Genomic DNA, 72089 nt, shown 5'->3' with positions numbered 1-72089 from the left:
TCCTGTGCTGTAGTGCAGCAGTATCACCACCTGGCTGGCTAAGTAGACTGCAGTGCTCCCCTGCAATGCTCAGTCCTAATTATGACACCCTGCCTAATAAGCCCCCTTTTAATGAGTACAGCCTCACGTTTAAGATCCATAGAGACATGTCCCACTATTGACAGCATATGTAATGTGGGCAGGCATCAGACTGTTCTTAGTCATTTGTCAGTAAGTGAATTAGTGCTGCACTGATCAAACTCAGACACCCCCTATTGTTTTATGAGTGGCAATACCACTGCCCAGTAAAAGAAAGTCAACAGCTGCCTCCCCCATTTATTAGATGTTAATTTCCCTTCAGTTATAACAGTCATGCACACAATAGGACAGTGGATATGTTTGTATGACACACATCCTTTTTAGCTTTAAACAAACTTTTAAATACATTGCCCAAATGCACAGTGCTACCAGCAGCAGAGATACTCTCTGTAAATGGTTCTCGCTGTCACATGTAATGCAGAGTATCCCTCTTGTAGCACTTTTGCACAACTTTATAGCACTGGTGCATTAAACCAATCCTGCAGAGCTCAATGTCAAGGCAAATAGGGTATTTAAAGCTGGAGTGCAAGTGTTGCCTTTTAACATTTAATAAATTTATTTGCTTACTAGGTGCCCATATCTTGGGTGATATATAGATTGTATTTTACTTCCCATCCATTCATGTGGCTGGACGTTTGCTGAAGCAATTCCAATAGAGTGCCTTGCTCAAGGGTACAACAGCTGTTCCCCACCGGGGAGTTGAATGTGTCACCTTGTGGCTGTGTGTCCAGTTCTTTAGCTAAACCCACACCAGTAATTACCCCTGCCTAATTCTGTAAGCTGGTTACTTTGAGATTTATAAAGTGGAAAAAACTTCATGCTGTCAAGTGGATGGTGTCAGTCTTCATGTGTCATACCTCAAGGCAAACCTCTTGGGAAATGAATCCTGGTAGGAGGAATGAGTGGGCTAAAGAAGCCGTTTTTCCGAGCCCTGTGACACTTCTCCCATCCATTAACATTCACAGATGCCTCCTTCACCCCATTCATACATTCTAATCTCATTCTTTTTTTTCTTCACGGATGGGACTCATCTCACTGCAAACTCTTTATAGGTCTCTGACATGTATTCCCCTGCATCAAGTCAGCAGCCAAACACAGGCAAAGATGCATAAATATTAGGTTTTTCATTTAGTTACACAAGGTTCCTTTTTTGCTTTTTAATAAACTATTGTGTGGCAGTGAGACAGGATAATAAATCTTGTAACCTAATTTAAATTAATTTGCATTTTAATAGAAATGGACTTAAAAACATACAGTTTCTCCCCCAGTGGTCTCACCTCTTGACCAATGGCAGTGATTTCACAACTGCATACAAGACATTTGAAAGGGAGCTTAATGGCTGACAAGATGTCATGAACTGTGATGGCTGGGGTATTGTCAACACCCCCCTTTCACCCCCACCCACACACAGTCAAACAGCTAACTGCCCCAAAAGGTTGAATTGCTAATGTAAAGACTGATGCCACTAGAATGCAGTTTTCAGAAAGGGTGACAGCAGCTTGTATCATGGAGGGGACACGAGCACAGGCACCATTCTACCTGCCAAGGGCTCAAGTTTTTTTCTGTTCTGATTGAGTTCTTTTTGGAAGCCATTGTGCAGTATGTGGGGTATTGATTTGTCATAAAAAGAGGTTTGCTGTGGGCAGAGGGGCTAGTTTGCATACATTCTATATTTGTTTTGAAATACAGAATGTATTAGACCAGTTAGATGCCACCTTGTTTCAGGTGGAAATACACAATGTTGTTTAAGCAAAGTAGTAGTAAGCATTATTATATAAGCTATGGAAACTGATGTTTTATGCAAACAAAACATGGGGCTCTCCTAATGGGGTAAAAAAAATGACAGAAATAACATTTGTGCTAGCTGAGTTAACAGTGATCCAGCAATATTGTTCTGTACGAGAGTGTACAGGTTTTTGTTGGATGGTTGCATTAATTTAATTGGTTTACTAATGCAAATGTAAATTATTTTTTTCCCCTCTTTCAGTCTTCATGCTCGCAACTTTGAAGAATCAGATTCAAGGCCTGGCTCGGGTAAACATCTTTCTCCCCTGGAACACGTGAGTGTAATTTTTCTGGTTTACTGCACAATTGTATGTTTCTTTTCACAGACACCAAACACCTAAATACATTCTGATTGAAATGCATCTTACGAGAGATAAGGGCAATTTGGCATTTCCTCCGATTACTATTCAACAAAATTTCTCTGCTTCATTTGAGTGCGTTTCCACACATATTTTGCTTTTAATTGAATTTCATTTTAGTTCTTTCATTGAACACAGGGGTGAAGTAAAAAGATGAGTTCTATTTACATCCACATAGCTCCTCTGGAAAGAAACAGTGACATCATTTATACATTGCACTTGTGGTAATGGGATAAGATGGCTTTCGTTTTTGAGATTCTGCATGTGTTTGACAGCTGTTGCTTGGTATTGAGCTTGCTCCACATGTCTAAAATTGTGCATTTCTTCCTCCGTTTAAATTATCCCTCCAGTTTACAACTGCGGTATGTAAATGGCGTGGTAAAGACACGAACACTGGATCACGCAACCTCTGGTGAAGGGCAGAGAAATTAGAGTCCTTCCTGAAAACTATAGAATGTACATATTGTAGTAGGTGAAAGGGCATGTATAGGGCCTACGCAATGATATACCACTGTGCGGTCAGATTGGCCCGAAAAAAAGGAACTACACTTGGGTCCCCAAACTGAACCAGTGTTAAACAACCTTGGGAGTAAGCTGCAGTTTGGTTTTATTTTTGCAGGTTCTGAAGGGGACAGAACCGATCTGAAGCATTCACATAGCCTGAAAGAAATTAAATGAGCTGTGCTCATTTTTTACGAATGAGCTAAAATGAACCAAGTACTAAACACCTGGCTTTGTTGCTGTACCTGATCTCTACTAAGCCCTACTGCACATATGCACTCCCCTGTACCACAACAAAGAACTGAAAGTAGTAATCTGTAAGACAATCAGAGAAATGAGTCATCGATTGCTGCGACACATGGTCAGAAATTTAACCAAATGTTCTCAGAAAACAGAGGTACATTTTTATGATAAAAAAAGCACACAACACACACACACACACACACACACACACACACACACACACACACACACACACCTCATATCCTGTAAACAAAATGAATATGTATAATCGAGAAAGATGGTATCCTTTTTAACAGCAGCCCAGACATCCCAACGCTGTAGCATGAGTGTAATGTTAATACATGAATGTTGGATCCACCGTAACGCTTCAGGCATGCTCACCCCCCTAAAACGCCGAAGGTTTATTTCGGTGTTGTTGATCCGCCGGAGCCGAGTCTACGGCAGTTCGCAGAGAGGGCCGACGGAGGCCTTGTAATTTGTGCGTTTGCGGTGCTGTGTTTTTTGGAACAGAAACCCAGGCTGCCTGCGCCTCCGGATGATGACTTGGACAGCTCGGCAGCGTTTCCCAAACCTCCCGCTGACCCTCTGCAGATCAGGAGGGCGGGCGGCACTCGGGCCCGCCTGTTCAAATCCGGCTCTCTGGCAGGACTCCCACCAGTCAAGCGGCCAGAGGAATGTAAGCCCAAAGAGAGCTGTTTACGAGCCTGACGTTTTTCCGATGATTTCTGATTTAAGGAGCGTGCATGCTATCGAGCTGTTTGAACCAGCGGCCAGTATTGCTGCACAAAGCCAGTCCTGATTGGTCAGCCACCTTAATTGTAAGAAAAGATGTAAACAGGCACTTTTTGTATAGGCTGTGAATACTTTACTGGTGCTGTCACCATCTAGCAGTACAGTGATGTTACCTCAGGAGCTGCTTTTCCAGGTTGCAGCCATAAAGTAGAATACATGGTACATTTTTTAATGTTACTGATCCTACTATGATCTTCACAGAAAATGTAACATATCAAAATACTAGCTGTGGTTGGAACTGATCTGATATTGTTATAGGGTGACATAGTAAAAAACATTCTCCTGCTTCCATTACAAATATTTTACAATGTGATGTGTAAACTGGCTAACTTTTTATATTCTGTAGTGTCAGTACACAAAATGTACTGATTGTTGCTTTAGAGATGTTGTAGATATCATATTTTTGTCACCTCATACAAGAACACACATCCGTAGCGTAACAATTGCGATTGCAAGACGCTTAATAACGCTAATGAAAACATAACGAACCATGTAAGATAACACATGGTGGGCTGCACCGGTTGCACCATCGATATTTACACCAGTGACACACGTATTAACTTTGTTATGTCCTTAAAACAATATTATATTAAGAATGAACTGGGCTTTTTTTTTTTTAAGGCAAACAGACAAGAAATTGGTACATCTAGGTTCATCGCAACAAATTAATATCATGTTTGGTTGACATTTAAAGGAAAGGCATGTTCCAGGAATAAACTAAAATCCCCCAAGCCTGTGTGTATATACATATTTGAAAAGTGATACAGGCAAACTCCTAATGAGGGATTTGTTCTCCTTTTAGCCATAAAGAGGCAGAGTTCAGACCCTTCCTCTGCTGGGACCAGCTCACCAGCGCTAAGCAGGAACAGGAACCCCCTACTGACTGATTCTGCCAGCACCAAGAAGAGCCAAATGGGAGACCTTTCAAAAGCCGTCTGTGAGAAAACCGTCCCACGCAGACCTGCGAGCGAAAGGTACGTCTCATCTTTTCTGCCGGGTGACAGGGGTACAATAAGCGAAGATTAATAGATGCACAAAGGTTTCCATGGAGGGGCCGATTGTAGCGAGTAGTTCAGCCGGGGCCTCCTTTTTTCGAGCGGAGTTGGCCGCGGCTTAGCTCCCCCCCAACAAAGTGTGCCTTTTGGTGTGTGGAACCTTGTGTTTGCCATTGAGGGAGAAAGTGCCCTCCTCCTACTCCTCTCTTGTGGTTCTTTGTACATGCAGATTAGGTTCAGATATTTCACTAGACTGTACCACATCCCACACAGACAGAGGCTCCAGTACTTTGAAAGGGTTGTTTTTCAAAAAGACATTTTGCTGCAAAGCACATCAGTTGTATTGCGCAACTATCCAAAACATATCCTCAGCCTGGAGAGCTAAAATGCTGTTGGAATCCACTCCTGCATGGCTTTCACGTGATCCTAGGCATGACTTAGTGTCAACAGTGACAGGAGTATTGAAACACGCAGAGGTACATCTCTAAACGAGTTAGAAACAATACAGTACTATGACCTTCTGATTTTTAGGAAAGTTGGTGAATCTCTGCAACATCATTAATTTAATAATTCTCCCTTTTAAATTTTGTTGTGCACTTAGCATCCTTTATATGGCACTCCAGTTTTTGATATCCGAATAAGGACACCGAGTGGTACTTCAGAACTTTTCCTATTAAAACTTCATCCTTGGCTGCCTTGATAATGTGATCAGATGCAGCACAGATCAGGAGAGGCAGTCTTTAAACGCTATTTGAAACTTAATTATAATGACTCTGCATGTGATGCATTTCCATATTTCTGCTGAGGTAAAGAAATAGATCTTCAAAGTCTGAGGCTGATACTCTGTTCAGAGCTTCTGGTTATTGCTCCAAATGGGTTTCTATTAGATTTAGATGCCCATCTGCGCTTCACTTGCCAGACCTTTGTTTTGACTGGCGTGTTGAGCTTGCCTGAAGACACAGATGAGATCATGTCTCTGAAAATGTAGCTAAAACAAAAGAGGCATTATTGAACTTGCATCCAATCAGTGCTTCAAATTCCCAAAAGTTTCAGTTTAGAGTCGTGGTTTTGCAAGCCTCTGTTGATCTTTGCGAAACACAGATACAGCTTATTTCCACATATTGACTGATTTTAGTCTTCAGAGATGCTTGAAATAATATTTAAATTCTCTCTCACCAAAGCTTTTGTTTTGAACACATTTGTTTTGCTGTCTTTGGGTTGAAGTTATGCCTACAGTATTGAAAGTAGCTCACCAGTTCGGGTACAGCGTATTGCTTTGCAGTGGTGCATGTGCATGTTTCTTGCTGCGTTGAGTGCTACTGACACACCAGCCTTGTGCAAACCCCATGTTCAGTGCAATTCAACCAACCATTGGAATGCACGAACTGCAGCCTGTCAGACAGTGCCAGTCCTCATGTGTGTACTTGAAATGGGGAATCCTGTAGCATTTGGCTCTCAGACACCCAGAATGATTTCTTTTTAATTAACACATAGAAAAAAAAAATCAAAGTTAACTGATGCAGAGAAACAATTCAGAGAAAATCAAATGGTACATGTTGTAAGAATGTGTACTGTTGTGTCCTGCAGTTAAGTAAGTATAATCTACATCACAGCATACGTAAAATGAACACACACCCTGTCCTTACACATTATAGCAGCACCATTATAGCAACACCTAATGGCATTTCCTCTTCACAGAGTCAGTTCGACTGATTTAACCAACCAGTCCGCCATTTTCATTCAAGAGTACTGTAATATTCTTGCATGCCATGGGGACATAAAGGTCTCAAGGTGTGAGTGAGTTTATGATTGACTGATACATTGGTCAGTGAATCAGATGTCAAACACATGTCAGACCAGAAAAAAAAAGCAAACGCTGGCATAATATGGGCACTTTAAATGCATAATTGCAGTGTGATAACATTTATATTGCAAAACTTCAGTCAAAGTGTTGTAGATAAAGCCAAACCAGTGTGCGATCTGTGTATGATCTTGCCATCCTCTACAGTGATGTGAGAAAAATGATATTTATGACTTCTGTTCGTACATAACAACAGTGACACCTTGTGGCCTAAAGAAGCTCATCCTTCATTGTGAAACAAGGCCTTAATAATGGGTTAATGTGATGTAGTATACTTAAATCATTACATTCAAATCTACAACAGTGTGGGTTTTTGACATTTTAATGAAGAAAAAAAAAAGGTTTTATTTTCACCCCTGTAGTAAAGTTTGAACTGAAACATGGATTTTTTCCCCTCCTGTTCAAATATTTTCCTCTCCTGTACAAATATTAACCTTTTGGTATGCTGTAAACTTGTCCATGATGTAATGATCAGTTCCAGGTGTAATGACAGTGTGACAATCTAGCCTCTGTATTGTGTGTTGTGTTGTCAAATCTGCCTCACCCTGTTTGTTGGTCTTAGATATTCCAGTGGAACAGTGTGTGCTGGTGGTGTTGGTACACTCGTCACAGTCGCTGTTGGAGCACAAGCAAAAACAGGTTTGAACAGCAGTGAGCTATAGGTCTTGTACTCTGAAGATAATGCTCTGTGTGTGTGTGTGTGTGTGTGTGTGTGTGTACACATGCACTGCTGCTGGAGGACTCATATATACATATCTAATACTGTATTTCAGAGGCTTGAGAAAGTATTGAAAGAAACTCATTTTAATTGAGCTCAATCTATCAGCAAATAGCAGCTATGTACTTTTTTTGTCTGCAAGGTTGCATACTGTTTGCAACTTAAACCACTAAACTGTTGCTATGGGTTTTACTCCCACCTTCTAAATGCAGCAGCCAATCGCTGAAGAGCCTGTAAATGCCAACAGCTTCTTTCTGCAACTGCCAGACAGATATGCAAATGTTTAGTAAAGTACATAAGTGAAAAAAAAAAAAAAAAAACAGGGAAGTACAGATGCGAATGGTGACCTTTAATCTGATATGAAACTTCCTCTATAGCGATTTATTTTAAGAAAATGAACTTGTGAACTGTTGCTGGTGTAGGCAGAGTTCTTTAAATGGTAAGCAACCTGGAGGCCAAAATAGGTTTTAGTAATAATCATTGGTAATGTGCCTTTGAATAAGAGCTTACAGGTACAAGCACATCAACATGTAGTAAGATTAAGATTGGCTTTTAAATATGAAGAGGAAAAATGTAGTGATACACTGCCTTGGTGGAAAGGAGATGTCTCTTTGATGATTTGCAATCAAATTAGAACTACCAATTTGTGTTTACTTGGGACAAGTCATTTGTAACAAATTCTCCCTGCCAGCAATTTAATGCCATTAATAAGCCATACATACATAAAACCATAGAACAGAGATCAACGGTAAATCATCTGCAGTGTCCAGACAAATACTGCATAGTACAGGACATTTTGACAGGTTTTCTTGATGTTCTGAGGTTGAATACTGCACTGTGAAATTGTTATTTTTTTCCCCATTGCTGAACACAAGAATTGGTCAGAGGAGAAGTGAAAGATGAATTGGAGGAAAGTGTGTACTGGGATACCCAGGTCTTACCTCTTCTTCAGGAGCTTGAATCAGTCCCACAAGGTAAGATTTTCCCTGTGGTAATGCCTAATAAGGTGTGACAGCTACTAGGACTTACATCCCAGGCAGGGATATAATGGATATTGTCTCACTGCAAGAGGTTTTCCGTTTCTTACGTTTGTTGTTTGCAAGAAAGATCTGCTGGAGTGTAAACAGTCATTTTTGGATTTTGAGGTTATTAGTGAAGACATATTTCAAAAAAGCAAGAATTCTGGTGGGAGAGACCTTTTGACAGCATTAAGGATTTCAGTAGACTGCACTCCATGCTGACAGTGTGGCAACCCATCAGGAAATGAAATCTAATGGATGTAAATATTTTACTCCTTTTAAAATTGAATGCAAATTAGATAAATATTAAATATTTATTATTGAATATTCCAAGTGCCTCTTGGCTCATGCATAAAACACACTGCTCATAGTCAGAGCTGAATTGCCAGAATGAAAGTGTGGATTAACCATTACATGAACTGGAATTCAGTTGCCCCAACATTTTTGTCACAGATAATGTACATTTTCCAAAATGAACTGTACATGTTCCGCTGTCGTACCCGTTTTCAATGAAGCATTAACTCATAAGAACCAGTCAGTCAGTCTCCTTATGTGGAGTTAAAGTGTAGCTGAAGAGTAATTTTCAAACCAGGTGCTGACAAAAGCACAAACTGTTTTGTGACATTGCTTCTCCTATGTATTACATAAGTGATTCTGTGATAATAATCTGGAAATGGACCATAACACAAGCAAGCCTCAGGAAACTTCTCAGGGACGTGTTTGCTCTGGTGTGCAGTAATCCTGAGTAAGCAGTAATGTTAAAAAAAGGACATGCATTTGCAAGCACAACCCAAAACGAACTGAGTCCCATCCCAGATGCGGCAGACAGCGTGGAGCGCCTCTGCAGCACCTGTGAGCAGCTGCATTGCATTCTGGGAGAGGGCGACCTGCTGGGCCGAAAGGGCAAGAGGAGGGCGACCTTGCTGAGGACTCTCTTCCAGCTGATCGACGTGGGCTCCGACCAGCTCAACCTGCAGCTGGCCAAAGTCATCCTGGCGGTGAGTGGCTGCTTCTCGAACCCCTGCAGCCTTGCACAGGGATCACAGCCATGACCGCTCTCACATCGCAAGGGTCAACACTGTGCTTGCAAAGCAGTATGGTGTGGTGGCAAGGGGCAGCACTTGTAACCTGAAGATTGCCAGCTCGTTTCCCAGGTGGAGAGCTGCTATTGTACCCTTGAGCCATTTACTGGCTGTAGCAAAATATCCAACTGTACAAACGGATAGGTAAACTGTGGAAGCAGCGCTGGATAAGGATGTGGGCTTCGAAGCAAATAAAATGTAATGTCAAATCAGAAAAGCTCATGGATAGCAGCTATAACAACTCAATATTGAATGAAACAGGAATAGGCAGCCCTGAGGGGTACAGACCACACTGTCAGGTCTGTCATTTTGTGCCGCTGACTTGGAGATAGTGCATTTAGTAGTGCACTGTTAGCACAAAGGTTAAGACGTGCATTACATCATGGCCATCAACACATTTTTTTGGTGAAAAGGAAAGTAGGGCCCAAAGATAGCTGTGATCACATGACATCTCACATTTATTTCCAGCTCAGTGTGAGTGGGAACAATCTGCTCAATATCTGCAAGCTAATCTTCAAGATCAGCCGCAGTGAGAACAATGACGCTCTCTTCCAAAATAACTCCATCATCGGTAAGAGAGAGACTTTTCTACATCCGAATTCTCACTGCTACAACCACCAGTGATTGTCAGTGCGACGCAAGGGTCAGCAGTTCTCTGAAAGGCATAAACTTAAGGAAAGTGTTTGGACATGACAAGCACATAATGAACACCCTTGAATAAGAGCCACACACCCAGCACGTTCCTTGAATGCTGAGCAAAGTACTTTACCTAAGTATTTTTTACCCAGAAATGAAACAACATTACATAACATGTTTCAAGGATAATACCAAGATCCGGTATTCCAGTATGGGCAGCTTTTCAGAGAGATTATAGGGGACCATAGGGGCACTTAACAGAATCACCACCAGCGGATCCAGGCTGTTAGTGTTGATGCTGGAAAGGGGCTGTGTTTAACTTAACTGTCCGTGTGCTGGCGCGCCCCAGATGCCCTGCTGTCAGTGCTGCACTCAGAGGACGTCCTGTCGGTGGGTGAGGCCGTGCTCTACTGCATGGGGACCCTGAAGTTCCTTTCGGGGAACAGGTCGCTGCTCAGAATGCTGGTAGGCAAGGGCTCCGTCACCACCCTGCTGCAGCTGAGCGAGAGACTCGGCCGCGGCGCCGCGCCGGGTGACGCCCACTTCCCCATCGCGGGTCACATCCTGGTTCAGGTGAGCACCTCCGCCCATCCAGCGGGTCTCTCTGATGTGTCAACAAAAGGGATATTTCCCCCCCTCCCCTGCCTCTCTCTCCATCTCCATCTCTCATGGTTCCACCATCCGGCAAAGCGCCCACATTTTCCCTTCAACAGTGGTGTTCTTCCAGTGTTTAAATGGGAACAAAATGTCAGAAGTGTCTTAGTATTTAAAAGGGGGGACAAAATGTGAATATATTCACAGGAGTGTTCTGTATTGCACAGCCTGGAATTTGTTTTTGTTACTGTCTGGAATTTTTTTTTTTTTTTTTTTTAATGCACTTCCAGTGGCGTTTTATTGAAATGGTCTAGTGTGGAGTACATTTTGTTCTATAGAAATTATGCCTATCTGCTTAACTAAACATCCTGCAAAAACACCACTGCCGAGCACTGACGTGAATCCGTGGAAAAGGAGCAGTGTTGCTACGGGTTTTATTGTCGCCATAATGTAATTACAGCCCAAATCTAATTCTTGTCAGTAAACTGCATAAAGGGCCACTGATTTGAAGTTGCACAATGGGGTTGTTGCTTTGCTAGCAGTTTCAGAGCGATTGGATGACATTAAAAAACAAACTGTAAAATACTGCCTGCATTTTAAATAAGAAAAGAGCTTTAAACATTAAGAGCCATCTAGAAATTAAGAGCTGCATTACCATGCGACTCAGTATTGAGGACAAATCAAGCCACGGACTTTCAGGTTGCGATAGTTTCACACTTGTGAGATGTGTGACTCATCCTTCTCGTGCAAATGTTAGCACCACTGAACACTGATTGAGGAGCATCTGACCACGGAGCGAGGCCATTGCTCTGCGTTTTGGCAGAGGCTGAATGAGAGAAGAAAGCAGGGCCACCACTTTACCGGGTGCAGGTCGATGGCCAGTAATCTCTAATCGGAGCATTTGTTTGTTGGACTTAGGCCTGCTATTGAGGAACAGGGTGTACTCGTCCTTAGGAGTTTCTTTGTGAACACCGTGACAACAAGCTTTTGTTGAGAGTCAGAGCCACTGTTAACCGCTTTCCTTGCGCAGAGGCAGTCAGATGAACACCCACCCTCTGTTCACACACTGAGGGAACACCGGCTATCCCCTGAGCACCCACCGTGAATTTGCACGCTGAGGGAACACCAGCTATTCGCTGAAAATCCATCCTACGTGCACACACAGAGAACACCGGCTATTCCCAGAAAAATCTGAGACAGGCCTGTTAGCTGGGATCAAAGGTTGTGTTTTAATGCCATATAGTTTAGATGCTGCTTAAGTGTCCACAAACAGCTAAACAGCAAGTGAAGTGAGGAGAGCCTCAAGAAAACAGGAAAGTTGTGTTAAATGTGTTAAGTAGTCTACACAACACAGCAGAGGCACACACACAAAAAAAAAAAAGTTTAAGACATCTGTAAGAATATTTCATAGGAATTTTATGTTTTATACTTTTGTGTGTACACTTTGTGGCTTTACTCCTCTGAGTTCATGTCTTTGACTTAAATAGGCCAAGATTGCTGTTCAGTCTTAATCAGCAAGGCACTGGATTGAATCTCTCCATGTTATGACTGCTGATTGTAACTGGGGGGGTGTGTTCAGCCTGGTTTAATGCCCTCCTTCTGGCTGTGTCATTCTGCAGCTGACAGCGACCCTGAGAAATTTGGCTGACCTTCCGGAGTCCCGCCCAGCGTTCCTGTCCAACAGGGGACTTCCAGAGCTGTGCGTGGTGTTGCAGCAACACAGTGGCGACAAGGATATCTGCACCAATATAGCCAGAATATTCAGGTAGTCTCCAAAGCCTGCTATATTTATTTTAGGAGGGGGCGGAGGTGTTCAGAGCGCTCACTTTTCATAGGCCTAAATGGAATCACACCACACATTTGAATTTAAATGGCACCCAGAAGCTCTCTCTAAAGGTGATCCTTAGTTCACCATGTTCATTCAGCATATATGTGCAGCTGGTGTTTGAATTAAGTGACACATACATAGATAAAAACTGACTAATAATTGTCAGTATATATATATTTTATATAATATTTTTTTATATTATTTATTTTATTTTTCACACACACACACACACACACTATACATAAGACAGAAGACAAAAGTATTTAGGCATAACACTAGGTCAGGGGGCCTTACAGGGATGATTATTACATCCTACCAAACACTTTCTCTGGATTTTATTTTATTAACAGAATAGCCTGACAGTTCCTATCCAAAAGGAATGTTAGGAGTCCGTTTCTTTACTGTGGCTGATCTTGAAGATCTCTTCAGTGTTTATTGTAGTCGGTTCCATAACAGCCTGTCAGATGGTGCTGTAGATTAACACCGAATGAACACAGTATTAAAAGTATCCTCAGGTAAATGGAATGAAACTGTTCTTTGTAACATTAGTGTTGCTCATCTTTGTCCCCAGCAAACTGACTTCCTACAATGTGTGCTGCACTGCGCTGGCCAACATCCCTGAGTGCTATGGGTTATTTTTAGAGCTGTTGAGAAAACACCAGAAAAAGCAGGTATGTTTGGTGACCCCTGTACGGCCTGTATTTATGCTCCTGCACCAGTGCGGTCAACTTCATTACATATAGTCAAGATATACTGAAGACTGTTGCATGTGTTAATAAATCAATGCAAAAAAGGTACAGCGCAGGCAAGCTCTTTTCAGTGAACCGACACAGGAAATCGGCCTCGGTGCTCAGGAGACAGGGTGTTCTATAGATGCCGCACACTCTTATCTCACAGGAATAGCTATATCACAGAATGTTCTCCAAGTCCTCATATAAGATGTCCTGTATGTGTTCTTGGCCACCAGCCTGGCTGGCAGCGTGCTCTACCCAAACTCAGTCAGTGGTGAGAGAGGGGGTGATCTGATGTCTCAGAGAATTACGCCACACTGACAGATCTGTACACGACACCAAAACCTATTGCCTCTTAACACATGTCAGCAAGGACTTACGTTGCCAGATGCTGTATATCACTAAATCATATCAAAATTCCTTCGTTTGTACCATTGTGAACTCAACTGAACTTTGCTCGTTTTATTGCGCACGCATGAATGTATTTTGTCATAACGCACGGACAGAGTCCAACAGCAGAATGCTTTTTAAAAGCTTGATCCGATTGAGAATGTTCAGGGTGTGATATGCTTGACAGGGAGGCTGCCCTTATGTACTTGGCTGTGTGCAGCAGGCTTCTTAAAAACAGCTTTACACATCTTAAGGGGAAAGTTTTAAAGCCATAAACACAGACAGGAAGAGGTTAGTGGGTAACACAAACACTTCTGATAAAACTGGTTTGACATTAATTTGGGGTTGTGATCTCTTCCTCACTTGTGTTTCCAGGGACCTTTGTGTGATGCACACCGTTGTTAGAGGGTTAACCATATATTATCAAAATGGAATCGCATGTTAAAGCAGTGACACATGCTTCTCAGTTTTTTGTTTTTTTTTTTTATTTGTACAATGAAAACATCTAGTAATTCTGGTTGTTTTGTTCTGAAGCCCTTATAAGAGTCTCAAAGGTCTACATCTTCATTATAAACACAGATGATGGAAAACAAGGTACTTGCATTTGCTACCAAGATGTGTATATTCCACTGTTTATTAACATATGGTAGGTAACCCTGTGCAAGGTGTAAGGTGAACTCGGGTAGTTGCAGGAAGCATAACCGTGACTAATTGTGACATCTGTGCTCCATTCAACACTGATGTTGCTTGTATCTGTAGGACCTGGTGGTGCGCCTCGTTTTCACTCTCGGAAACCTGACTGCCAAGAATAACGAGGCCCGAGAGAGGCTGTGGGCAGAGGAGGGGTGTCTGGACACCCTGCTGGGGCTCTTCCTGCTTTACCACCAAATGGACACGGCCGCTCCGGCTCCCAGAAACCCCGGCGGCACAGTGGAGGGCCAGCAGCCAGATCACAGACCCCCCTCGGGTGTGGAGGACGTCCTCATCAAGCTAATCAGAGTCCTGGCCAATTTATCCATCCATCCCACAGTGGGCCCCACCCTGGCCTCCAACACTCAGTGTGTGGAGCTCTTGCTCAAAGTGCTGGGTAGGCTTTCTGTATATCTGTGATATATATACACACACACTTATATAATTATATATGGGAGTGTGTTTATAATACATATTTTAAAATGCATGCATGCATCTATTCTGTACTCTTTGTCACGCACTGTCCTGTTTTATTCATGCGCCATTTCTGAGAACATTTGCAGAGGCCTCAGGTTCGAGTCGAAGCTTGCAGGATGTCAGAAAACCTGGTTTTGGCATGTGAAAGATGAGAAGTGGTTTTCGTGAGTTTTGACTGACAGGCACCAGGGGATGGCGGGTGGGCGTAACGTCTGCGATTGGCCCCCTGCGTTCAGTCCAGGCTGCGGTACCCCCGCCTCCCGCATTCAGTGCAGAGTCAGGGTTTCTTCTTCGCCGTCTCTGTTCTGGCTTCAGCAGTGTCACCCTGCAGAGTGATATCCTGTTTTGATCTCGTCTGCAGCATCGGTAACCAGCCTGTGCAGCCTTACCAGAGAGAGGAGGCACTGTGCTTGTTTGGAAGCTCTGCACCGCATCAAAAGGCATTTCCAGTCACTATCTGAAATGAACCTTCTCACCCACAGAAGTACATCACAATATAGTTACCTTTTGCGGTTGGTGTGAATTACTGAAACTGAGACCGAGAATAGACAGATTTTAACATTCCTGTAAACCGAAATACATAACTTTTAGCGCGTTGCTTGGCATGTGACTTCTTTCAGGGTACCAATGTGCCACAGTTGTATAGATATAAAACAGTACAATGAAAATTTGATGTAATTTTACCATGACAATACAGTGCACTATGACCTTATACAGTATTGTCTCACATTCAGGCAGGTCAAGCATGTCTTACAACAGATGCAACACACAGGGGCACAGCACAGTGCAATCTGCATGGGCAGAATATCAGTAGGTCAGTATCAGGCAGCACATGGGCAGTCTGCTCTACTGAGTGTTGAGGAAGCAGCCCGAGCAGGCAGGGGAGCGCCGAGGAGACAGGCGAGTGCAGGGAGTGAGCAGGGGAAATCGGCAGAGGAGGGGGTTTTTAGGAAGGAAGGGCAGAGTGTGACGAAGGTGGCAGAGGGCCAGACCCACACACTCCCACTCTGGATCAAGGCTCAGCCGTGCGCAAGATGCCCGACGCTGAAGCAGTTGTAACCGGCTTATAAAGAGAAACGGCTGCCTTTGTATCAGAAGCACACAAGACAGCGACTTCCCATGAAATATGCACGTAATAACTTTTGATTGCTTTGCGCTTTTTCTCCCCCCCCCCCACACACACACACACACATTGCAGATGTTTTAAGGCCGTGGTGGTTTCTGTGAAGTAGAGGAGTTCTTTGATTGTTTACAAATGTTGTACAGCTGTACCCGTTGCCTTTCGCTGAGAGTTTGTGGTGGGGTCAACTGTCAGTGTGTGGGCCCCTTGTGAATTCTCCTCACGTCATCATATTTCACTGACTGCAGACCTCTATTGTGTCACTCATTAGAGTCATCTTTGCTGCTTGTGTGTTTCTGGCCCTCTGGGTGACCATAAATGTCACCCCCGCACCACTAATGAGCGCACCAAATGGCTTTTGTCCTGGGGTTGCTCCCGATTTCAGAGCGCAAAGCGATCGACAACTGCGAGGAGCTGGTGATCAATGCAGCTGCCGCCATAAACAACCTGTCATTCTACCAGGAGGAGAGCTCGGCTGTGAGGGCGGGTGCGCTGAGCATCGCTGACCGTAAGAGTCAAACTCCTCACACCTTACACCAGCACCCACACTCAGGGCACAGTGCTGTGTTGAGAATGGCATGCATTTTACCTCTCAGAACTTTAATTTTTTTTATGCTGAGAAGTATGTCTTCCTATTCTTGCCTTAAAATTGAACACTACATTTCTAACGCCAGCATTGCATGAAATTAATAAATAGCATGTTGTTCATTGCAGTTTAAAGACGATACGCTGTAGCCTTGCAGTAAGCAGCGCCAGCGATTGTGAGCACATTCGCCATTCAAGCTCTACCACAAGATAACTTGTGCAACCTGACTAGACAGGGGAAGCCAAGTATACTACCATGCATCACAGTCACTAGATCACAGCTTGCTTGATAATCCTGTTAATATCAAAAAGTGGTTTCATTTTGTCATTTTCAGATTGATTCAACTTTTGTAATGCTTCATTTGTCAAACTACAAAAAATGATTGTATGCAGACTGATTTGTGTTGTATGGGCCAGTTGCGGTGTGCTTTTTTTTTTTTTTTTTTTTTTTTTTAAGGAGTGCTTCAGAGGTACATGTTTTTAAAACCTGCAGTGATGTTGAAACTGCTGCTGAGCAGGAACATGGACGGAATGCTAGAGGCCATGCGCGTGTTTGGAAATCTCTCGCAGTCCAAGGTGGTCAGGGACTTCATCGTGCAAAATAAAGGTACGCTATGTTCCACACACGCATGCACGCAACATCCTTCCTTCACGCAATACCCCCGCTGACAGTGAATTATTCACCTGAAGTCAAGTGCGACTTTCACAGGTCAAAGTATACCACCTCCCCTATGGAAGGTTCTGCAAGGACAGGCCCTTCTTCAGAATGTGTGGATTGAATCTTAATACCTGAGCTCGGTGCTTCAGATTACCCACGATCATATAAAATCAGCAAAAACAAGGGGCTTGCATGTACACATGCATGAGTGGTTTATTCCCCCGTTGTTGGTTTTTGTCTTGCGTGTCTCTGTGCTGTAATGTTCTTCACACGTGTTTGTCTCGTGGCCCAGTCCACCAGTTCGTGGTGACCCTGCTGGACTCGAAGAACCAGGACGTTTGCTTCTCTGCATGCGGGGTACTCATCAACCTGACTGCAGACAAAGGCAGGAGACCCGTACTGCAAGAGGAAGGAGTTATCCAGAAGTAAGGCTGCATTTGTGGAAGTGCCTCCTGCTAAAATAAGAGCCTGATTCAGTCTGACCACAAAGCCGTTTGTCCCAAACTCTGACGGTCAGAATTTAGCAACATTATCAGCAGCTGCCAGTATCATGTAGGAACAAAAAGGCGGTGTTCGTAAAATTCAAAGTCAAGGACAACCCTTGGTTACATTGAGTCTTCACTGGAAGTTTGATAAACCACCCACTTGAGTGGTTTTTGTGTTCAAACTATTCACATTTTAGAGTCCTAGCAGTTATACAGACAGCATCTGCCATCACCTCTTCCTCAGTGGGCAACCCCAAGTGTCAGGTGATGTTATTTCCATCTGGTTTTTGCTCTTGTAATTGCACCACACTCTGAGGTGGAGCAGCAGAGCCATCAGACTACCAGAAATGGTGGTTCACCATGCCCCTTGCGTTCCCCCCCCCCCCCCCCCCCCCCAACCAAATCCCTTTATGAACTGAACAGAAAACAAATGACTGCTGGTGCTATATCACCAGTCTCCTGGCTCCCAAATGAGTTAATAAAGCTTATGAAACATCACTTGTCTCCTAGCCTATACCCAATCCCACAGCCTTCATTTCTTTCAGCCATTTAATCTTTTCCCCCAAGCAGCCACATTCCTTTCTCTCACTACCATTCATCACTCAACTCCTGTCTCCCAATAACCACAAAAGCCTTAACCTCAGAAATTATACCCTCCTGGCTAATTAGTCAGTCAGTCAATACCTGTGATGTAACCACATTCTCATGCCTGCTCGTATGATCACTAATTAGTTGACCAGTCAAAAGCCTGGGTTATTTCCTTATTCTTATGCATACTGACACCACACCCAGTCATTCAACCAATCACAAGCCTGGGTTATTACCACATTCTCATGCCTACTCATTCCAACCATGCTTATGATACCCTTAGCCCACCACACACCTGCCATAATCCTGGAATTCAAGCCTGTATGGCAGCTGAAAGTTGAAATCAGTGAATGGAAGTAATGAAACACGATTTTTACATCTTTGTTGCAGACGCATCCATACCTCCGGTTTCCAATTTTAGAACTCACAAATTTGTATCCTGTTCAGAAAGCTGGACTTGTACTGGGGAGATTGAGGAAAAAGGTCCAGAGGTTGCTAAAGGGAGCATGGCATTAGAGTCTCATTAACTCTTGCTCCAGAAGCACAGACACGTGTCTCTTATTTCGCCCCCGGAGGTGGTGACCTCACGCACAGTACTGAAGATGCAGAGGTCACGTGACTCGTGACCACCGATGTTCCTTCCTATAGGCTGCTGGACTGCCTGAGGGACTTTGGGCCGGGGGACTGGCAGCTGGCTGGCCTGGTGTGTCAGACCCTGTGGAACTGCAGCGAGGAGGGGGTGGCGCTTTGCTTCAGTGAGCAGGAAACCCACACAGCGCTGCAGCTCCTGGCCCTCTACACGGGTACGGAAGTGGCCCCTTTATGACCATTTCAGATGCACACAGAGATCTCTTGTACTGCTTGCAAGAGGATGTATATTTTATCTTGCACAAATCTGAATTTAAAATGCAAATGCTTTTCCTTTAAAAGATCCATACATTGTTCAGCCCAGTCTGTTTAATCTTATTGTGCATGTGTTCTGAAAAGTTGAAGATAATCACCTTAACCTTAATAGTCACCTTAACAGGGAGCGCCTGGAGAATATGATTTTATTGAGCTAGGTTTAGTATTTAGCTTTCACATTGCAAGAGAAGGACATTAGAGGGTCAGGTGCTAATGTTGGCACTTGAATTGGCAGACTTATTCCTGTTCACTTTTGAAAGGGTTCACAATTTCTTCTGCATGTCTGTCAACAGATGAAGAGCTGGTGCAGCAGTGGAACATAAGTGAAGACATAAGAGAGTTCCATCGGGCATGCTGGGAGTTGGAGTTCATTCCTGTAGCTCAGAGGCTGAAGAACAGGATCCAGAGTCAGGTGAACCTGCTGGAGCCTCTCACCACTCCATCTTGACAGTCTCAAGCATGCAGACAGCCACAGCTCTGTGTGCTGTGTGCTACTGTAATAATCATGCACTTTAGTGTTCAGCATCAAGCCTTGCACATCGATACTGTTATGATTTACTCTACCTGATGATATCCTTTGGTGAAAGTGACTTGCTGTTTGCACTTTAAACAAAAAGGAAAAATAAACATTTTGCAATACGATAAATTATATAGTTTTTACTTCAGAAGTGAGAGCCGTTTGTGTGTGCCCTCTGTTTGCTGGATATATTTTGAATTGTTACACTATGGGTCAACAGTGTGAATCAAACACTTAAAACAGCATAACTTTAAAAGCTTTATTACACAAATATGGCAATTCCCACCAGAACGCAAGGGTGACAGTGTTACAATCCGTCAATCACATCAAATGATACAAAATGGCACCCATCCTCTAACGAAATGCATTTGCTTTTCAGTAACACAGTCAGAGGCTGTACAATACAACGTTGCTAACACAACTTCACATTACATTTCCATAGACTTCACAAGCCACAAGTACAAATTCAGGATGCACTTTACATCATTTTAGTTGACGTGGAATAGTCAAAAGGAGCAAATCATTGCGAAGTGTCACCATTACTGTGGAACTGTTTTCACCTGATTGACATCAGGATGAGCCAATAAGAAGGTAGGTCTACAAGAGAAGCATCATGGGGGATGTTCCAGATGCAGCTTTGAAAAGCTACCTATAATGAAGCTGAGGACCTTCCCTGATGTTCTTGAAGGATGATCTAGTGTGATGCACTGTTGGGCTATGAACTCAATAGGATTGAACCAGAAATCTGAAAAAGTGCACAAATGCCTCAGGTCCCCATATGTTATCAGCCCACATATAACTCGCAAGGACCCTGTCTAGTACAGTGTCACTAAGGAGGTGTGTCATGATTGCTCTTTGAACTTCCTAAAGGTACACAACATGGATAATCAAAACTGGACTCTATTTCCCGCAGGTAGCATGTTCAGCATTTAAATTGTCCAACTGAATTTTAAGATTACATCTACTGTAATGTGTGCCTTTATATGAGTATACTTTGGAACTGCACTAGCCCAGCGGAGAGCATGTTTCCATTTACGATGACCACCTGAGCTAAAATCCTCATGGGCCGTTTAGTTTTGAGTTCTGATATTGAATTTAACACTTTGTAGAGACACATCAGAACTGCTCACCTTGTGGGGTTAAAGATTATTTTCAGATTCAATGTAAAGCACATTTTTTATTGAATTTGTAAATGACCATGGTTATGGTATGGTATTGTATGGTATGGCAATGATGGTCTGTGGTATGTGTGTTACTATGTGCATGTTCAAAACAGAGGGAGGCAAAATGCACATACATCTGTAAGGTGCAAAGTAGATGGCGTTTAACAGTCTTGCATGTAAGTATACCCAACATGGTTAATCGTCCTCATTAAGGCAATGACAAAATTAACTGATGAGGGTATAAATATCTATCCTGGAAGCCTTATTTTTACTGGTGCAAGTCAATTTCGGCTGTTAACAGTCTTTATATGCATATCAATTTTGTGTTTATCTCTCGGTAAATTTAACAAGCTGTTTTACTGTACATAGGAAACAGTTTGATGGAAAAAAATAGTTTGAAACCCAGATGCAATGAAAACACTTTATATTTCTTATAAAAATGCCAGTAACTGACATCAGTTTCCATGAAAACCTTGTATACTTGTTACAAGCATTTTGAAATTGTACCATCCCCTTCCCCTTCCTCTTCTCAGTTATTATCTCCAACCATTTCAATCGTCTTTTGAATCCACGCCTTTTCTGGTAAAACCAACGAAAAAGGACTCTCCACCCCATCTTGAAAAAACGGCTTATACTGGTTACATTTCAACAGTAAGAACTAGCATGATATCACTGTCTGCAGCCGAGCAAGCCTCCATTCACCTGCAACACTGTGGGAGGCCAGGTGCCAAAGAGAAGGTCTGCTCAGAAAGAGCATTCAGAGAGGTATTTATATTCAAATGCAAAACTTAAAATGTTAGATGACCCCCATGTGGAAGACAAGTGCAGAGAGAATATGGGAAGCACTTTTGCAGGAAGACCATTAACAGAACAAAGCTTCAAAAAAAAAAAAAAGTTGGATAAGTGGATAATTGTCTTGTACAGCAGAAGCGGTCATCCTTCAAAGTGTTTCGCTCCACGTTTGAAATTCCAAAGGCTACAAAAGTGAAATATAATTGGATCACAATGTGGATTAAAATAAAAAAGTGGTTTCTTACAAACAACCACAGGTAGGCTCAGACAGTGTTACACGTTTGTGTTAGCTTACATGAACAGCTGAGGGGTGCAACAACATCCCAGCATCAAGAAGAGCAGCGGCACCCCCCCCTCCCCCTCCCCCCTTTGCACCTCTGTGGTGCTGTATTCAGGCAAACATACAGCCAAGTAATGCTTCTAAATCCAGTTGCCTCAACGTCAACTTTAATACAAAAAAAAAAAACATCAACTACTAAATACGTAGTGCAGTCAGGCGCACTGGTATGGAAGCTGCAATGTTTTCACATGGTATTCAGTGACATCTACTGCAGATGTGATGGAATACTGAAGACTGGCCTCCAGCCTTCTGTCCATCAGACGATGTGTGGCGGACAGGCATTTGGCCCAGGCGCGCCCCCGCCCCGCCCCGCCCGCCGCTCCCCCCCCCAATGGTGGGATTTTGGCACAATGGAGCAGCTAGTCAGTCAATTGTCCAGCTCTGGGTTCAAATGACTTTCTTTCGTTTTTCAGCATCCATCATGGAGATCTACGTCACATTCAGGCTTCTTTTAAAATGTCCACAAGATCACAAAGAGGAAAAAAAAAAAAAGCACTTCATGTCATGTAGCGAGTGATGGCTCTCAGAGCGTAAAGCAGTTCAGCCTGCATCCGCGCTTCCATAAGAAGCAAATTCACATGTACCTGCGGGGAGAAACCAATTCCAGTTACAATACATCCTTGTGGGAAAATGTTTTTTTTTTTTGGGCCATAGTGCATCCTTTCAGCCAACTAATAAAATTCACCAATTCAGTCAATGCTGAAAAAGTTACCCACCTTCTCAGAGTGTTGAAACTGCCTCCAGAAGCTCTCATACATTCTTTTTGTTATCTTCTCTGGGCTGCAGACCATGGTCTTGATATACACTTTAAAGCTACGGTCCAACAGCTGATTTATCTCGCCGTAGTCGTAATCATCGTATCTGAGGGAGGTAAGAAACTATTAGCTCATCTTCAACAATGCAGATTTTTAACATAACTTTTTACTAAAACTCAGCCATGCTCTTATCTTGACTTGCATCTCAAAAAACGGTGCAGGAAAAAAATGTTTGGTGGAATCACTAAATGCCAATACAAGACTAGAGGCCCACTAGATGTGGGTATAGGATGTTGTGAAAATTCATCATTTAATGTAAATTTAACATGACAAATAGCATCAGGTCAAATAAAAACCGCACCCAAATTGATTCCATAATCTGTTTTGTTCTTATTGTCCAGTAAAAGGTGCTGACCTGATTCCGAACATGCAGTGTATGTAGTTCCAGATAGCCCGCCTCAGCATGGAGGTGTCCACGTCTTTGTGCGTGGCCATGGTGTTGTACGTCAAGTTGTACGCCATCTGGAACTTCTCATCCAGTAGCTGCCCAACGTCGGGGTAGAGACGGTTCACTAAGGAGTACCCATGATCCTCCCAACTATAGTCCTGAGGAAAAAAAAAAGACCCATATTACCCAAATGAATGGATGTGATGGTTCGCTGAACAACTACAGTGAACCAGAACGGCACTGTTCAAAATTAAAATTCTTACCTGAACACGGAAGGTAGGCACGTGCTCTCCTCGTCTGGAGAAGTCCTTGTATCCGTAAGTCGGATCCTCAAAGTGACGGGACACATCTCTTGATGGCATCATCTCATCATCCTCTGTGGGGGGGGGGGGGGGGGGGTGAGAGAGACTCAAATTACTGATAACAGTACTGATGATGAACAGCTTAACAAGAAGGCTCTTGGATTTTGTCTGTTGCTACTGTATGTATTGTCTAGTGATTCATTGGTGAAAAAAATGCTGTGCTAAAAAAGTGCTATGAACAAAGTCCACGTTAGATCTAATGCTCTTAACTAAACAACAGCAGGGCAGATCCGTTTTGGGTACTTTTCAGGTAAAAGTCAGGACGTGGCAGCTGCACTCTGCAGCGGGTAGTGTGACCACAGTGAGGGTGAAGTGGCTGAAGTGTGAAAGAGAACAGATGGCAGGGTGCAACAGAGAAAGAGAGAGAGAGAATGAGCGAGCAGAGGAGAGAGAAAAAGAGAGAGACAGAGTGAAAGCGCCTACCTGCGGTGACCACCAGCATGCTCTCCGTCTTCTCCCTCTCGAAGCGCGTGGCCATCTCTTCCTGGCTGGCCTCCTCCTCGTCCCGGCACTCCTGGAGCTGCTTCATCCTCTCCATCAGCACCTCCACCTCGCTGGACGCCTCGGGCATCTGATCACACAATCAGCGCACACCGTCAGGTCTCGGATCATGTGCTTTCCCATTTTCTCACTCGCTCACAGTGCCAGACCAGCAGGCTTCCAAGTACACGCTTGGGCGCCGTCCCCACAAAATTTGCATCAGTGAGCATCATCTGATGGCTACTCGGAAACACCTGTCTGATTTACAAATGCCAAGAACTGCATGGTAATAAGCACATTTATAATGCAGATCTTTCTATCTGTGATGCTCCATTAAGATCAAACCTGAGTACGGTGGTAAAATAAATTTTGTTAACACTATACAAATTGCACAGATGCTGTAAAATGAACTGTGGATGATTTTTTAAAGGCAGCTGCCACCACTCAATCATAAAGTCATCGGGGGAAAAAAAGGGTACATTCTGCGAGCACTTGGAGCAAACAAAATTTGATCGATGAGGGGCTGATTGGCCAGAATTCATGTTGCCACTCACCGGATGGTTGGCCAGCATCTCCTCTGTAGCTCCATTGCCGTTGGCAATGTCACACACGCAGTAGTTGCTGACGGACGGGGGCCTGAAGGTGTGGCCCCCGTCGCAGTGGATCTCGGGGCTGATTCCACAGCCGAATGTGAAAGAGGCCAGGGAATGGTAATGAGTCAGGAGGACCACCGCGTGGATGAGCTCTGCCAGAGACCAGCTGTGCTCCTCCGCCTTCAGCAGTTGCTGCAAAAACATCAGCCATCCAATCAATACAATGGTGAGAGAGTCTACAACTTTACAATATAAACAGGCTCTCAGAATTCTGTTAGTCTCCACAGAGCTTCCTGGAAGACCTCACATGGTAGTGTTGCGTATCTGTGTAAATAACTATGTAGGCTCTACTGGGCCAGAGCTACAGACAAGCTTCACTAAGTACACAGCATCAGTGGATCACATGATAACACCTGTATGAAGTCATACCTCTATGTGCGCTTTGGTCACGAGCCATGGGCGGTGAGCAAGGATTTTGTTCAGCTCTCCCAAATTCTGCAGTTTCTGTGGGGCACCGTCCAGGCCATTCAACCACTTGGGGTCCCCTCCCACTTGCAGGAAGTCGTTGACGTGCAAGTTCACCAGATACGAACACTGATGCCTGGCCGCAGCCTGGTAACACACACCGAGCACACACGTGCAGTTGGGTTTACGGACCTGAGGCAACGTGCAATATTAATTGCAAACCCAGCATTTGCAAACTGCACCCCCTTGTGCTCACCATGATACCGATGTAGTGACGGTAGTGCAGTGAGAGGGGCCCGTCCATCTGCAGCAAGTAGTGCTGTGTCCGCAGGAAACTCTCCAGATAACGAGGGTGGAATCCCATTACCAAGGAGATGTTGTCGAGGCGACCCAATGCTGCGAAGGCGTCTTCAAATATTGTCTGTGTTCTTGCGTCCACTTTGCTCACTTGAAGTATCTGACATTAGCAGGAGAGAACAATACTCAGGACAGAACTCACTCATTCCATACACCGAGTGATCATGAAATATCTACACCCTTCTGTGCAAATACCAAATGAGCAAAACTAGGACAAACAAAATGAAAGATGTCTAATCTTGTGCATCAACACCTTAATACCACATGCTTAAGCTAAACAGACTTAAAGTATGCCCTAAATATTGGTGGCTCTAAGACCAGTATGTTTGACACAATACCTCTTTCTCAGGGATAAATCTGCTTGGTCCGTTTCCCAGAGGTCTTGGGATTCTTACTCCGATTTCCTGTGAGAAAAACATCATGCTTTTGAGTCAATATACAATGTGATTGTATGTCAGTGATTATTAACCAAATCTTGAAACCCAGTTGACTTAAAATTCTGTGTGCGTCAAAAAAAAAATCCCTGCATGTGCTATAGGTAGCCTTTTGGCAGTATGCCCAGAACACTGTACATCTTCCATTGGAGTATCAAATCTCACTCTTCCACGGCCCGCTGCCCTCCTTCGGTGATTTTGAGCAGGACCGTTTCCACATCTGCTCAAAGCTGAATGCAGTACATACTTCCAAACTACGCTCACAACGGCTGCTGCAGGACTTGCAAAACACTGACGTGATTTGTTATTCCCATACATCGAGCTATAATATATTCATGTTGAGGCATCATCTGTTTGAGCGGTGTTTGGGCATAACACCACCATAATAAACTATTCCAGTTACGGCACCCACCATAAAACAAACAATAAAACACTGTCTTCACAATATCCTGCAGTGTTTCAGAAAGCCTTAAACCACAGCGGATAAACTGTCCCTTAGGCGCAACACAGGCGTTCTTCCACTTCAGTAGTGCGCATGAATTGCACCCGATGAATGAACCAACGGTGGATGCGGACCATTGTTCTATGCTACACTTTACCAACAGAGGTAGATAAATCGTTACGAGTTGCAAATCATGTACGCAGCAACGGAATAACAGTTAAACAGGGTGACACCAGATGCGATGCCGAAGTTGCTAGCAAATTCTAAGGAATGCACTACAGCAGCGTCTTGGTACAAAGAGAAGACTGCGGTTCCTTCATTCACGGAGAAAACTGATCTTGAACTTGACCGTCCAACAATTAAATGTCATCTTACACCTAGGCCTAGCTGGATGTGTTAACTGCCAAACGTATTTTAAGAGTATTTTTATTTCTGCTTACCTTTTTGCTGAGCCGTTCACAATGAGCGCAAATTTTAAATAATTCTGACACAGTAAACGATTGGTTTTCCACAGATTCACTTGCTGATGTGGCGTGTCTCATCCTGTGGCTTGTTTTTAATGTCGAACACTTGTTTTCTTGTAAGCATAAAGTGCGCTTTTCAATAGTTCCTGAAGTCTGCTTTGTCCCTTGTTGCAAGCACCGTGACAGCCACCACTCTCAGCTGTTTGTTAGCTGAGCACAGGCTCTATAGCAGAACACTGATAGCTCAGTTGCCCTTCTTCGGTAAATAAACTGCACCCAGCATGACTGACTCTTGCACTAGCCAATCGCAGCGAGAAGTGTTTCGCACTCGTCCAATCAAATCCTGAAGAGGGCGTCACTGGAGGATTGCAAAGTAAAGGAAAAAGACGGCTTTAATAAATAATGTTCATTCATTTCATTCGTATTGAAAGGCTTGCTAGTTACAGACGATTCATTAATTACGTAATCGTTAAAAAAATGTTCGATTTGACATATGTTTAAAGGGTGACGGTCGGTAGAAACCTTGCGAATTAACAAAGGGAACCAACTACTGTACTGGAGATGTTTCGTAGCTTTATCATTCGCCAAGGAACTGCTAAAGACGGACGATTTATTTAGCATCGTACATTTTGTATATGACCATCCTTATTTCGTTATATAAAACAACGTGAATGTGTTCGATTCTAATTAACAAACATGCTTGTTTTGCAAGAGATTGGCTGACACGATGCTTTTCATAACATAGCCGAAAGTTGAGCTCACTGGAGATTCAAGGCAGAGGAAGGTGTAAACAAGCTGATGACGTGAGACTGCATTTCTCCATACGTATTCTACAACAATAAAGAAATTCGGCGTAGACGACTGCCGCAATATTGATCCCTTCCACTTTAACAATCAGACTGATAACTGTTTAATTACCTAAAGTCATAAAGGGACAGATTACTTTCGTTGTGTATGAATCAGTAATGTAAATAGGACAAAACTGTAGACGTATCTCCACAGTGAAGTCAAGAACGTTATTAAGGATTTTTGCAGTAACTCAGCTATCCTTATGACATATGGTTTCACTAACGTAACTCGCACAAATATGTAACTAAATTCTGCCGGTATTACACAGATCTAGATCAATTTCTAAATATGTATTTCCATGTGAAGTTAAAATCCCGGTAACCTATTGGTTTTTAAATGTCCAGATTTCTACAACTGTAGCCTAGTTTATCGCTGGCTATGTGTTCCCAAACAGTATAACTAGCTACATATTGATTTGAGTTTTCTTACTATGGTTACAAGTCTTCTCCATGCTGTGCAAGAAAAAAGGCAACCAAATGATTGTGTGTAGAAACCCTCTTTGCATAAAATACTTGGATTATTTTTTTAGATAAAGTGGTTATATACTTTTTATGCCCATCTGGAAGCTCACATTAATCAAGATTTATTATATACCAACAGCTTGCTGCTAATGTCTGGGCTTCTCTGTTCCATAGTTGATAACTGGAGAGACAAGACTACTACCACTAATACTACCACTATTATTACTACTACTACTATTATGACTACGACTCACAACACAATCTCAACAAAATCTTTAGTTCTATGCAAAAATTATGCAATCAATACAGATCACTTATATGTTGTCTGTCATACTGCCATGCAAGTATTCAAACTTACTGTGACATCCCCTTTAGTCACATTGCCAATGTCATACTTTACAACGTAAACACGCATACTTACACTAAGGTACGCATGCCATTTCGGACAGTTTTAACACACAAACAGGTGTCACAGAAAACAAATACTTGCACTGCCCTATGTGTAGCAACAGCTTAGTGCCTTTTACCCATTGCATAATTTTTATGTTGTGCCATTGACTTTAGAATGATTACTGCTAGTGAACTGTCCTTGTCAGATTAAACCATTTGCAAAGTACCTTCAAAATAAGGCTTCATTGTAGTTCAACATATGCTTAACCAACAAAAACAAGATGTCATTGTATTCTAGAATCCACTGCATTGACTGCACTGCTTGTGCACACTTAAACGAACAGCAAATTCAAAAGGCAAATTAAACAAATCCGTAGGCTTCCATTACATGAGCATTAGCAAAAATGTGTGAGAAAATGGTTTTTGACAGATCGCGGCAAGCCGCATACTGTAAGAGCTTGTCGATTTGGCACAGGCTGCAAGTCAGATAGTCGCCATTCAGCAAGTTCATTGTGTGCGTGGCCCAAGCTGTAAACAGGGCTGGAGCCACAGTCAGCACTATGCTGGGAAATAGCTTTAAGCTCCATGGCTCAGCAAACCAAGGAAGAGCTGGTCAGCGCAGGGCTTAGACCCTTTTAAAGCCCTGCCAAATGATTGGCAAGTGGCAAACTTTGGGAGCTTTACTGTGCTGGGTGAACAAAACCAACTTGAACGCGCTGGAGAACCACTCTGCTGCGAGAACATTTTGAAACGATCATCTGAAATTCCACCACCGTATACCGTGTCCTCTGATACTGACCTGGGGGCATCGAGGTGTAAAAAGCCACGCTCAACAGCTCGCTGCCCAACTGAAATGACCTTAAAACATGTCTACAAGGTGATTTCAGCAAATGCTTTACTCTTCATGACAATCCAGTACTTTAACAGAAGGTATGCTAAAGTAACAATGGTCAAGGACACCTTATAGGGCCAGATCTCCCTTCTGCTTGTTCCTAGTAGACAGCAGCCTGGAATATGAATGTTCACAACATCCTTACTGATTTCACAACTATAACGTAGTCTTAATTCAAATGCAACTTTGAAAATGATGCAAATGTTAAATAGGCATGCCTTCATCCAGATCCACAGGGAACTGCTCGCAAATCTTTGTTTTACATGCAGGAAATTGCCTCTGGGAAAGTGCGACATGTTCTTAAAGCATCTAAAGCCGACATACTTTAACTCCTGAATCCCCGGGTTGCTCATGTGAAAGGACTGAATTCAGCCATTTTGAATGCAGCATAATCACCCAAAATTACATATTAAAAAGAAAATTAAAAATCAATTACACTACAACAGTGTATATATCAGTGGCAAGAAACCAAGGGACTCAGGAGTTTAAATATGTAACCTCTTGCTACATACAGGATCAGATGCCTGCAGATGCCTGCTTAACACACAGACTTACCAGCTCTGAGCATAGAATAGGGTCATTTGGCCCACAGTAGTGTTGATCTGGAGAGAGCCTTGCATTGTACAAGGGCACGCTGAATGCCTACTTCGTTCAGTGCTGTCAAGGACTCTAAAGCCAATTGTAGCAATCAACTGAGGATCAAGTTGATCATTTGTTTAAGCTGATCATCTGTTTCCTTTACACCAAGAAAAAAAGAAAGTTTAACAAAAACATTTCCAGTGCTCATCAACACTCATTACTGGTTAAGGCATGAGCAAACGATCTAAATCAGTGCTTTGACCACACAAACAGTGTAGGAAGGATCATTATGAGAATGACAAAGAGGGTGAATAATTCAATAAAAACCTATAATAAAGACCCACAGATAGTGCTATTATAGTAAAGGGTTACTTAACAACATATTTGTTTTTGAGATGTCCATATTTTTAGAGACTCTACAGAAAATGATGTATACTTTGGTATAGGTATCTTTGAAGTGGGTGAAAGTTAAAACACCAAAAAGTACTTAATCACAAACACAAGCTCAAACTATGAGTTTTGTTTTTTAAAAAGGAGGGATAAATATTATGAAAAAAATCAAAGGATTAACAAAGAGGCTTTCACAAACTGAAGTCAGAAGTTAAAAGCACATTGTGGTTTTACTTCTCTCATACATGTGAAAAACACAGACGCTGGGTGTTCAACAAGTGGCAGAAGTTGCCTGACACAGTCGTCTCAACCAGTTCAAACCTGACTTTTTCACTTTACAGAAAAAAGAAAAAACAATGACATAAGCCTAGCAACAGGCACTGACCAATCAGAGCCCAGAACAACAGTTACAGGGTCCAACCCTTTTTTTGTTCCCCTGATACTCTGAAAAGCTCTGCTCCAGCATGAACTTGTGCGGTGGTGAATAATCTTCACAATAAGGGAGGCGATTCATTTTACAAGCAAATTCAGGGGGGCTGCGTTATAAACACCTATTCAGGAGCCATAATTAGAAGACCCCTGTTTTTGTTGTGAACACCGAAAACCAACACATAAAACATCAGCCTATAGTTTTACTGAGACAAACACACGGACACACTTTCGCACCCAAACAGTGTATCCAGTGTGTCTTTTGCTTTTTATGTTTGTTTCATAGTGTTCAAAGTGAAGTTTCTGACATTTGATAAGACAAGTTAAAGCTCCAGTTTGAAAGGAAACAAAACATTCCCTTCATCTAGTCCAATGCAGTAAACAGGTTCAAACAATAATACTTTTGAATCGGGTCCTTTCTCAGTACTACTGACTGTTTCACTGTGTGATTACATATTAAATCCATTAGTCTGGATAGGACAAGAACATTTACCATGCTTTGTCCACAAAGCCTAGAAACTCACAGGCTTGAACACCTCTCATCTTGTGCTTGTGGACTCCAAAATCTCTTCTCTTTTGACATGAGATCTGCTGCCCTTAAACCAGCCACAGAACCAGCCTCCTGAAGCTCAAGCTTTGTTGCTGCAGTAAAGACAAACAGATTTTTAAATATGTGGTTGTTTTTCTTGGTAAGGAAAAACATGCCCGCAGCCAACGTCTTACACAGACCACTCTCCTTCATTTACACATAACAGATGTGGCTGAATCCTACTGGCCAGAGGATTGTCATTACAAGGCACAGGAGATCATCTGAGGTACACTTTTCTGTGACCCTACAGCAGACTTGCTGGACCACGAAAGGCACAATGCTGCGACTTTGCATCTGGCGAAATCGAGTTATCTGCGGCTGCTTTACCTCTCCACCCACCCTGTTTTCCCCCTTTCTAATTTTAGTGCGTTTTGCTTGGGTTTTGGACGGGGTGAGCTTGCGCTTGCCTCCCTCAAGAGGTACGTCCAGGACAAACAGCACCCTAAATTAGACCACTTTCCATGCCACAGGATGGATTTTCGTAAAAAAACCCCCAAAAAAACGAGAGAGCGGGACAAACACTGTTGTCCCCGCAGCCTATCTGCAGCCGCTTTAGGTAACGCGCCGCACGGCCGTCGCTCGAATGGAAAAGGCGTGCTTTCCCAGAGCTCCATGCGTGAGGAAGCGCCAGTTCCCGTGGATGTTATGATAATGGGGCGAACTCGCAGCTGCCACAATATGGAACGCTAAACAAACAGGGAAAAATAAAAGCGCCGCGGCTATCTTTAGAAGCGCGCACAAAAAACGTGTGGCAATTAAGCGATGACTAGCCTTGCCCCCGCAGCAGTGAAAGGCGCTTCCGTCCCGCGGACTCGGCCCACTATCTGTGCCAGCGCCGCCCTTATCGTCGCCCATCTGGCAGCGGGCAAAACCCAAGAGGTTTCTCAGCTGGGCACCACAGCAGAGACCAGCACTGGCTCACCACACAGATGCAGAACTGCCAAAGGGTCAAAGGTGAAACTCAAGGGAAGCTGCTCAAGATACACCACAGAGAAGCCTAGAGGGACTGTGCTCGGCTCACAGCCTGTCTTCAAAACCGACAAAAACTCCTTGTACTTTTTCTACTCATAATACTTCTATAATCTCCTTGATATGTTTTTTTTTTTTTTTTTACCCTATCAAAACCACTGTTCATGTGACTTCTCTACTTTCAGCCCTTGTACAAAATTTCAAATGAGAGATGTGGGGCATTCCTTCAATCGTGTCACTTCCCATTTTGTAGGCCTTTAAGAAGTAACCCACAGTTTGAAACCTACCATAACTAAATACATTGCGTAATACTGTAAAATATAAGTGATAAAAACAGGAACTGTAGATTTTTTTTTGTCTACAGCATAGAAATGTCCTTGCTAAGCATAAAAGTGATGTTATCAGTCTGACCTAATTACTCCTGTGCCTGGAATGAAAGAGGTATTAAACCCAGACTAACTGAGCCAGCATTTGTTGCTGCCGTTAATCTAACAAGGAGAAACGACCTTTCAATGGAGATTATGACTGACTCGAGTCATAAGATTGCTTTATGTGCTGAATATATTCCGCTTTAAGTGGGGGGTAAAAAAGTGTTCTTTCTCTGCAAATGCCACCCAGGACATACGTAGGGCGTAAACTCTCCACTGAATGAAAGGGTGACATTTCAAGAAAGATTTTATGACGACAGCTTTCACCGAGACACGCTCTGATTGATATTCCTCTCCCGGCGAGGGCAGAACTCTCACCCTCTCGGTTCGCTGGAACGGACACTCTGGCATGTGGAAGGACCTTTGGCAAATTCTAGCTACGCTCAGGTAGACAATCCACCTGTATCCATTCCATCCACGTGTCGACTGACAGCGGGCCTTTGGAGGAAACACCGAGCCCGATCGCTGCAATCAGGGCAGCTTTCTCCCCCTTGTCCTCTGTGCAAGTGTCTGCCCTGGCGGTGCACTTCCGGCACGTCTGAGCGAGGCTGGTGGAAAGAGCGAGGGGGGGCAAGCAATGTGTGCTCGTGGCGATATGCCCCATGCTCACCCGGGACCTCTCTCAGTGTCCGTTTCCTCATCAATACCAGATGAGCTCCTGCAATGCCACAGAACAAACTCGCCGAACCTAATCTGATGAGCACAATGGCTCCCGTTAATATTTAATCGCTTATGAAATGCTGTTTGTTGGACCAGAAACCCCAACCCCCCCCCCTTTGTTTTACATCAAAAACAAAGCGCAGGAAAGTAGCAATCCAGGACTCCAGCAGGCTCCTTTATGTTTAAAGTATAGTTATTCAGTTTAACCAGCTCCAGTTGAATGACTTTGCTAGGCTTTCACAGTTCTATCCTCCACCCACCCTCACATACTGTGATGAGTATACCTACATATCATCCAAATGCAAGCATACACACACACACACACACATATACTGCATATTCTAAGTGTTGCAAATGTACGCATACAAGAGCACATACAGTCTTTTGTAACTGCACACTGTATTTCTTCATGACGCTACTCCCATAATCCTCTTCACTGACACAGGATGAAAAAAGTCACGTACTGTGCGCTGTCATCGACAACTGTATGTGGCAGGAAAGATGATTTCTGTGTTTGCATTTGATTCACCCATGAGACGCTATATCTGAAGCCGTGACATGGTCTTTTCAATATGGGAGGGGGAAAAAAAAAAAAAAAAACAGCTTACAACTTCCGAGGTGATGCTGCCTTGTGCAAGAGCAGTGTTCCAATCATCCTTATAGCCCTGACAGTGTTTATATTTAGTTAATTAATAACAGGTTCACGCATTCACCCGCATGCTATCTGGCAATTACACCAATTACAGAATGTGTGTGCGCGCTGCTTCTCCTCCTGCAGTACTTCTGCAGAGACACAGTTTTTCCACTGCGGGCTGGGTTTTTTGGAACTCTCTCGACAGCTGATCAAGGTACCGAGGCTGGCAGGACACCAGAGAGGCCGCTGTGATAACAGACCAGCATCCTCTCCGGCTGAAATGACATCACCCACTCCGAATGCTTGGATCAATAATTAAAAGGGGCCACATGAAATCCTCCCTTCCCTTTCAGTCCCCGGGAATCATAAAGGCCAGGGCGAGACAGCGTCCAGCCCACATCTGCAGCGCTCACATGCCCCGAAACACAGAAACATACAACACCCACACACCTGAAAAATGCAAACTGACAGACAATATCAGTAAACAGGAACTGTTAAATGCAAAAGTGCAAAAAAGGCCGTGTGGCATTTGGCATGTGCTATAATTGTTGCAAAGTGTAGCATTCGTCAGTACTGAAACTAATGCAATGCACAACAACTAAGGTGACATTTGAAACATTAACGTTTCTTAAAAGGGTATCCCCGTCCCAACAGTGGGGTGGTGCCACCTATCTACCCGAGCCTCTGAGACCTTAAGTCTGATGATGATGTTAACACAGTCTGAACACTATCAAACAATTTGCATCTGTATTATTTAACACTAGTTTACACCATTATTTACATCATTATTAGTATGATGCAATTACAAGGTCAGTGCTTTAACTGCCCTACTTAAACTGGAGGATGGAAACCAGTTTTGGTAGCCTTAACAAACCAACTCTGTACTGTAGCAAAAACAGCACAGAATTACACAGTGAGAACCAAATTTGTTATTGTCCTCAAAGTCCTCAAAGCCTAAATCCTGTAAGTCCTCAAAGTCTAAATAAACGGCTAACCTGTTTCATAAGTCACCCTTCTCTTCATGCAGATACTGCAGTGTTTTAGGGTGGCCAGCTGATGATTTGCCGAGATGTATAAAATTTAGCAGTTTTCACTTGATCGCTTGTGGGGGTTCTTCAATAAACCGTGCCGACTGCACAAAATGCATGGTAACTATATTTGGAACAATTATTGAGCGAGTTTGAAAAGGACCGATTACAGAGAAACCAACGAACACATATGCATGGCAAATCAGAATTAGATACTGAGTAAGTTAGCACACTTTCTTGGAACCAGCCTTCACTGAAATTGCCATCAGCACAAACTGAGTTTCACAACCTTTGTTTGTTCAGCTTCAGGCCTGGAAAAAAAAGAAAACAATTCTTGGGCTCGAGGAGCAGCTGAGGAAATTGGTTTTTAAAAATTAAATTCCTTCGTATCTAGCGTCTCTTCCTGGTCTGTGTTCCAATGTGATGTTTTGGGCCTTCAAGTCAATTTGAGCGTGTCAGTTGCTTGTCATATCAGCCTGTGGGAGTGTTGCATCAACAGCATAAAGACACCCCCCCCCCCCCCGGCTCATAGATCTCTCCCAGGCCCCTTACCTTCATCAAAGTGCTGCACGCTCTGCAACAACAGATTTTATCATCTCAGAGATCATTAAACAATGGCAGGATTCTGAAATCAACAGGTCCATGCCTTCAGCAATGGGCGGTGCTACAAGAAGTGATAAAACACAAGTGATTAAAAAAAAAAAAAACATTAAACCAAAGATGAGTCACGAAAGTACTCCTCTCCCATTCCCACTGGCTTCTGCATGCCCTCATAAAAAATAAAAACACATAGCGATGTATCCTGATCCACTGTGAGGTAACAGGCCCACACAAAACAGGCAAACAAATCGTAAAAAACATTACGGAATTAACATGGCAAGTTACAAGGGGTCTGGCCAAATTTGATTCAGTATATGACCAGGGCAGATGAAGTTTTGCACAATACCCCCAAAGTACAATGCAAGACAAAACCAGGGAAACACCCTCCCCCCTTCCCAGGTAAGACTCATCTGCCACCCACTGTCAGTGAGAAAACACAGTGGTACCTACAAAAACCCCTTTCTGGTAGTGTAGTGTAGTAGTGTTTAGTCTTATTAGTCTAATCCCCTCTTTTATTCCAAAAGGGTTAAAAATACTGCCTGTGGTACATTTGCTGTAGTCATTTACCCAAGCGCACTGCCAAGTCAGAATGGTTTAAAATAAAATAGAGGCAGAGGTTATTTATGAAGATAAGTAGGAAGTCAGCCAACTATTCCACATTCCCCACACACACACACACACACACACACACACACACACAAACCCCAGAGAAGCGTAACAGGTTCCAGACTCTAGCAACTCTCAACCGAGCAACACAGCTAAGGAAAACAAGCCTGAAAGCCAATGCCAAAACCGTTACGTGTATGGTAAACAATGGCACCGAATGGTATTTGAGTGTTTTCTCTTTTCCATTATCAGTGAAAGGTCTGCGGTTTTTCTCCACTCTGTAAAATAAAATCCTTGTCTCTGCTCATGGGGAGGTTGCCAACTCCAGACCTGTTGTGCAGCCATATGCTACCAACCAGCTCAGCACGAATCTTTCGTCTTCAACCCAAAATGTTGTTGTGCTAGCTGATGAGGAAAATGGCGAAGGTTTCTGCCTGGCTGAGGGAAAAAGTCCACATCACTAACCGACTGCTGGCTGTCATTTCAGAAATGGTAGCTGCAAACACTCAGTGGTTATTTCAGACAGCTGACGTCTGAAAAAATACATGATACTGCTAGTCTCGGCCTTACAAGGCTGTTAATCCGCAGTAAAAAGTCATGTCAAAAATATATGTATGTGTGTGTGTGTGTTTACATACATACATACATACACACACGCACACACACACTCCTGAATGGGTGATTATCTGGGGCCAAACTTTACATTATAACCATTCATCCAATAGGCAAATATTTGTGGACATTTGTGTAAATAACTAAGGGCTAAGGGTCAGACATTCAATGACCCTTAAAATAAACTTGACCTATAGCCTTTGCAGGTTCCCAAGGCAGAACTCTTGTTTGAGTTTACTGCCCCTTTGGTAACAATATCATACTCAAAAGATTCTGCAGGACTGACCCATCCAATCTAACTATCAGAGTATTCTCTTTTTATTATACAGAACAATACATTAACAAGAGCACCAACAGGCACTGTCCAGAGGCTCTGACTGCAGGGCTCCCATTTTGCCGCCTAGTGGCAAAATGAATGTACTGGTGCTGTTGTTTCTTTGAGGGAGGTGATCCCTCTATTAGTGAGTGAGTGAGTGAGTCACCTGAGTGAGGGACACTACCATTTCTGGAGATACCTGGCTGCGGCTAAAAAGCACCCGACAAATGACCGAGAATCTGAGGCAGCAGATGGTCATATGTTCCCCTGGTCACACTTGCCTGAGGGCCTGAGACATTGTGCAGGAACTCTCCAGCAGGGAACTGTACAGGCCATACAGCCCTCACCTTCTCCACAGCAGACCCGTTTAACAGTCACCATCATACGGTCCTCCTCAGTCAACCTGGAGGCCAGCTGTAGAGCTGCTCCCTGTGCCAATCACCGAAATTCACTTTCAATATGTGTAGCCTCTGGAGTTGCCACGACATGCAATGCTTTTTGTAAACAAAATGGTACAGCCAAACAGACCTCCATAGCAGCAATGTACTTTAAGAGCAGCTTGTGCTATTCTCTGAAAAGGAAAAAAGAAAATAAACTAATTTAACATAAATGGCAAACTGATTTATGAAAGTGCTCCAAGCACTCTCGCCAGGTTTTATTTCCTCATTAGACAATCACAGGTGCTTTTAAAGAATTCCTACTGTCAACACAAACTTGTCAACTCGGGAGGTAATGGCCCAAACTAGAGACAACTGGAACATAAACAGCAAATACTAATTATGAAACAGATATTCTTGGTTTGTGTCTATTTTGTGTCTATCTACACCATACAGGAGCTTCTACCATTCAGATGATCATAATCACAAAGTAAGACTTCTCACGTAGTAGTTCGTAATAAAATCCATGCTTTGAAAAAAAAAAAAAAAAAATGATGTAAAGGCCACAACAACACGTCTGTGAGGTCAGATGGAGTCCACAGCAGCAGAATGTTCTGCGGCACTGTGTACACAAAGTGATTGTCCTTTTCTGGAGGGAAGGAGTTGTTTATCTGCCTCCCGATGGCGCTTGTTTTGTGAATGTTCCCTGCATCAGAGTGATTGACAGCGAGATAATCGCTGGTGTGCGATGAGGGAATGTTGACATCAGCAGGTCCCCTGGAGCACAAAAGCTGCTCATCTTAAGAGGTGAGACAATCCAACAAGCCTTTGTGTGGGGGGAAAAAAAAGGTTCAGCCAGAAGTAGTCTGACAGATGAAAGGTCAATGCTCCCTTCTCACTGTGCTTCTGTAACCCAAGTCTAACCTCAGGAAAGGTACAGCTATGTGTTTACTCCATCAGCTATTAAAGCAATTACTCAGCACAATATTTTCTTGCCTCCTAAACCTAATAAAGAGCACTAACAAACTGTTAGTAAAACGCAAATGACTTGATTATTCTGCTTTAGTTGTGCTCATTAATAGATTTCTCCCAGCAGTCCAGTAAAAAAAAACAAAAAAAAAAAAAAATCACACACAGATTCAACACTTTTCCAGCACTGTGAATTCTACCAACACCTTTGCAAATACAGTAACTGTCATGTAGAATAAGACAGAGCAGGAGTAGAAAAGCAACATGCATATCCCTCTCCTCAAATGTCAAACCTCAAACCTACATGGTATGGTGCTTTTCCCAGCAGGCCCCCTCGATCCAAAACCTCCCCTGCTCTGCAGATTCATCCTGCCGACAGCTCTGAAACAAACACTAATTCCATTAATGTCCCGTGCCCTGCCTGCACACCTGTGGCAGCCTCCCTGCAGTTACCCAGAGCAGGCCGCAGCCTCAGCCTCACTAAAACACCATGCCCAAGAGAGAGGCTGATGCCCCAGCCTGGAGCCACATCTGCCCTGCCTAGTCCTCTCTGGGCAGAACTTAGGTCCAGGACAACGCAAGAGTCAAACACTACGCGAGTCAAGGACTAGCTCATGTGATAATGTAACTTTTTTTTTTTTTAATCACAAGTTGTGTACTTCCAAGCTAAGGATATCTGCACTACTGTCCCAATTCTCTTCCACAAACTTTTTCTTATGACTGTCAGCTGTCAACAGAATCTTAAAATAATAATAAAAAAAACGACAGATCTGCAGTATTGTTATGTAAATAGCAATAACAGTCTCATTATGTCTGTCTCTTATTGCAGCGGGTCATTTGCATTAAAGCAGTCCTTAAATATTTGACATGCACAAACACAAACCCAACAGAGGTTCAAAGCCTATAGACATTTCAGCCATGTGAATTTAAAAATGGTCTGAATTTGAGATTGGGGTCTGTTGAGTGGAAAGTGTCTGAGGAATGACACCCACGGCCAGGCATCTGCAAGCCCACTGTATACGTTAGATTCCACTTCCTCTGGCCACCCGCCCAGCCATCTGTGTGACACATTTAAGTGTTTAATACAGATAAAAAGGACGCTCTGAGCAGGGGGTATACTGAGAGTAGCATAAAAAGCAGTGTTTTATAAAAAATTAAATTGAAAAAACATTTGCAACCACATGCACACATACTGTATAGATGAAGGCAACGTGTGTGTGTGTGTGTGTGTGCATGTGTGTTAGGGTAGGTGAATGTTTGTGTGTCTTGGTGCTCTTGACAGGGGTATAGTGTCTAGTGTTTCAATGCTGAAATGAAGTAAATACAACAAATGCTTCAAGTAGCGATTTACTACTATGAGGCATTATGATACCTCCAAACCAAAGGCTAAAAACAAAATAAATAAAAAGTTAAATTAAATTACTGCTTTGTGTGGTATATGGATCATTATTAGTGGCACTCTAATCCAAGATAACAATGATTTTAAAGAACAATTACTGTATCACTGCAACAGCACTGGACCGAATTCATCATTGTAGCATTGTTTCACATGACACCCAATAGTTAATGTGCCTTTTTGACGTCAACACAATGACTGAGTTTAAGGCAGAGGGCAGATAACCCTCTCCAGGGATGACTTTACAATCTACATTGTGACCACACCTTCACCAAAGTCACCACAAGCTTTTGTTTCTCTCTTCACCTCCGTCCCCTCCCTCATGTCATTTCAATGCACAATCCTGCCACATGCTTTGCTCTGGACACACAGTAGAGCACGTAGCCGTTTCCAGAGGTAATGAAATGAAGTTGAAGACGTCAGGCCTAAGGAAACACTCACTGCCGCAGCCTGCTTCTAGATAGCACTACGGCCACGAGGAATTCAAGGGGTAGCCCGCAGTTTCAGCAGAACCTCTCATGCGGCACAAGTCAAGGCTACATTGCTTACTTAGCGAGACACATTACTTAGCACTGCATTTAGTGTTGTTTTGTCCATACAGCTTGCATTTTTTTCAAATGACAAACCTGTAAGGCTGAATCTTTACTGAAGCAACTCCGGTGAAGTAATGGGTGACACAGCTGTGTCCCCTGCAGGGATTCTAACCTTCAACCTGCTATCTGCTGGTCCAGCTCATCAACTACACATACACACTTTTGCTGTGATGACCAGGGGATCAAGCGTAGGAGAAGACCTAGAGCAGCAGGAGAATGAAGTGAAAGGCTACACTGAAGTGCCCTTCCTCACAGTTACATCGGCTCACCACAGTGGTGTGTCCTTGCAAGCACTTAATTCTGTCCTGCAGAAACACTTCAGACTGCATCCACTCAGCAAGATACACTACCGGTCAAAAGTTCTAGAACACCTCCCTTTTTCCAATTTATTGAAATTTAAGCGGTTCAAGTCCAGTGAGTGACCTGAAATGGAACAAAAGGAGGTTAAAAAAAAGGTTAGGTTACCAAAAACTGAAAAATTAAATTTCAGATTTAATAAATTTCAGAGTTATAAAAAAAGGGCCTTTTTCAGGGAACAAGTAATGGGTTAACAACTTACAGCTTTTCTGCAGCAATGAAAGTAAATTAAGCCTTGAAAGGTGATGCAAACAATTCCTACAGGTGTCCCGACTTTTGTTGATTACTTACAAACCCTCTGTCTGCATAAAAGCAGTGTTAGAATAGACTGTGTTACTACACCCTCTGAAGCATTATTTGGACAATTTTGCACTGCAGGAAGTAGTATATTGCTACCACAATGGCAAGAAAAAGGCAATTAACAAAGGAAGACAGACAGAACATTATAGCCGTTTATAAGTATAGGGCTTTCCTTCTAAAACTTTTGACCAGTAGTGTATGTGAATCCCTTCTTTTACTTTCAGGCTATGCAGTACCATCAATGTACACACTAAGGAGCTAACAGCCCAATAAAAAAAAACAGCATTTAAATCTACCCTCAAATGGCTATGGAGACAGTAACTTAAAGTAAAACTCAACAACACTTTCATTTGCAGGAAAGTGCAGTAATAAGAATCCACGTGGAAGAGCCTTTTTTCACTAAGCAATAACAAGGGCTACTGTACGATTCTTTCTTTGTTTCCCTATGAGCCTTAGTGTGCTGATGCCTCGAGTCCAAACTGAGAAACCAATGGAGTTCTCTGCTCCTAAAACAAATAAGTGTACCTCATTTGCATGTTTGCATTTCTGTTTGTTAATTCAGCAAATCAGCAAATAAACTGTAAGGTAAGGAACAACATCACAACGTAGTTATTTTGAGGCTTAGTGCCCTTTAACATGGCCAAATCTCCAGCACTGATACTGCAAACTTCCAGTGGATTTTTCCTGGAGACAGAATCCAAAGCAGCCTGACAGTGTTCCAAGGCAGGAAGGAAGAGAGGAGCACCCTGGTTCTGAACAGGAAGTGCACAGTCGAGTGAGAGCACCAGCTGCTGTGACAATGATGTTTCACCTAGGGTGGGGCAGGGCGATTTCAGCTCTTCCCTGGACAAACACCATTGCATTCACGTACCCGGTGTGACTCAGCCTTTTCAGTTTTCCCTCTACATTACGACCTTCCATCCCTTTCTCCATTACAGCTTGTATGCCACTCTGCAAATGGTGTTCATATTGTAGCCTACATAAACCAAGGAACACAGAACTCATTTCCATCTTCTCTTTCTCCTTGTTTAATATTTTAGATACAGATGCAGCCTGCCCCTTCCTCACTGTATTTGGGGCCACGTTCGTGTCAGGATCAGAGACAGAGGTCCTGAAACAGAAACAGACCAGAGACATAAAGGCTTTAGCTAGCCTCATAGCTGCCTTAGTGATGTCTGTCTCAGGGTGGGAAGTCTGGGTTGTGACTCCCTGGCCTGTTCCCAACACCTGAGTTCTGCCGTGTCCAATCACAGGTGACTGCCCACAGAGGAACAACCTGACGGCTGGCAAGGGGGACCAGTAAAAATGGCGCACCATCTCAACCAACTGTCCAAACGGTTACTCTATGTGCACACAGTTATATAATTAGAATCGAAGAGGGTAGGTCTTGTGCTTTTCCACATGAGTGCTATAATGGGCTTCACGTAGAGAGAGGACGCGGGATTCAAACGCTCCTTCCTGAGTGTGTCGAGTCAGGGGAACAGAGTGTTCGGTCCTAAGGGCCCCCGCCTTTCCAACAAACTTTTCACCCCCTCCGAAAAAAGAAAAAAAAAAATTAAAAAGCCAGCGATTGGCCCCTGTATCTGTCACCTTCCTGCAACCTTTGTCTCCCCGGTGCGGCATTTCTGAGCCTGTTAAACAAGGCGAAAGGAGCCATTTAGAAGAGGGTAGCAAACCCCACCCCACCCCCCACCCTGTTTATTAGCACCGGCCTGATTTTCCTCTGCTTAGCATCCCATCACACTCCTCCAGTGCCACCCTGTTGCGCGGCAGTTAGATCACAGCGTTTAGAAAACGTTGCCGTAACGAAGATGCCAGCGTTAAATCGGTGGCATGGGTGACATGAAGAAGCATGGCTCTGAACTGCATTTGAACTCCGCTGCTGCATCAGTGGTAAGCATGCAGGACGAGCAGAGTGGAGATAAATCCCTCATCACAAAGACATTGCAAGCACTCGTAAATCTGCTCCCGATTCTTCCACACATTCACTAATCCAGGGGGGACAAAGCCACAGGAGCTGCAAGGACTTTCTGTAAGCTCTGCCCTGAGCAAAAAGAAAAACAATACAATATAAAAAAACGCATTCTGCTCTGTGTTGGTGGCAACCTTTATGGGTTGGGTCCTTTGTCTGGCAGGTTATGTAATTTTATTATATTGCCATAAATGCAACAAAACAAAACATAATTCCAGCTCAAGCTTTAGTTACAGCCACATTTATGAACTGTTTCAGCTTGTTCCACATATCCCAGTGTCTCCCATGCAAGACAATTAGGAAAGGTCTCTTTCAGTGACACACATAATACCCCTTCTGCTGACTGCAGATGGACACAAACACATCCAATACCTCATCATCAAGTTCAAGGCCTTACTGCCTGCGCTCAGAACAACCAACCTACCTGAACACTCTACTACAAGCCTGTTCTCTCCCGACCGCTGCACTCTGCTATAGAAAGACGTCTCATGATCCAGTCACATCATGCCACAAAGTCACTATCCAGAACTTTCTCTGCTGTTATCCCCCAATGGTGGAATAACCTTCCATCCGCTCTGTCGAGTCCCTAACTACTTTTAAGAAGCATCAGAAGACACAGCTCTTCCATACTCACCTGATCACCTTGCCATATAAAGCAATTTCTCTGACCTAAACTCTGTTTTGCCTTTCAAAATAATGGGTTAATGCATTTGCATCTCTACCAGCTAGCCTGTACCTTGTCTGGCCAACTACTGAAACTTGAACTTGGTCATGCAGCACTTCTAATATTGTGACTCCTTGTATGGTGCTTGCTTGTGTTGTACTCTGCCTCACTTGTAAGTTGCTTTGGATAAGAGTGTCTGTGAAACGAATTAATGTAAAGTAAATATAAATGTCATCTCATTTTAAATGCAGGATGAAGAAAACTTCCACAACACCTCAGCATAACAACTTCACAGGTGTTACAAACTGGTTATACCGCATTCAAGGGCAGGTGTTTTTCTCTTTCTGCTGGCGCCCACCAACAAGGTAAAAAGCACAGTTAAGACGGGTTTGAGCGGTGCGCGCTCTGACGGGGTTCGGCCTGACTCTTACCCTCATTTTTGGACTTCCTGATGAGAGTGATGGCGAAGCAGAGATAGACACAGCCACTTCCTGCAAGGCGTCTGCAGCCATAGTGCACGCACACCTGCCGGGTCACCACCACCCACTGCTGCAAAATGGTCTTCAGAACTGACCACAGGACACTTAATGGGTTATTACCAACATTAATAAAGGACAATTCGGAATAACAACTGCTCTCCCATTCCCATTTCCAATATATGCCCTGCTGTGTGAATCCCTTCTGAGATTGCCTGTGTTTTTGGGTGTTAATTACCTGTTTAATACTCTCTAACTTTTTCCAGGAGACCGCTGGAGAAAATACTAAAATGTTCACCATTTCAAAATTTGTTTTTTGCATCTGCAAGGTTTTCCCTCCAAATGTAGATGGTGTAAGAGTAGAATCTTTGGTGTTCCAGCTGCACTACCTCACCCATGGGTGGAGCAGCAGTGTCCTGCTGCTGACTGAACTCTCCGCTCTGCTGTGTTTAAACTCACACTCTGAGCATCTGGTGGTAAAACTGGGCCAAGTAAACAGCATCATTTATTAAAAAGATGCTGGGCTGACCAAAGGTGTGCCTGTTTGAATTAATGAATTTATTTTACCTGAGAGCAGAGCATGACTATTTTCTCTGTGTGCAGTTGGATAGAAGCGCATTTCATTTGCAGAAAATGACTGGGGACATGATCACAGCTAGTCAAAGGTTTTAGGAAAAAACTTAATATTCAGCATGCACAAATGAACACTACTGCTGTTAATATTCTCATTTTGTTCAGGCAAATAAAGAGACCAACACAAGCTAATGTTCCAGTAGGTCAACTCTGGCTGGCTCAACAAATGTGTTTGAACAGTAAATCCCTGCTGTGTTGTGGGAAAAAATCTTTCACACAGCCTACTCTTTTTTTCCCCTCCCTTTTTATGTCTGCTGGTTCTTCACTGCAGAATCCAAGTCTTCATGAGGCTAAATGTACATGCATCAAAGAAGGGAAAAAAAAAAAAAAAACACCATTAATTCAACCACTCAGAATGTCACACACAAATGTCTAGTTTTCAAAATAACTTCTACGGTCGTCATCTCCTGTTACATAAGCAAAGAGGCCTGACCAGAGGCGAGGTCAGCTCACATGACTCAAACCAGCCGTCAACCTTACTCTGGCTCGGTGAGAGGCCCCCGTGTTGTGTGACCTAGTCCCAGACTGAGGAGAGGAGGGGAGGGGACTCAGGGCCTCCAATGGGGCCGGGGGACCTGATGAATGGAGATTTGGCCACCGCACATCAGCTGCGATATGATGGACGGTCTGTATATCCCCCTGGCAGGGCGAGAGGAAAAAGTCCCTCCATCACGCGGCTTCCTTCCCTCCTCGGTTATCTCCGGACTCCCACCCCCCGCGGATCGCCTGCACCATCGGAGCCCTCCTGGCTCTGCCACCTCAGCACTTATGTGTTTTTACAGGAAAGGCTCAAGCCAGCTGCCCACGATAACAATGAGGCCTTCGTCAAAGCCCGCAGCCAATGGTACAGTGGGTGTGTGTGTGTGCGCCGTGTATGTGTGTGCGTGCATGCGTGTCGGTGTCACTGTGTGTCTTCACACAAGCTGCTAAGAAGGCAGGGACTTCCCCTAGGGGTTCAGGCGACCTCTTACCCACTAGACCCAACTTCCTGTCAAAGCCTAACAATGCTTTCTCATGTCAGAGAAGTTTCTTTGCAAGCTCTCACGCTCTAAATTTCCCTGTGTGAAACTGCCAGTGTAAATAAAGCACTGCAGCCCTTCACTCTGTCCAAATGTCGCCCAGGACCGAGTGCCGTGCCACCAAGAATTATGGGTAGCCACTCCCTCTGCACCCTTCCTCCTCTTCTTAATTTCCCACCGCACTGGATATTGCACGGAAGGCAAAACGAGCAATGTAATTACTGCGACGTCTAAACACACAATCAGCTAACAGCTTAACCATAGTACATGTCCAACACACAGAACCACGACCATAATAAATGACTTTGTCATTCTTTGCTGCGTTGCCATACACTGGCTGCTCTGCTCTCCTGCCAAAGTTCAGCCCATATAAACAAATTCCTGGGTCAACAGAGGAACAGAACTGAGAACTGTGGCTGAGGGGAACAGAATCTACAGATCCAGCTTAAGCCACGTGAGCAAAAGGAACGTCTGCGCTCCATTTTTTGGGCCAAGAACACCGCATGCGGTCGAGCATTCCTCGGGATACTTCCCCTCCGATGACCATGCACGAGAAAGAGCTAAACGCAACGGCCTGAATGCATTCGGGGCAGCTCTGCATGCAGTGTCCATCCTGCCACAGGATTATCAGATCCTGAAGTGTGGTCTACAGTGACTGATTGTTTTCAGTGCATATTGGTTGAATTTATGCAAAAATAGTCAAAGCCCAGCCACTTTCTAGAAGTGAGCTGGAGGCTGCAGAGTCACAATCGGTTGGCTTGAATGAGTATGAGCTTGTTGCACACTACATATGGTAAACAGGATTCTGGTGGAACCAGAAAACACAAGCTAACAATTAGCCTCAATATTCTTAATCAGGAGTTCAGGCCGGCTACCCCTTTGTGGGGCTTCCCTTGGAATGTCTGCATTCTTTGGGGGCATGTTACCAAAGCAGCACAAAGAGACCTTGTTACTGCATGCTAAATGTAGCCCTAATTAAGAATGGCCCCTTATTGAGTTATCGGTAGTTTTGTTTAAAATCCCAATCAGGGCATAATAAAACAGGAAGAACGTAGAGGGGGGAAAACAACAAGCGAGCGGGGAAGTGAAAAATATCGGCACTTTAGAGTTTCTGAAACATCTTTCTCCCAGCCCTGAGATGGAGCCCTCTTGCTGCTTGCTCTCTGCAGCTCCTGCTGGATATCGGAGACATGCATAATGGGCCATGCTTTACTGATTATCATTCCTAGACTTGTTTACAACCATTCCCTATGGGGGCAAAACAGTGGAAAAAAAAAAAAAACAGTCCACAATTTTGACTTCCTGCACCAGGATTATAGGTGCAAAAAGTCAACGTGCGGTGCATCTGCTGCTACCCGGAGCGCACCATTTCACCAGCGGAAAGCTATGCTGCCAACAGGTGACTCATTCAGCGTGCATTCTGCACGGCACTTCCAATCTGAATGGCCACGGGCAAGAGCAGGGAGCTGCAGTGCAGTAGTAGTACAAGGTGCAGGGCTTGTAAAAGTTGCTGGTTTCATCCCCAGGTGTTGTGTCCTTGGGTGAGTTACTTAACCTGAATCCAGCTGTATGTATGCATAACATGCAAGCTCTGCAAGTGGCCTCGGATAAGGGCCTCTGCTAAGCCAATAAATAACCTACAGTGTTCAATCTGCAAACAGGACAGTGAACAATGATGAGAAGAATTCCGCCACCACACTGTAGCGCTGACACTGAAAGAAACCATCTCTGGCGCAGCTATGGCAAATGCAGATGGCTTCTAAATGCGCAGCCGGGGACAGGTCCTAACTGCATTGCAGATGAGTCTGCCAGTGTCCTGAGCTTGCTTAAATGACATGGCCCCAATCGCTGAAAGAAAAAAAAAAAAAAATACCCTGCCAATAACTGAAGGCAGCTTCTTTTAATAGCCCGCAGGAAGATGGAAAACAAGCGCTGAACGCGGCACTGCTCTTAGATTTCATAACACCGATAGCGCCCTTGACCTAATATACACCGTCTCACTAGCATGAGGGAGAGACTCGTGTGCAAACAGGAATGATGGATGAACGCGGTGCCTTACTAAAAGGCCGGGGGGGGGGGTAAAAATTTACAACCGGCCAATGTCGTCATGCAAGGGGCCAAAGGTCAGCGATGCCTTAACAGGGAAAGAGAGAACATGCCGGGCCTGAACGCAAGGTTCACAGCCTGACGGCACAACGCACACGCCTCTCTCTCCCATATTCCACACAAGCTGCCCTTTATAGGTCTGGGGGACGAGGACTGTCATTTAAAGCCTTATCAGATACAAAAGGAGGAAGCCATTTTTATAAGGTCCATGGCTGCTAGCAGACACCAAAAAAAGTCCACACTCTATTTTTATTCATGACGAAATAACAGGATGACACCTCGCTACCCTGCAAATGTTGAGCAAATAAGTGTGATTCACAGAATCCCACTGTATTCACTTATCCACAGGTGACAAAATGCATGCTGGGGCCAGTAATTTGGTGCTTACTGTCTTTAATGAGTGATAGAAATTTAAGAAACGCCTGGATGTACATCAGAGACAACTACCTTTCAAAGATGTCTCACCTTGACTAAGCTGGTAGTTCCTACACAAAAATGGCTAAGAAAAAAACCACTTCTTCAAAAGCATAAGCTACTGAACCTCCTGCAATCACCAATATGTTTAGATACTTAAGATGGGGACAACAAAGTGTGTTTTTTTCTTGCATAATTTCAGACTGAAAAATGAGGTGCTTTATATGATAGTGTGCTATAAACAATAAGGACTTTAAACTCAGCTTGATTGCAATTTGCGGTACAGCAAGTTCCAAAACCCAGTAAATAAAAACAGCGTTCAACATAGCGTTCCTTAAATAATGCTGGCTAAATTAGGTTAGCCCATTTTGTCTCCGCGGAGCAGGGCAAACAAACAGCTCCGTTTCCTAGAAGTCTTGAAATGCCTCCAGTGGACACACACCCCCCCTCCCACCCCTCCAACTCCACTCCTGCCAAAAAACATCCCACCCATCCTCCGGCTGCAAGCAATGTTCTTTTCATGCAAAACACAGCCCAGAACACAAACAGATCCTAGAGGTGTGTCTCTTCCTGGCCAATCCTGGCGCAGCTGCCTCTGCCTCTGGTCCAATGGGAGCGGTGAGTGGGAGGGGCTCCAGATGGAGGGCTTGTTGTTTTTGTCATTCCCGTGCGCTCGGGTGATGGATGGCTGCTATGAAGGAAAGGTCAGCCCTCCACATTAATGGGCTCTGGATTTCTTCCTGCAGCGGTGCGGATGCTGAGCTCAAACACAGCAGTTATTCAGTAACTGTAGCAGGGAGGGGGATCATTCATAACTCGGAGTACTATTTGTGCTGTGCTCCACAGATGAAAACACCTGGCCACCAGACCCCAATGAAGTCAACGAAAGCACCCGATGATGCTGAAAGCTATTCATAACGCACCGCTCACAGGGCGTAAGCAACAACAACCTAATAAAAAAAAAAACAAAAAACAAAAAACAAAATTATGCCTTCAATGTATTGTGAAGTAAAGCATATTTGCCAATTGATGAAATCACTGACATATTTAATTTATTAAAGAAAAAAAAAAAAACATCTCAATACTACAGATTATGAAAATTACTACATGATCTTCCGTTGATTTTTCTGCCTAACAATGAAAGCAGGCAAAGGTATGAACAGCCAAAAAATACATGTAAAATACAGCCACACCTACTCTCTTGTTGTTTCTCCCCTTTTAAAAGTGCAAATACTTTGTTGAAACACACATACATTAAACATTCTTAACACACTTAATCCTGTGTCATTGTTTTAAATATCTTTCTGCAGCTTAACCTTTGATGACATGTTCATGGAACATCTCATCAGCTCTCCCCGCAAAGGCACACACAGAAGACACAGATGCACGGTATATTCCTAGCAACACGCTTGTACCCAGATCATGATACAGATCAGGTTATTAGCAAGAGAAGTGCTCCTAGGGCTATGTCAGTGCAGGTGAAAAGGGCCGTTCTTTGACAGCTGAGCAAAGCAAACGCTTAAAAATGAAATCATTGGTCTCCAACGGTTATGATGATCGGCAGCGCCACGCTGCTATTCGTGAGCATTATGAGTAAAGAATGGGCAGGAATGCCATTGGCGTGGATGCCAGCTGAGTGACCTCCCTGCAGCCTGGCCCCTCTGCAGATCACTACTCCTCTTCTTCGCTTTCGGAGGAGCACATGAGGGTCACAAGACTGCTTTACAGCTGAGTAACCTCCTCCCTGTGGAAATATCACCTAAAAATAATACCCAGAGACCACGGTTGCAAGCACTTACAGGGTGATACTGGGAGAAGACAGCTATGAAATCAGTCTTAATCTTAATATGCATGAAGCCTGTCAGTGGTTCATACCACCATGGCTTTATTTTCATGCTATGGATAATTTTCAGCAGCTTGAAAAACTACTTAACAAGTAGATTTTGGCTAAAAGTCCCAGAGAACCTTCTAGAAGACAAAGGCAGCGGCTTTTGCATGCCATATATCCCACGCCATGCACGCCAAGGGCCGGAGAAGGAGCCTTCCGAGTCCATCCGTGTGGAGGTGAGCCGGCCACTGAGCTTCTCCAAAGAGGTCAGAGATCAGAAGAGCGTGCCAGCACTTTTTCCTGCATGGAAACTGGCCCCACTTACAGAGGGGATTCTGCTCCAAAAAGCTGTAAAGGGCAGCGCTGCTGTGCTTAATTCATGTACCTTCTGTGCACTCCATATTCTTGGGTTACTTTAGGACACCATGACGCACTCTAACTCAGTACATGTACTCTGACCGGCTCCAAAGTTATTCACATACCATTAAACGACGGAAACATGTATGGCTAGACTTTAAAAAAGGCTGAAAACATAAAATTATACAGTAACTTTTAATGAATCCATGCTATAGGTTTAGACAGCTGGTTGTTTACTACAATTTGACAAAAACCCTGGTCTGCTATAGAATTACCTGGCAAAATGCCAAGTAATGAAAAGTGGAAGAGAGAAAAAAAGTTGTTTTCCTCATACTCCCTGGAACGTTATACAATGAGCAGTCCTGTTACCAAACGCAACTGTCTGCGTTTCAGTTTGAAGCAGTTTGCTCTCAGAGGGTGTGAGCCAAGACCTTATCTTGTTCGGAAAGAAGCTTCAACTAGCATAAACACCCAGCACGCATTTCTACAACATATCTTGAGTCAAATAAATGATTAAATTTCTTTCCACAATAAAAAAAACAATAATAAGGCCCTGCTCTGAGAAACAAACAAACACATAAACCAAGATATTGGCATACATGTACATTTTACGAGCGCACAATAATCTTCTTGTGGAAGCAGACCCTCTTTCGAGGGAAAAAAAAATGTACAAAAATATCTGTATTAATTTACACCACATTTTTGTGAGCTGCTGGTTCACATGTCATTTTTATTATTAATTCCTGTGTTGTCCAATTCTTCAGCCTCATATCAATGCAATGAGTCATCCAGAGACTGGGAGACCAGGTTCTCAGTGTTTACCTCCCAAACGCCTTCTGCGAAAATTTCAACATTGCGGATGTCAGAAGGCACATTGCTCTGAGGCTACATTCTCTTTTTCCTTTTGTTTTCGTCTGGTGAACAGATTTTCAGAACGTCATGTTACGTTCTGATATTTACTTTCTGTTATTTACAGACAAAAGTATGATCACGTTTGATCACGTTTTCCGTATGGTCAAATAATTCAGGGCAGGAACAAAATGTGACCGCACCTAATGAAGAATGATACCATTTGAGAATAGAAACAATTTTGACAACGACAGCTTGAGCCCACCTGATTAAGTAATCTCTTCACACATGCAAGGGTAAACATTTCATACCCGATATCGTTCCCTTCTGCTCCCCCCAAAACAACAAGGCAGACAAAAACTGGAAGCTACCAGTATATCAAAACCCAGATCATAAACTTAAAAACACGGAGGACTGCTCTTGAGAAACCAAACCCCTCCACACCGCTGTCTCTTAGGGATTTAGCCTTTCCAGTTCGACTCTCGGGTATCTAGCATTGTCCTACGGATTTGACATTACATCCATGTGCACTTGCCCTTTGGTCATTAGTCGGACTGATTTACTATTCATGTAAATACTACGATTGTGGTGTCAGCCTTCCACTATCACAGCCATAAAGCACATAACGAGACACGAAATGAGGGCTTCGCTTCCCATCTCCCCTCGCTCATCCTATAGGCTGATTTCCATACAAACACCATTTGCTGCAAGCATCCATTATTCATTCCATACATCAGACCCAGGGGCAGTGAGCTGCCCACTCACACACAGACGTACACCTCCCCCCCAACAGAGACATCACTGTGACTCACAAGCTGTGGCTTCTTGAAGAAAGCATATCAATCCTACACACACAAACCCATCATGGAATCTGTGACCATGGGGGATGACTGAGCCATATGTTTGAATGTGTGTGTGCACACACTTGCATGTGCGTGTGTGCGTACATATTCACAGTTAGATGCAAACATATTAGGTATGCACTTCAAACAGAAGGAGAATAAAGAAAACATCCCAAACAAAACAAAAGGACATAGCAGCTCTGTCTTTGAACTCCAAAGAGGCAGCATTTCAGACAGCAAATCCTCCGTCAAGGCTAAATATCTGAACAGGTACTGCATATTCCTTGGGGGGGCTGAGCACTGCAAGAAGCACCAGGCTGCTGCTGGAAGGAATACAGTACAGTAAAGTCTGCAGCATGGAGTGGTGGCACAGAAAGGAGTGGGGGGGGGGGGGGGGGGGGGGGGGGGGGGGGTTGGAGGATGGGAGAGGAGGGAGAGCACTGCAGACAAACACACAAAGACGAGGAGGAGCTGGAGCTGAGCTGAGCGCAAGACGCTGGAATCCAGGAGCACAGCCACCAGCGCAGAACAAAGGAGCCCCCCCTCCCAATCATTACTACCACCAACTCCACCACGGGGTCCGCACCAAGGCCATCAACATGGAACCCCTACATAATCAATAATCTCCTGAAACAATAACCTGCTGGAGGAGCTTTACGCATCACATCCACACACTGTCCTACACTCTGCCTGGTTTCACTCGATCTGTTGTAGCGTGATCCCTTAGCAGCTCTCTCATGTTCACCGACTGAACATGGCACATTTACACAAACAAAGCATGGAGAAACAGGTTCACTATCTTATTACTAGCCAAGAGAGTGAAAAATATCTAAAAAAAAAAAAAACAGAGAGAGGCAGGCTCAGACAGAGCACTGTAGGAAGTGGTTTGGAACCGTAATGAAGAGCAGCTAAGTGTGTAAACAGTGCATGCGTTTTTCTATGACTCAGATTCATCCTCTATATATTCCTCCACAACAACAGGAGGTGAAGACCACTTGGTGGCCAGTGTAATACAACACAGCTCCTTAGGTTTTTCACAGAAATTAATCTGTGGGGGTGCTTTTCTTTTGGATGGGGATTTGTGGGGGGGGGGGGGGGGGGTTCAAGATACAGAAGCGATGCTCAGCACATCTCCGTGAAAACTTCCCCATATTTAACCAATATCTTTTTCGAGGGTCGAGGGATTTATCTTTTTTGTGTGTGCAAAGCAACTTTCAGAGAGGCTTCAGACCCATTTCTATTTCAGTCTCGTTCAACACCAGCGAGGAACGGTTCTGCTTTTTTATTGAAAACGGCTGAAATTTAAAAGAGGAACACAGTAATTTCCTCTTTGACACATGTGTACAGGCCTTGGAGGGTACACGTGCCGCCAAGCAGTAACAAAACTCACATGCCACTTCATCTCTAGTGTCCTGAAGACTGGCCCCGTCGGCAAGCCCTGGCGCAGTCAGTTACCATGGGTAAGTGCTCAAGAGTTTTTCAAACACTGCTGCACTGATTCACTCCTGAAATCTGCACAATGCACTCGAGCATTCTGTCAGCAGTCATAAATGTCCTTGCACATGACAATAACCACACATACATAAAGGCATATACTTTTTCGAACACTTCTATTCTTCATAAAATCTGAAGTAAATGTTTGTGCAGGCACTGAGAGAGCAGTACAGTGCGGTGCAGTGCTTATGGAACTGGCCTTGTGGAAAGGAAGGCTGGGCATTGCTATTGTGCCCTCAAAAAAGGTCCTTATTAAGAGATGTTTTCAGTAAAATACTGAACTGTATAACTGTGAGATACCGTCTCTATAACTATCGGCATGCTGCACAACCACCGCCCACGAATGACTGGCTGAGGCCAGTCAACTAACCAGCAGAGGGGCCATTATTTACAGCGCAAGAATGACACCCAGCCAAGCGCACACAGCCTTGGAATCCAAAATCCGGTGGAAGAGGGACGGGTGCTTTCAGTATCAGCAGCACAGGCTTGGGAAGGGCAGTCTGGAGGAGTCATCAAATTTTTTTGTCTGAGTGCATACAACAAGCAGGAGGTGCCAGGAAGTAGGCCTACAGCTGGTTCAGTCTGCCCTGTGATTAAGCCTCCTCTTCCCAGGGACAAAGAGGTCTTGCAACCTTCACCTCCACAAAGCCACTCTGAAACCCTCTGCCCTCACGCTGACTGATAGGAAGCAATTTAAGCCCAAAAGGTATAGGCCAGATCACACTAAAATCAACAATAACTTTAATATAATCAGTAGAAACCTACTGATCCTCTGGTGTTCCCTCCCACATTCAACACACCTGTCAATCAACATCTTTCATGACATCTCTACCAGGACCACTCCACTATTGTGTAAATACCACTGATTAGGAAGACATGTTTTATTACTTGAGCACGGTGTAAAATATAGATCTGAAATTAATACAAAAGGGCAGTTTTCATCATTGCTCAGGGCTGTTTTAATATTTATCATCTCTGGTGTGTTTGTCTCCTATTATTTGATCCTGAGCCATTTACATGTTTTTATCGAGATAAATAACATTACTTGTAAAAAAAATCCTTATTATGGAAATTGGCCAAATGCCTAAGCATACAACCTTGTAGGTATGAGAGTACAACTGTGTAAAAGCTTACTAAGTTTAAAAAAACTCCCTATGATAGTATCAAATAATTCTACCTGCTGAATCAATCTACAAAGAAACAAATACCTAGCTTATCCTCAATGGACAAGGAAATAAGACCACAGAAGAAAGTATTGGCTGTGGTCGCAAAGTCAACATGGTGATCACCCCTTGTGTATGTCGCAAAGTTCCTTACTTCTGTTGAGTTTTAAATCCCGAGTACAGACAGAATTACACCTGGCTCTGGCCCCTCAACCCCAGGCTCCAAAATTATCTCCACAGCCACCAATACAGGCTAAATCAGGGGCTGACCCTGGGCTCACGGTCTCCAATTTGTTTTGCAATTCGATCTGTTGTGCTTCCAAGTGCTGTGTGGTAATCTTTCACTCCATGTACACTCCTTCGCTGCTGCCTGAAGTAAAAACAGGTATCACCAGAGCGTGGAATAGTACATGGAAAATTCCAGCTCTACAGTCAAGAGCACGACAAGGTTTTGAGATAGAGTTGTGGCGCCCTCTTGTGTTACAATTTTTCTTAACAGGCAGCCCATCCTCCTTCCAAGACAGTTGAGCTGGAAAAATCCATTGCTGGAGAACACTGTTGGGGTCATGAATCGACTCGAGGAATTAAGATACAAAGTAAAGGGATATTAACGCAGCTTCATCTGTGCTGGAGACCACATGAGCACATTTTCATATGTGAATGAGCCAAAAGGAACAAACACATAGATTGAGTATTCTGTCCCCAAGCCTAACCTCTAAATACAGTTTATGCACTCGAATCTTAATAGACTTCATATGGATGACTCCTGTGGTAAGTCGTTAACATTAATGCTTCACAATGTATGAGCAGCCTATTAATACATAAAATGTTTTTCTTCCCTGCCTGGCGGAAAAGTGCAGAGCACGCCTATGTGGGCCAAGAACCTCAATTACTTCCAGTGACACTGAAGATTTTCAACAGTGAGCTGCAGGGAGAGAGAGATGAGAGGGAGAGAAGGAAAGAAGCTGTAATGACCTGTAATGTACATTGTTCTAATCATTTTTGTTGCATAATTTTTGTTTTTCTCCTTTGAGCATGTCTGTGGTAGGTAGGTAGAAGCTTGCCTGCTTTCTCAGCTAACCTGTCAGACAGCACCTGTCAAAGGCAGCGGAACGACACAAAAACAAAGCAGGAAAAAACCTTGCACCATTTTATACCTGAAGTCTGTATGATTACTCTAAATGTTTCAACTTTTGATGTTAACATGCATAAATATCTTTGTATATGACATCAATAACAATGTAGCATGTACATATTACACACAAAGGCTTTTAAGAATGTCTGTAAATCTTACTAACATTTGACACAAACGCTCATGCAGAACTGTTTAGGTGTCATGTGGGTCAATGAATGCTTGACACAACAGCCACTAAAATGTAACCAGGAAAAAAGTAAACCAAGTAAAAAAAAAATCTCTGGCAACAGTGGGAACATAAAAGCTTGTGACCATTTAACCGTCACAGACTTAAGACACACTAATGGAATCTGTGAATATGTCTATGCAACGAACACATTCAGAGGACCCAGGTATTGGCAGCAGAGTGCTTTTCAGTATCTGGGAGCTGGGAGAGCAGTATTGTACACACTGAATCAAAGAAAGTAGAAGAACCACCTAGACTCCCCCCCCCCCCCCCCCCCCCCCCCCACTGTGAAGACACAGAATGCAACCAAGCTGCTACAGGGGGTTATGGAGACAGATCTAACAATATGAGGCCAATTCACATGTAAACATGAAGACAGTCCAGTGTAATTTTGCAGAAGGGGAAAAAAACACACACACAATAAAAAAAAATACAGAAGACTGAGTTAAATTTTAAACTCCATGCAACACCACCAGCCTGCTTTCCCCAACCATCTGGACACGACAGAGATCGAAAAGCCATGCTGTTTTTTATTATCTGGACCCATTTTAAATATCAAATCCCGCATGGATTAGCATCTACGGTTCCACGTCCGCTGAATCAAATTAATCGACAGCAGATGGACAGTAATCTGACCTTTGACCTTCCAACATCGCCAGAGGCAGCACAGTCCTACCACAAAGCTCCACTCCACCTGCCCCCTGGAGACAATACCATCCAGAAATAGAATGGTACAAGACGTTGTGGAGAGGCAGTGTTTTCTTATGGCTGGCAAAAGGAACATATGTAGGCCTCTTATTTTCTCTGAAAGCTCTGCTGCCTTTTTAGCATGGCTGCTGGAAAATTACAGCATGAAGAAAGGGGATTCTGCCAGGTCAGTGACTTCACCCAGCAAGGGACCTCAAAGACATACAGCAGCCAACGCTGTAGTCATACGAGCCTGTTTGCGTGTCGCAACTCCACAGTGACAGTGGTGAAGACTGCATATCATCAGAAAAACAGGTCCCTAACAAAGGCTAATTTTCCAGATGTTGCTCATGTTTCCAAAACAAAGGGCAGAAAGTACTATTGCTCATGGGGGGGGGGGGGGGGGGTGCTAGCCAGGTGACAGCGTAGCATAGTGGTCAAGAAGCAGGAATTGTAACTGAAACGTTGCTGGTTCGATTCCCCACTGAGGCCCTGCTGCTGTACCCTTGGCCAAGGTACTTAACCCACAATTCCCTCAGTAAATATACAGCTGTATAAATGGATAACATTGTAAAGCACTGTAACCTGTAACTGTAAGTCGCTCAGGGTAAGAGCATCTGCTAAATAATCTAATGCAATGTAACCTGCAGCTGAACTCAAGTGCAATGTAGGGTCAAAATATATTACACACAGCACTCAAATCATTTCACTCTGACAATTCACTAAGCACTTTCCACAAGTTACAGCATACATGGAAAGGAGGAGCTATGATGCTTTGGCATCAGAAGACTGCTGGTACAAATGGTAGAATGACAGTAGTATAAGCACTAAAATGAGATTGGCCCACGCTTAGTAATACAGAAATTTCCAAAACAAACTCCTTGCATTCATACAGAAGTCCAAAAACAAATAAATCAAGATATCTGAAAGGGAAAAAATGGAAACTTTCCCCTAGGTCCCCTAATGTCTGCGACCAAAAGTAAGCTTTGACAGGACACCCTGCACATCTGTTTTGGTAGATCATAGATTGTCGATGCTTGCTTACACAGAGCATCATGAGCACAGACGCATCCTAACTTAGAGGTTTCAGAGTTCACCAGCACCAGGACCAGGACTGTCCAAAGTTGTCCGGCCACCATCACGGCTGCAGGAAGGGATTATGCGCACAACATCTGCATCTGCTCGTCACTGCTCAAATCTGCCAGCGCTCTGCCAGGACTCCAGCTGTGACGGAGAATTCGGTGGCTTTAGGTGGGCTCTGTGCATGGGGCATTCCTTGCCAGATGTGCCACAAAGGCTACAGACCAGTCAGGATATGGAGAAGGCGGGGGCAGGGGGGTAAAAATAGAACTCACTTTCATAGCCTTGGTCTTTTCCATCTCACTCTTCTGCCGGTAAACAAATAATCGCCAGACCAGCCATCCATTTTCTTTCCCAGGAAGAAGCATACCCGGTGTGATATTTATGTCCCTCGGTCCTCCTCCCCACCATGCACACCGCCCTGGCATGCTCCGCTGTCCTCCCAGTGAAGAGGAGGCGCAGGGAGTCGAGAGGTCCAGAGTATTTTTCCACTGGGTCTGCTGGCTCTGCGGAGGAGCACGGTCCTCCGATCACCGAAAAATAAGCCTCAGAAAGAGCCCTGGCAACGGTGGCGTGGGCCTCGGAACCGGTGCCAGCGCTGTCATGGCGACAGCTCGTAAACTGCAGAGAAAGTTTCACAGACAATGATTCTGCTGCCGGCAACCTTGCCCTAACTGGGGCTAATTCAAGAAGCGATGAGGAGGGGGAGGCTGGAACTGTGAGGGATGAAACATAAAACAGACAGCAGACAAGAGCAACAAAGAGACACAAAACAGAGGCAGTACCAGGGCCAAGTCCCTTATCTCAGGAACAGGGCTGGTGGCGTAAAACTAAACACAATCTCCTTTCTTCCATAACATTTTTGTTTACAACACGACACAAGCAAAGCAATGTGTCACTTGGAGAGACAGAGGGAATGTAAGACAACGGGGTAATCTGATGCACGGCTTTCGGCTCTCTGCGCTCCTCTGCATGTTAAACAAAGACAAAAGTTCTGCCCTTGCAGTGAATCCAAAGCGGATGTCGCAGGACCAGCCACCTGCACTTGTACATCTCCTGAGAACATGTCTGATCAATGAAGACTGGATTGCTCCTTCCCACAAACCCCTGCAGGGCCGGCAAAACACGCCCAGTGGCAACACGCAAAATGAGTAGTGCAGACAGAATTTGCTCATTTAAAATAAGCTTAATCAACAAACTCGCCACAAGACACAACCGACTTTGACACTGTCCCCTCCTCTGACTTCCATTTCATCCAACTTCAAGTACTCAAAGCAACACATCAGCAGCACTTGTATACACACACAACACTTAAAGGACATTTTTCATCAAAGCCAATTATTGGTGTCATTGTGGTCACTTCCAGGTCTGGGACTTGAAGAGGAAGCTCAATACTGATCCTCACAATGACAGCACATCTCACTGAAGCCATTCCAGCTGTATCTTGGAAAACCACTAACAGCTGAAATCTGCTACTGCCACAATTGGGGCTCAAATAATAGATGCCAGACCACAGGAAACGGAGTACGCAAACTAAATTCTTAAAGCAAAATTGATATGACAACCATATTTTCTGCATTGTGTGTCCATTTAATAATCATGCAATACAAATGATTTTGGTGCAGATCTCTGAAGAGGTCCTTGAATGCCAATGTATTTCTGCCCCAATGGGGCAGAAAATATGACTGAAACCAAATCACACAGCAAAAACAGTCCCATCTACAGTGGGGGCAGTGAGGAAAACATCACAGTCTACAATGGACTGTGATATTCTTTTTTTAACTATTATTTAAATCAGCCATTGTCCTGCGATCCTTGCACAATGCATAACTCTCTGGTAAATGTTCACTGGCTGGCTGCACTCTCCCTTTCATTTAGTCCAGCAGGCAATGCAAACAAATAAAAACACAATCCAGGAGGGACTTGTGTGGGCCCAGCATTTTAACGCTCTGCCAGTGCTAACACTGGGGACTCCATATCCCTGAGCAGCTCTGACATTCCGCAGTCATGATGCTCCCTCTCAGTGAATGTGAGACATGTGTTTGTTTACTTGAAAGAGATAATGCAAATCCTGTCCCTCTCCAGAGATCAGCCCGACCAACTGCCGTTTGATCACTCCAGTCTGCGACAAGAGCCGCGTGCTATCAAAACCCCAAGATGGTGACAAGAGCCTCTCAGAATAACACAAACATGAAAAATATATATGCCTCCTTTCAGGAGGGTCACTGCAAGATGGGAATCCTTGCTGTTTCAACACAAGAGTTTCAGGCTTTGGTGCTACACTCCCCAGTGGGGACAACAGAATGGTGACACTTGTACTCCATTATCAGAACTGAATTCCCTCGGCATATACGCCAAAGGAAAGCACCTACCTGCCATCATTTCCAAATCTTATCAAAAACCATTTTTACCATCACGCAGTCTGCACTGTGCTTTCATCCAGTTCATTAATTCCACTGTGGTAGTGGGTCTTTCTGCATGTAGGATTATCCATGCCTGAAAAAGGAAAGTCAGACCTAAATTCCTCATAAACTAATTTCCAGCTCCAAGTTAAAGGATTTAAGTCAAAGCAAAAAGAAAAACATTGATAAAACATGCACGACATACAGATTTTGAAATCATAATGGGCACATATGCTAAATAAACCCAGAGGCTAAAGGAAATTATATTCCATACACAAAACTACACAGAGGATACAAGCGACACTCATATGATTCCTGTCAACAATCAATTACATCATCTTTGTAATGGTTTATTTTGAAACACTTACATTGAAATGATGATTACTGCTGTCCACAACACTCCTTTGAAGCATACTTCTTTGGATAGTTAGTGAAGCCAGTCTACTTAATTTAAAAAGATCAAATTAACCAAGTACTGCGTATAAAAATGTTTACTGACACTGCACAAGCTCACAATATGTCATAAACTTAGGCAGGTGGTGTGTTTTCACACAGTTAATGCAATTATTCTGAAGTTTAAAGGTGTCTGGACCCTGGATCTGCTGCTGGTCAGAAAAGAAAAGTCACCCTCACTGAGCCAATTACCTTGCTTTATTAAACTAATTAGACTTCTCTTTGTGTAGACTGTACAAAGCTCTCTACTACAATACTATGGTTAAAGGCACTACACCAAATCAAACTGAATTGATTGATTAAATGAGCAACTCCCAAATTAAAAAAGTATAAAATGTGCTGCATAAGACAATATCAAGTTATGTGCAACACACAGACATCTGAAATGCAGACCAGCACAATCAAACATCTGAAGTAGTGCTACAACATACTGTATATATGTGCAGACCAATCAGCCCAAAGTGAGAGGTGTCAAATCTCTCTAAATTTGCAGATGCTGGACATCTGTAAAGGAAGCTTTGTGGAAAAAAACATGCAAGACAATGACCAATTATGTTATATACTGTAGACTTATTTTAAATCTTATTAATGCACAGTTCAAAAATTCACCTCTTCCTCTTCCTACAGACACAAAACAGCTGTCAGATTAAAACTGCTGTTTCTCCAGAACAGCACAGCAATTCAATCCATAATACCATAACACCTTACCACACACACACAGACAAGTAACATGATGTAAATTAAACAATACAACATCACTTCCATAAGCCATCCACAGGATTGACACTGACCTACTTTTATTTCTCCCCTCTCTAAGCTCTGATGGGACTGGCAGGTCTGAAGAGAGGTGCATCGTGGGAAGGTGAAGCCGCCTTTGGTGGCTGCGCGTGCCATATTTGTCACGATGCTGTCATTCCATGTGTTCTGCATATAGGTCACGGAACAGACACCTATAAATGTGCCACTGATACACAAAATATTCATGGGGGGGAGGGGGGCGTTATGTGCATGACGCTGAACCATATGCTATATTAAATCTCTTTTACAATCCGGAGAGGACCACTCTGTTACATTTCATAAATAACAAACCGAATAGCAAATAAGAGGCATGTGGCTTATCAAATCCATGGTGCTGTGGGTTTAGAGGGAAAAACCTTTCCCCCACTTTCGTTACACATTTGACCTCATTTGAGCAATCTCCATCTGTAATCACATAATCCCAGGATATTAATCTAGACTGCAGATTTTGGTATTGATACAGTAAGCAAAAGAGAGACACAAAACAATGGATCAAGAGAACACTGCCTTTCTGCAAGACACCCTATCAGTCCATCTCACGAACACATCTTTGCAGAAACAAAAACTTTTGCATGCAGTATGCTCTCCCACATCCGGACTGGTTATTTCAATGTGATATCTAAAACTTCCTTAAAACACTTTCTTGAATAAATCATTTAAAAACTTTAATTATTGCCCATGCAAAACATCCACTGGGAAACCGATGTGTTCTACCTCAGCTGTACAGTAGGTCGAGGATGAGAATGTATAGCTTATGGTTAATAAATCACACATTCATGTTTATTAACAAATAAGAAATGAGACAAAATGGAAATAACTCTGACTGCTCTGTGAAGTTAAAAATAGAAATGGCACTAATGCAAAAACACATTGTGAAGATGCCTGGACTACATACTGATAAAAAGACTGAACATCCTGTAAGCAATCAGACAGCAGTCAATGTATAACCATATACAATGAAAAGGTACGCTCTGTGGTCTTCTCAAACGAGACCAACTGACAAGTAAATCCTAAACAGGGAATAGCTGTAAACCATAAAACCAGCATCTCAGGAACCTGGAAGATAATTCTGAGAACACAAATCAATGCAGAGGCTAGAAAGAGAAAGCACCATATGGTTCTTGCTAGACTTCGGTACCCACTTACATAACAGGCACAGACATCCTGTAAAGTGAGCGATCTTTTCCTACTTTCAACAAGGAAGCCTCTCTCGTGCACCCAGTCTGTGTCTAAAACAAATTACACATTGCCTCGCTTAATCCGCCCCTGATGTTATCCATCAGTCAGCTGTTCGGACACCCCGTTGAACCTGTGTCCCTGGTAAGCTAATTCAGTGTGACCTTTGCCCTCGACAGGGTATTTTCCAACCCCCCTGCACATTCCTACCAGCAGCACCTTCCTATCTTCCTATCCACACTGGGACAAAGACTGGGATTGGGGGGAAAGAGGTGGACAAAGCTCTTGTGTGTGAACACAGCCACATTTGTAGTTCTACTTCTGTGATGTTAAAAGCATGTTAATATGTTTACCGATAAATTCAACATTACAAAAACAGAAAAAAGATGCAATATGTTACACGAACAATACACATGGCATTTTGCAATGCAATGCCTGTATTTGAGGCAAAAAAACATACAGTACACAAACTAAAAAACTGCAACACCCAAACAGCAGCTACAAAATTAAAGTATCTGGCTTTAGATGTTAAATGCATTTATTTATATCAAAATACAACTATTATGAAAGCCAACCCCAAAACACACCGCACACACAAAATCTCCGAAGGAACAGTAACTGAACAGATAAAGCTACACATCTAAGATGCAGTTATTTCAAGTCTGTCCTCCAAAGATTTGCTTTCATCGGCTGTGCTGCTCTGGATCAGAGACTTGTGTGTATCGGAGCTCTCCCTTGGATCTGCGGCACTGCTGTTTGGACACTGGTAGAAAGAAATGAGGGCACCCAGCTATTCGCCTACCTTTAACACACCCTTGACCGCTGTATCTTATCATTTGAAAATACTGGCCAACAACCCTGTGCAGCTAAACCGTCCTGCATCTTTCTCGCGCGCCCGCAGGCACGATTAGCACGAACAGCAGACACCAACTTAAATTAATCAACAAGCGTAGCATCTTTAATTGAGAAGATCAAGTATGTTTCCGCAGATTAAAAAATTCTTTTCCACAAGTGTCACAGAAATGGGTGCATACAGTAGAATTAACGCGGTTCTTCAGGTCTACGTATACAAGGGAGGACTAACGCCTGTATCATCTTTACCATTTCTTGAAAAATACTCTTGTGTTTAAGCTTCTAACTTGACATGCATTTGCTTGTTTATTAGACAGTTTTTGTTGTTGTTTTGCATGGACGAATAACACCTGTCAACCAAGGAGAGAGCACGAAAATACAAAGTAAAGCCCGTGTAAGAGGCGTAAGAGGCTGAGTGGCATGGGTAGACGCTTACTATTGCCAGTGTCCCTTCTGTGTATTTCAGTGTCTGAACTATTACGTCATGGTAATCGCTGTACATTGAGAGCCAACTAAAAGGATTCTACCGATCATTTTAATCTGTTTACATTCAGACCGCGTAGGCATCAGCTCCAACAACACACATTTAATCAGTGCAGTGCTAGAAATTAATTCAAACGACAGATCGCCGGCTGCATTACGGACATGCGGGATAGCTAATCATCGAATCCATGAATGTCAACGACAGCGGTACTGGGACGATCTTTGTGACAGTGACTCCATCCACTTCTCAACGCCGTTTTGTTCTCTTACCTGGACGCTCTGCAGTACCCGTGCGCATTTCTCCCTGACGTCAGCGTAGGGACATCTCTTGGACAGCATGAGCAGACGGGCCAGCACGTCGTTCAGGTCACTCGGAGAGACAGCAGGTGACCCCGGAGCGGAGAGGACCTCGTTCATCGGCCCTATGTTCTCCACGCTTCTCATAACTTCTTGCCGTATGTTTTCCATTGCCTCCTCTCTAGAGCTGACATCTTTGCTACCCAAGGCGTCCCACCTTCCTGCAGAATCTCTAATATCCATTCTTTTTGCAAATCTCTTGCTACTTTTACCAGTTGCTCAGCGAGCACAAAACAAACTAACTTTTTTTTACAATCAGTTCTACTACTGACCAAACATATGGCTGTGGCTTTAGTTATGTGTTATCACTTCAAACAAACGTCATCTGTCTCATTAACAGTGTAAAACAAAAACAACAGAAAACCAAGAGGAACTACCTAAACGCTAACCAGTAACAGCTAGACGTTACATTGGTTGGCTCGCAAGAAGAGCTTACAAGCTACTTATGCGTTTGAGCCAAACCTTTTCAATCCCACAAACGTTAGCTGAGTAGCGCGTCAGATGGCAAACATGCAATAACGGATGCGAAAAAAAAAACTTTCTTGATATTAACTAATATCAACAGCGAGGATCAGGATGACAAGTTCGCGAACAAAAAATAAAGCTCACACCTGCAAAATACGTTCTTTCAATTCACAAATATCAACAATTCGTCTATTCAAACAAACTCCAGCAAAATCGACGCAGCTAGTCCAGCTAAATTAGCAAGATAGCTGTCTCTCCCTTCTTTCGCTAGCTTAATGGATGCACAATGAAAAATGCCACACTGGATTTTTGTTTGAACAGCCTTGTGAAATAACTCTTTGCCATATCAGTGCATAACTAGACAACTAGCTAACTTGCTGATATTGTTCGTTCTAGCCTGCAACAGGATTCATTTCCTATTATTAATAGACTAGGTGTTTTGCTCCAGAAGCTGGCTCGACATGTTTACCTGCAGATACAAATAAATGCATTTTGAAATCTTCAATAATTTAATTGCAACTCTTTTTAAATAGCATACCAATGCCATCTACTGATGTAATTATCAATGATATTTCATATTATAGCTCAATAGTTAGCTAAAATATCTATTATCAAGCCGTTACAGCTAGCAAGCTATCTTACCAACTTCACTCAATTGGGAAAAACAGTCGCGACCTTGCCAGCTAGCCGACAGATTGCTGGCTGCTAACTCTAGGTACTGCTTTAACAAGTAAACATTCCCGAACTTTCATTCTAATATAACCATTGGACGATCGATATGGCAAGCAGCCATCCACTTACCGTTACTCATCACCCCAGATCCAGAGGCAGTGCCTACTGCCTTCACCTACTGGCAGAGTCTTGGTTTTAGAATAAGTGTGGGAGTGAGGTTGGTATCGGATTGACAGCTACAAAGCTGCAATACCGTTTCACAAAATGGTCATGGGCGGGCACTCTGTGTCACTGAACCAATTAGCACAGCGGACGGCATTCTTCTGCTTATGTTAAAGGGGTTTCTGGGACTTGCAGTGTTAGCAGGTATAATTTTGCAGCGCTGAATTCATAATAAGTGTTACGTTAAACTACATCTCCCATAATTTCTGTAAACTTGCCAGTTAATCGTGGATCTCATCCCACACTTGTTTATCTAAGAAATTTCGAGTTTTAACTGAGGGTACACGCCCACACCGCTCAGTTATGTTTGTTCTTTGACAGACTTGCAGTATGTGGTGGTTGAGATATAAACATCGTAACATCATGTCCACACAATCGCACAATACTGTGCAATGACTACTGAACTGAAAGCCTAAATATTATGTACATTCTATTCATGAACAAAACCGTAAAACTGCAACAAAAAATTATTTATTTTCCCTATAAGCAGTTTCCATTATCTGTATCAGCAAATGAGATATTGGATATTTTGTGTTGTCATTTGAAGAAAGTAATTTGGTGAGCGTGGTTGGCATCCCTTTGTAAAACAACACCTGGCCTGTCATGTCAAAAGGTCAGTATGCATGCGGGATATCTAAAACGGTACGATGTTTAGGGGATGGGACTCCAAGCGGTCGCCATTCAGTATAAGATATGCTTTATGTAACCTTGCTAAACAATGTAACTGCAGTGTCTGTTCTGTCATGCGAAAGAACATTGATACCGTTGTCATATTGATGTCTACATTTGTTTGAACTCCCAGAGTCGTGCAAAATTGCTGCATTTAGGAGATTAACAGATTGACCATGTGCACCGCGACATCCTGTCCAAGGCTGCTGGGTCTCCAGATGGCCAGTGCTCCTTAAGTACTGTGTATGTGATTCGTCATGGACTACATTGAGAGCCTTACCATTAAAAAAAAAAAAAACGCTTTCGTAATGCATGGACAGAAGTCAAATTTGTTAGCATAACGGATGGGGTTGTATTGTCAAGATGTAGAACCGGTTGGCTCTGCAAATGAAAATATGTTTAAATAGAGTTTGACATATTGCCATATTATTATGAAAATGTTTAAACGGATTAGGTAGATTTTGCGAGAGTGATTTTGAGGTTTGGATGGATGCTTTCGTATTAGAAAAATCCAGAATTGACCTGACGTGCAGTAATGTGTTACCAGTCATATGTTAATTACTTGCATAAAATGTGCAAACTCGCTGTCCTTAAAATTGCATTGCAGGTGATGCTGGATTTGCTGCGCGCTTCTGTTGTTAAATGTTGACGTCATTAGGGGACCGAGGGCCCTGCAGAAGGCGGAACCTCAGAGAGCGCCAGTGAAGGAGGGAAATTTGAACTGTGTGTTGCACTCGGTCGTTGTACCTAAATGAACAGGAGCCAGCATATATCCTAAAAGTTTTCTTTGAAAACTCGACCATGGAATCATTTCGCGATCAGGTAGGCACCTGTTTGGAGTTAAAAAACAAAGTTTTCACCAGCACGTTTCATCTTGATGATTTCCCGTGAGTTAGATAGTTAATGCTACTGTAGTTGGCTCGCTGGTTAGCAGCTGCAGTTGTTTAGCTAGATAACTCTTAGCTACTTAGCTACATTTGGTTACATCAAAAGTTTTAGCAAGCTGATTAGCTAACAATGTCGCGCTAGTTACTAGTTACCACTAACCAGATAGGTGGTAAGCACACAAGTTTGGAAATAAACAAGGTCACACTGGTTAGCTAGCTAACTAACTTGCAAACAATTTAACGCCACACTTCTGAACACCACTTGTCATTAACACATCAGTTGTCGTTAACGATCAGGGTAATTTTAGCTGATTTTGTTGATATGACTAGATTTCATTGATACTGAGCTTTTCAATCATGAGTACATGATCATAGCTACACAAAAGCTCGTTAGATATGACTAGCTGGCTAGTAGCGTTAGCTAGCCACTTGGTAACCATAATGGTCCATATTTGCTCATTGACCGGTTTGCTACCGTACTTAAATGAAAGCCGTTTATGAAACAATAATGTTAGCTAATTGAAATATTTTCTCCTTAGAATGTAAGTCTGGGATCCCCTTTTAAACACAGCTATCTCGGAAGTTTCCACCTTCCTCCGGAGAGGAGGTCGTTGCCTCTTTACACGGAGGCCCCATCGGGCCACATAACCAATACCATGAGCCTGCCGAAACTAAACCTAGAGAGGTACCGAACAACATCGGACGCTGGCAGCAAAGGTGGGTTTGGTTAGCTTTAATGTCTCATGAAATCCTTCACACCTGACACTGGGATATAGATAAACTGTCTGAAAATGTAATTATCTTTACTGTTTTGTCATTTATTGATACTAAAGCAAGATTTTCCCATTGACGCTTTGGAAGTGTGATGGACTCAACGCAGTTTTCTTAAAAAGTTCAACATGTTAAGAATGCGGTGAGGGTCTGTTTGGGTTATTTGGGAGGAATGACCGTGAGCACCACGGCTCTGACAGCGGTGATTGCAGCCCTGAAGACTCTCCAGGAAAAGATGCGCCGCCTGGAGCTTGAGAGGGTCCAGGCGGAGAGCAGCATGAAGCAGGTGATGCGAGCCGCCGACCGCAACACCGCAGCCACCGAGCGGCCACTGAGGCGTAAGGAAACCCCGGAGAGAGAGGGCAAGCCCAACAAAGGTACTGCGGATCTTTCAGCATATATCTGCTGCGGGCATTTATGCATTAGATTCTGTTTGAGGATACAATGCTCTAAATCCCACTTTTATGTTTTTGTTTAATTATAGTCATAGTTGTGTACCCCATTTAAAGGTTTTGCACAACCTTGCATGTTCTAGACCTCGTCTCACAGTTGGAGTCAGCTGAAGCCCGCTGTTCCCTTCTGGAGAAACAGTTGGATTACATGAAGAAGATGTTGGAGTCGGCCGAGCAGGAGGGAAACTCCACCATACAGAAACAGGTGCTGTCCTTTGTGAAATGGTTGCAACAATACTCAGACATGTCCCAAAACCTCTACAAACAGTAACCTCAACACAAATTTTCCTACAGTCCATTTCGTGTTTAACATCAAGCATCTCATTACACTTATTTAAGGTGCATGTCCAGAGAGAGAGGCTGAAGGACCAAACTGGACTTCTAACGCAGCTGGAGAAGCTTGAGAAGCTGGAAAAAGAGTACCTGAAATTAAGCAGCACTCAGTCCGTAGCACAGGTACAGAGAATCAGTGTACTTTTAGTGGCCAGTATGACCAGTCTATCGGACAGACAAATTACCAATTTAATTTTTTTTTTTTGTTTTCAAAATGGTTCATTTAGGAATCTCATTAACATGATATATTAAACTCTAAATATTCTGTTTAGTGTTAAAATGCCTACATGTAAACATGTGCCACCTGTCCATTTTCAGAAGAAGATTGAGCTCCTTGAACAGAAATTACGCGAGGAGGAACATGAGCGAAAACTCATACAGGAGAAAGCATCTGAGGTCAGTCGCACTCAGACTCAGTATAATTCATTCTCTGTGAGCCTCTGGCTGCACTTTTTTGATTGTGCTTGTGTTTTTGAACTTTTTCCCCTTCAGTTTCATTACCATCAGTTTGATTGAGAGAAGGCCCTGTTATTGATCTTTTAAGTCTGGATTTCAAATTTTTCAGCTGCAAAGAGGTCTAGAAAGGAATCATGCACTTTATTCGTCAGCTGCTGCTGGGGTCAAACAGAAGAAGAAAGCAAAGACTCCTAACAGGGTAAGACTGGCAGTGATCGTCAGTGATCTTCGCACATGTAAGAGATCAGTATGTTACTCTATATATGTAAAATGAGATCTAATTTTTCCATGAATGCAATATTTCAGTCTGTATTAAAGTACCACTAGATGGCACTGTACCCCCTCACAGTGTTTTTTTTTTTTCGTCCAGACTGCCAACAATGCAACACCTCATGATAATAACTTGCCTTGTCCATACTGTAGCATCAGAAATGTTGGGTATATTTTGCTAAGACATTTCTTAGTTGTAGTATTTGAACAGAATATGCACATCTTAACACACAGCCTTATTGTTGGAATATAATGATTTCATGTTTTATCAGAAAACAGCAGTGGTGGCTCCAGCCCATCTGACTAATCCCAAGGCCAAGCAGATGCCCTTTGTGGCTGGAATGGTACGTATCCATTTAATCAGCCTCTCTTACTTTTTGTGTCCCAGAAGAGATTTGTGTAGAGTGTCCTGATTGGTGGGCTGGATGGATGCCACGCCCTTTCCCCTGTTGGAAATTTTCAGCACCATTTTTCCAGCTTCATGCACTTTTACTGTGTTACTGTCTCTTGTGTACCCCGCCCCCCCCTTAGAGTGGTTGGTAAATAAATTATAACAGTAAATCAGGGGAGTAATGATTATTTTTGGCTTTGCCCTGGCAGTCCACAGGCCGCAGTCACTCAGTGAGCGCCAACGTGCAGAGCGTCCTGCACATGATGAAGCACCACCACCCGCAGCTGTGCGACCCGGTGCATTCCCTCAGGAAGCCCGGCTCTGACACCAGGAGGGGCGCCCGTCGCGCCCTGTCCTCCAGCCAGTCAGACCCCGCCCTGGACAGCCTGTCCGAGCTGCTGCTTGCGCTGCAGGACGAGCTGGGACAGATGAGCTTGTGAGTCCCCCCCCCCCCCCGCCCCGAGCCGTGCCAGTCCATCTGGGGATCTCCGTCCGTTCGTCTCACTTCTGCCATGGCTGCGAAGTATAGATAAGCGGCCGTGTCATCTTGTCATTGTGACTAACAGTGCGGGAAAATATAGATATATATTCTTTAATGGTGCACATCACCAATAAGTAGACTCTTGCACTTACATTTGTGGAATTGATTTGTTATTGCATCTTATTTAGTGATTGCCTGTATAGGCATTCTGTCAAACTGGACACTGAGGGAGTGTTGAGTTTTTTTGTCATCTGTCTTTAGAAAAAAGGTTTAATAGATTCTTATTGGTAAACAGAGGGTTTTGAGTACTTTGAAAGGTAGGATATGGAGAATATTACTTCAAGGCATATTGGTAATTTAGTAACAGAATATGTTTAGATTCAGATCGAATAATTGTGTGTGTCTGTGTGCTTGTGCTGCAGTGAGCACCAGGAGCTGGTGAAGCAGATTGAGCTGACGGGGAAGCAGAAGTTGAAAGAGGACCTGGAGCGGGAGCTTGACTGTCTGGTCAAGCGTATGGAAGAGAAGGGGGCTCAGATCTCCCAGCTTAGAAAACACCAGCTAGTGGTGAGTGGGCGCATTCATACAGGGGACATTCACTTTTCTCCAGGGATACCCCTGAATGTCACGTTGAAAAGCAAGACTGAGATGGTTTTCCGCTTTCCCTGACCGCACACTATAAACAAATGTTTTGATGTGGCTGCTTTGTCTGTTGCTCCAGTTGCAGCTGGTGCGGGGGTTTCCACTCTCCCAAGTGTCAAAAGCTCAGACCTGCTTAACGAAAAGCTTAAAGATCTTAATCGCCTGTTTGACTTCACTGGGGCAATTGTGCGCAAACAACCTTGTTTTCCCCGATTGAGCAGGTGCAGAAGCTCACGCAGAACTCCCAGAATCCAAAGCAGCGGGCAGCCAGTGCTGATGGCAGAATAGGTCGGGTGAGCTGCAGCAAGTCGCTGCCATCCTCTCCGGTGCAGAAGACCCCACAGGGCCCCAAGAGCAAGGGTAACCAGGGCAACCGGCAGCCGCCCAAGAGGGCAGTGAGGCTACAGACCAATCTGAAGAAAGATGACATCATGTGGGAGACGTAGATGGAGCACAGTCCAGCGGCACTCCCTCCCTTCATCCCCCGACTCTACTCTTGCCGCTCTGGACGTAGAACACATTAATAATTAAATTACTGCATTAAAGTGTCGTGCAATGGACGTCACACCACGTAGGAAAAACACCAAAAAGCTTCTGATATTCAATGCGACACTGGGTTATTCCTGTCGACCAGGAAAGGATTCCAAGAATGTTTTCCTATCTGTCACAATTACATTTTTATTATAGAGTACATGTTTAATTGCATTTTATATATTGAGTACATTTTATTCAATTTGTTTTATTGTAAATGTGTTAAT

The 72089-nt window shown here is 43.5% G+C and overlaps 3 protein-coding genes across 4 annotated transcripts in view; 2 read left to right on the top strand and 1 right to left on the bottom strand.

Moving 5' to 3' along the window:
- armc2 (armadillo repeat containing 2) overlaps positions 1 to 19654 on the top strand; it is a 21033-nt gene extending 1379 nt beyond the window's left edge. The window contains exons 4-19 of the mRNA XM_036549930.1: positions 2066 to 2138; positions 3477 to 3642; positions 4561 to 4732; positions 7177 to 7253; positions 8208 to 8306; positions 9177 to 9349; positions 9902 to 10004; positions 10419 to 10642; positions 12283 to 12428; positions 13063 to 13162; positions 14372 to 14699; positions 16285 to 16407; positions 16978 to 17091; positions 17435 to 17567; positions 18864 to 19018; positions 19412 to 19654. Coding sequence (XP_036405823.1) covers positions 2066 to 2138; positions 3477 to 3642; positions 4561 to 4732; positions 7177 to 7253; positions 8208 to 8306; positions 9177 to 9349; positions 9902 to 10004; positions 10419 to 10642; positions 12283 to 12428; positions 13063 to 13162; positions 14372 to 14699; positions 16285 to 16407; positions 16978 to 17091; positions 17435 to 17567; positions 18864 to 19018; positions 19412 to 19566 — 2341 coding nt within the window. The 3' untranslated portion in view covers positions 19567 to 19654. The remainder of the gene's footprint in view (positions 1 to 2065; positions 2139 to 3476; positions 3643 to 4560; positions 4733 to 7176; positions 7254 to 8207; positions 8307 to 9176; positions 9350 to 9901; positions 10005 to 10418; positions 10643 to 12282; positions 12429 to 13062; positions 13163 to 14371; positions 14700 to 16284; positions 16408 to 16977; positions 17092 to 17434; positions 17568 to 18863; positions 19019 to 19411) is intronic.
- Positions 19655 to 21205: 1551 nt separating this feature from the next.
- sesn1 (sestrin 1) lies at positions 21206 to 65112 on the bottom strand. 2 transcript variants are annotated; one of them, XM_036549520.1, is made up of 10 exons: positions 64534 to 65112; positions 25729 to 25794; positions 25290 to 25490; positions 24998 to 25180; positions 24530 to 24760; positions 23919 to 24066; positions 23397 to 23509; positions 23101 to 23291; positions 22647 to 22791; positions 21206 to 22514 (listed from the first exon to the last, which is right to left on the bottom strand). In XM_036549520.1, the coding sequence occupies exons 1-10, from the start codon at positions 64801 to 64803 to the stop codon at positions 22428 to 22430; spliced, it is 1635 nt and encodes a 544-aa protein (XP_036405413.1). In that variant the 5' UTR covers positions 64804 to 65112; the 3' UTR covers positions 21206 to 22427. The 2 variants fall into 2 exon arrangements, with proteins under 2 accessions (XP_036405413.1, XP_036405414.1); XM_036549521.1 differs by lacking the exon at positions 64534 to 65112 and adding an exon at positions 26707 to 26998.
- Positions 65113 to 67449: 2337 nt separating this feature from the next.
- Positions 67450 to 71777, top strand: cep57l1 (centrosomal protein 57, like 1). Its single transcript, XM_036550248.1, has 10 exons — positions 67450 to 67470; positions 68075 to 68252; positions 68507 to 68683; positions 68842 to 68963; positions 69098 to 69214; positions 69410 to 69487; positions 70090 to 70161; positions 70418 to 70644; positions 71112 to 71256; positions 71553 to 71777. Exons 1-10 carry the CDS (start codon positions 67450 to 67452, stop codon positions 71775 to 71777), a joined length of 1362 nt encoding a protein of 453 aa, XP_036406141.1.
- Positions 71778 to 72089: the final 312 nt, after the last annotated feature.

The sequence above is a fragment of the Megalops cyprinoides genome, chromosome 17 (assembly GCF_013368585.1).
Source record: "Megalops cyprinoides isolate fMegCyp1 chromosome 17, fMegCyp1.pri, whole genome shotgun sequence".
NCBI classification, from domain to species: Eukaryota; Metazoa; Chordata; class Actinopteri; order Elopiformes; family Megalopidae; genus Megalops; species Megalops cyprinoides.
The sequence above is the reverse complement of the archived record's forward strand: the minus strand, read 5'-3'. Positions and strand labels throughout refer to the sequence as shown.

Bases quoted from the DNA above. Each gene is read 5' to 3' on its own strand.
- sesn1 (XM_036549520.1), bottom strand. From the start codon at position 64,803: ATGGATATTAGAGATTCTGCAGGAAGGTGGGACGCCTTGGGTAGCAAA. The intron at 25,181-25,289 runs GTGAGCACAAGG...GTGTGTTACCAG, and splicing joins GTCACTACATCGGTATCATG to GCTGCGGCCAGGCATCAGTG. The intron at 24,067-24,529 runs GTGAGTGGCAAC...TTGTGTGATCAG, and splicing joins AGATGCTGGCCAACCATCCG to ATGCCCGAGGCGTCCAGCGA.
- cep57l1 (XM_036550248.1), top strand. From the start codon at position 67,450: ATGGAATCATTTCGCGATCAG. The intron at 70,162-70,417 runs GTACGTATCCAT...TTGCCCTGGCAG, and splicing joins TGCCCTTTGTGGCTGGAATG to TCCACAGGCCGCAGTCACTC. The intron at 71,257-71,552 runs GTGAGTGGGCGC...CCGATTGAGCAG, and splicing joins TTAGAAAACACCAGCTAGTG to GTGCAGAAGCTCACGCAGAA.